This window comes from Gossypium hirsutum, chromosome A11, assembly GCF_007990345.1.
Source record: "Gossypium hirsutum isolate 1008001.06 chromosome A11, Gossypium_hirsutum_v2.1, whole genome shotgun sequence".
In the NCBI taxonomy this organism is placed as follows: domain Eukaryota; kingdom Viridiplantae; phylum Streptophyta; class Magnoliopsida; order Malvales; family Malvaceae; genus Gossypium; species Gossypium hirsutum.
The window spans coordinates 9921027-9993115 of NC_053434.1; the positions used below are offsets into that span (position 1 = coordinate 9921027).

General features: G+C 34.9%; 4 protein-coding genes, 1 non-coding gene and 1 pseudogene across 7 annotated transcripts; 4 read left to right on the top strand and 2 right to left on the bottom strand.

The window, feature by feature from the left end:
* The first annotated feature begins 7730 nt into the window (after positions 1-7730).
* LOC107923640 (probable alkaline/neutral invertase F) lies at positions 7731-12846 on the top strand. Its single transcript, XM_016853823.2, has 5 exons — positions 7731-7921; positions 8003-8840; positions 9647-10093; positions 10595-11153; positions 11506-12846. The coding sequence occupies exons 2-5, from the start codon at positions 8004-8006 to the stop codon at positions 11796-11798; spliced, it is 2136 nt and encodes a 711-aa protein (XP_016709312.1). The 5' UTR covers positions 7731-7921; position 8003; the 3' UTR covers positions 11799-12846.
* Positions 12847-17039: 4193 nt separating this feature from the next.
* On the top strand, positions 17040-20212 carry LOC107924162 (laccase-6-like; annotated as a pseudogene).
* A 109-nt stretch (positions 20213-20321) lies between these two features.
* LOC107924161 (WD repeat-containing protein 44) lies at positions 20322-27655 on the bottom strand. 3 transcript variants are annotated; one of them, XR_001691717.2, is made up of 9 exons: positions 25669-26029; positions 24021-25289; positions 23844-23934; positions 23546-23703; positions 23413-23464; positions 22671-22750; positions 22483-22576; positions 21093-21903; positions 20322-20951 (listed from the first exon to the last, which is right to left on the bottom strand). XR_001691717.2 is itself a non-coding variant. In XM_041081006.1 (9 exons), the coding sequence occupies exons 3-9, from the start codon at positions 25200-25202 to the stop codon at positions 21296-21298; spliced, it is 2265 nt and encodes a 754-aa protein (XP_040936940.1). In that variant the 5' UTR covers positions 25203-25289; positions 25669-25785; positions 27577-27655; the 3' UTR covers positions 20322-21295. The 3 variants fall into 3 exon arrangements, 2 of the variants coding, with proteins under 2 accessions (XP_040936940.1, XP_040936941.1); XM_041081006.1 differs by adding an exon at positions 27577-27655 and having other exon boundaries at positions 20322-21903; positions 25669-25785; XM_041081007.1 differs by having other exon boundaries at positions 20322-21669; positions 21762-21903; positions 25669-26041.
* A 9691-nt stretch (positions 27656-37346) lies between these two features.
* On the top strand, positions 37347-39576 carry LOC107923137 (translocase of chloroplast 159, chloroplastic-like). The gene has a single exon (XM_016853351.2). The coding sequence runs from the start codon at positions 37357-37359 to the stop codon at positions 39574-39576; it is 2220 nt and encodes a 739-aa protein (XP_016708840.2). The 5' UTR covers positions 37347-37356.
* A 12639-nt stretch (positions 39577-52215) lies between these two features.
* LOC121210686 (small nucleolar RNA R71) lies at positions 52216-52322 on the top strand. Its single transcript, XR_005905800.1, has one exon. It is a non-coding gene; the product is annotated as a small nucleolar RNA R71 (small nucleolar RNA).
* Positions 52323-55761: 3439 nt separating this feature from the next.
* On the bottom strand, positions 55762-57122 carry LOC107923810 (uncharacterized protein C119.09c). The gene is made up of 3 exons (XM_016853957.2): positions 56594-57122; positions 56249-56397; positions 55762-56151 (listed from the first exon to the last, which is right to left on the bottom strand). Exons 1-3 carry the CDS (start codon positions 56777-56779, stop codon positions 56013-56015), a joined length of 474 nt encoding a protein of 157 aa, XP_016709446.1. The 5' UTR covers positions 56780-57122; the 3' UTR covers positions 55762-56012.
* Positions 57123-72089: the final 14967 nt, after the last annotated feature.

Here is a 72089-nt window from a genome sequence, read left to right on the forward strand (position 1 = left end):
GGTAAGTCTCAGAATTACTGAACTTGTTGATCTGGTTGAGCGAGCAAAGATGATAGAACAAGTACTGGGCTTGGATAAAAAATCAGAAATTGGTAAATCAGCTGGAAAACGTATGGGAACTACCAGTTATAATCCATTACTGAAGAGTTTCAGAGAATCAAGAAGTGGTTGGAGATTAAACTTTCGGTCTGATAGGAGTGACAGAAGCAGAGGAAAATAGATTACTATCTCTACCGGTAGTGTAAAAGCTCCGCCCCGGGAAAGTGAAAATCTTGAATGCGATTATTATGGGAAAAGACATTTTGGTGAATGTTGGAAGAAAACTGGAGGATGTTTTCGCTGTGGCTCTACTGAACACTTTGTTAAAGATTGTCCGAGAGCTCAGAGTAGTTCACCTGCCACATCTCAGAGATCGGTATCGACTGCCAGAGGTAGAGGAATGTCTAGGGGAGGTTCTGTTTCGAGGAGAGGAGGAGTTGATAGAAGCAGTGATATAGCTACACAGTAATCTGAAGCCAGAGCTCCAGCTAAAGCTTATGTAGTCAGAACCCGAGAAGAAGGCAATGCTCACGATGTGGTGACAGGTATATTTTTACTGTATTCTGAGCCTATTTATACTTTGATTGATCCTGGATCTTTACACTCATATATTAATTCAAAATTAGTAGAGTCGGGGAAATTAAAAACGGAAATGTCTAAAGTCTCAGTAGAAGTATCAAGTCCATTGGGGCAAACAATATTAGTTAATCAGGTGTGCCCGAGATGCCCGCTAATGATATATGATAAAACTTTTCCGGTGAATTTATTAATAATGCCTTTTTGGGATTTTGATGTTATACTGGGTATGGAATGGTTAGCTAAACATGGGGTAATTTTAGACTGTTATAAAAAGAAATTTAGCGTTCAGACTGAATATGATGATAGTGTTGAGGTAAATGGAATTCGTACCAGTGGGTTAGCTCAAATCATATCAGCGATTAAAGTTAATAAGTTGCTTCATCAGGGTTGTACATCATATTTGACATATGTTATTAATTCTGATTCAGTCGAAAGCCAGTGTAGTCAGATTAGAACTGTATGTGAATTTCCAGATGTATTCCCTGAAGAGTTACCGAGATTGCCACCTGATAGAGAAGTAGAATTTGCAATTGAAGTATACTCGGGTATAGATCCAGTGTCGATACCTCTATATCGTATGTCATCTACCGAATTGAATGAGTTTAAGGTACAACTGCAAGATTTACTGTAACGACGTTTTATACGACCTAGTACCTCATCGTGGGGAGCTCCAGTATTATTTGTTAAAAAGAAAGATGGTTCGATGCGATTGTGTATTGATTATCGAAAATTGAACAATATGACAATAAAAAATAAATATCCATTACCACGTATTGATAATTTATTTGATCAATCGAAAGGAGCTTCAGTATTTTCAAAGGTTGATTTAAGATCGGGCTACTATCAGTTAAAGGTGAAAGAAAGTGATGTACCGAAGACAGCATTTCGTACAAGATATGGTCATTACGAGTTCTTAGTGATGCCATTTGGGTTAACAAATGCCCCAGCTGCTTTTATGGATCTTATGAATCGAATTTTTCAGCCGTACTTGGATCAGTTCGTGGTAGTTTTTATTGATGACATTTTGGTATATTCAAAGTCTGAATCTGAACACGAGCATCATCTCCGAATTGTTTTGCAAATGTTACGAGAGAAACAGTTATATGGGAAATTGATTAAATGTGAATTTTGGTTATCAAAGGTGGTATTTCTTGGTCATGTGGTATCAGCAGATGGAATTAGAGTGGATCCAAAGAAGATTGAAGCAATCGTCCAGTGGAAGACTCCCAAAAATGTGTTAGAGGTACGTAGTTTTCTTGGATTAGCTGGGTATTATCGAAGGTTTGTGAATGGATTTCCAAAAATAGCTTTACCGATGACAAAATTATTGCAAAAGAATGTTCCGTTTGTCTGGAATGATCAATGTCAAGAAAGCTTTATGAAATTGAAGCAGATGCTGACAGAGGCACCAGTTTTGACTTTACCAGAATCAGGAAAAGATTTTATTGTGTATAGCGATGCTTCTTTAAATGGGCTCGGGTGTGTACTGATGCAAAATGGGAAAGTGATAGCTTATGCTTTTCGGCAATTGAAACCACATGAACGTAATTATCCGACACATGATCTGGAATTAACAGTTGTGATCTTTGCTTTGAAAATATGGAGACATTATTTATACGATGAAAAATGTTACATTTATACAGATCATAAAAGTCTCAAGTATCTTCTATCACAGAAAGAGTTGAATTTGGGGCAGCGTCGATGGATAGAACTTCTAAAAGATTATGATTGTGTTATTGATTATCATCCAGGTAAAGCTAACGTGGTAGCTGATGCATTGAGTAGGAAGGTAGTAATTGAATTGCGAGCGATGTTTGCACAGCTCAGTATTAGTGATGATGGAGGTTTATTGGCTGAATTAAGAATTAAACCAGTGATGTTTGAAACGAATCAAGTCAGCTCAATTAGAAGATGATAAGCTAATGAAGAAAAAAGAAATGGTTCAAAGCGACACAGCAGCGAATTTTAGTATTGATGAGCATGATTGTTTGAGATATCAAGATCGGATTTGTATTCCAATCAATTCAGAGATTAAAGAATTAATTCTTCGAGAAGCACATGACAGTCCATTTGCTCTGCACCCTGGAGGCACAAAGATGTACCGTGATTTACGAGAATTGTACTGGTGGCCAGGGATGAAAAAAGATATAGTTGAATATGTCAGTAAATGTTTGGTTTGTCAGCGGGTGAAAGCAGAGCATCAGGTTCCTACTGGATTATTACAGCCGATTACTATTCCAGAATGGAAATGGGATCCTGTTACGATGGATTTTATTATAGGATTGCCATTGTCTGTAAGTAAGAAAAATGTTATATGGGTAAGAGTTGATCGACTCACAAAATCGGCCATTTTATAGCTGTCAGAACGGATTGGTCACTTCAGAAACTTACAGAGGTCTATATTCGGGAAATTATAAGGTTGCATGGTATACCGGCTTCTATAATTTCTGATCGAGATCCTCGGTTTACATCGAGATTCTGGAAACAGTTACATGAGTCTTTGGGTACTAAACTTAATTTCAGTACAACATTTCATCCACAGACTGATGGGCAATCTGAGCGAGTAATTCAGATTTTGGAAGACATGCTTTGAGCTTGTGTTATTGATTTTGAATCTGGTTGGGAACGTTACTTGTCGTTAGCTGAATTTGTTTATAATAACAGTTATCAGTCCAGTATTCAGATGGCTCCGTATGAAGCTCTATATGGTAGAAAATGTCGATCACCTGTATGTTGGACAGAATTAAATGAAAAGAAGATAATTGAACCTGAATTGATTCGTGAAACAAAAGAAACAATCAAGAAGATTCAACAAAGATTAAAAGCAGCTTTTGACAGACAAAAATCTTATGCTGATCTGAAACGTCGGGACATTGAATACTCAGTCAGAGATAAAGTGTTTCTCAAAGTTTCTCCTTGGAAGAAAGTATTAAGATTCGACCGAAAAGGGAAGTTAAGTCCTCGGTTTATCGGACTATATGAAGTTATAGAGAGAGTTGGACCAGTTGCTTACCGATTGGCTTTACCTCCCGAATTACAACAAATTCATGATGTTTTTCATGTTTCAATGTTACGAAGGTATCGATCGGATCCATCTCATATTATCTCTACTGAAAATATTGAGATTAGACCAGATTTGTCATATGAAGAGGAACCAGTTCAAATACTAGCTCGAGAAGTGAAAGAATTAAGAAACAAATGAGTCCCTCTGGTAAAAGTGCTGTGGAGAAGTCATAGCGTAGAAGAAGCAACATGGGAACCGGAGGAAACTATGAGATCACAGTATCTTCACTTATTTTTAGGTAAAATTTCGAAGACGAATTTTTTTTAAGGGGGTAGGAAATGTAACGACCCAAAATCCGTGGGCACCGGAAAAGTGTGTTATCGGGCCTCTGTCTTAGTGAAATAAGTTTGAAAATAATTATTAAAAATATTTATGAGCCTAGTGGTGTGTCTAATTAGGTTTTATTAAGTAAATTTAGCTTAATTTAGAGTAATTAGCAAAAAGGATTAAATTGAATAAAGAGTGAAAGTCTAATTATAGATTAAAATAAAGTAAAAAGGGCTAAAATGGCAATTAAGCCATTTAGCATAAGTTGAGACGGCAAACATGTTAAAATCTAAGATATTTTTAGATTTTAATTATGTAAATATATATAATTTAATTATTAATTACTTTTTTATTTAAGTATATAGATATTTATTATTTATTATTATTCTATTAAATTATAATTTATATTATTAAATTATGATTATTATTATTAAAAATAAATTAAAATAAAGACAAATGCATGGTGATTAAATTATACAAGTGTAATTCATATATTTATACATTTGTAATATATTTATTTAATTACTTTTTATTTAAGTAAAAATATTTTTATCATATTAAAATATTAAATTATATAAACTAAATAAAATAAGGACAATTGGATGGTGATGGTAATAGGCAAGTGTAAAATATATGTGTGTCCAATTGTAATATATATTTATTATTAAATAAGATATTTATAATTATTATTATTATTATAAAGTTAATAAAATAAAAGAATAAAAGAAATGAAATAAAACAAAGTAAAGAAGAAACAGAGAACATTTCGAAACAGAACAGGAAAGAAAAAGGAAAGAAAGAAGAAAGGGAAAATTAAGGTTTTAAAGCTTGAAGTTTAATTGGTAAGTTTAATCAAGTCCTTTTCTTATAAATTTGATGTTTTTGGAATCTTAGAGTGAAATACTCTTGAATTTAAGTTGAAATTTTGAAAGTTAATAGATTTTTGAGTAGGGTTTATGTTGAACAAATGATGGAATTGGGGGTTTATTTGATAGAAATTTTGATTAGAATTGAATAAAGGATTGAATTGTAAACTAAGCTATAAGTTTTGAGTTTTAGGGATTAAATTGAAATAAATTCGAAATTATGAAAATATGATAAAAATTAACTAGTTAGATGTGAGTTTGGTAAGAAATTGAGTAGTAAAAAGGTATGAATTGAGAAAGAAAAATATATAAGTTTAGTTGGGATTAAAGTTGAATTAAAGTAAAAGTTAGATAAAAAATTCAGCATTTAAATTGTGTTATGCTAATAATTGTGAAATTATTTTAATTGTTCATAGCTAATATTGAACCTGAAGCATCAGCCCAAAAAGGAAAAAGAAAGATCGTTGAGGATTAAATCCGAAGAGAATTCTGGTTTGTATCACTATAACTCAAGTTTTATAATTAATATGTGTTTAATTTAATATGAATATGTGGTAAGTATTTTAAGGTAAGTATTTAATGAAATAATAAAATTTGTGATTGGGTATTAAAATTGAGATTGATACTGAACTGAATTATTGGATTCTGAATATTGTTTTGAATATCGAATTGAACTGTGAAATTACTAAATAATGTTACGTATATTGCATTGAACTGTAAAATTTCTAATGAAGTAAATTACTGTATTACTATGAAAATTGATCAAAATAATAAATTATAATTAATATTGAATCGAAATGGAAATTACACTGAAAAATGATTTAAATACCCTATTAACTAGTCGGGCTAGTCAGATATAGTTGGCATGCCATAGGATATGGAAGAGTACGGGTTTTTGCCGGCTTACTGATCAGGCACTTATGTGCCGACTACTGTTACTGTTACTGTTACCGATTCGACACTTTGTGTGTCGAATACTGTTACCGTTACTGTTACAGATTCAACACTGTGTGTTGAATACTGTTACTGTTACTGCTACTGCTACCGTTACTGATTACTGATTAGATATTGTGTATCGTTAAGGCACATTGTGCCGTACTGGTGTGTTGGTTGGAATCCGTGTATCCGCCGAGTCCGAGTCAAGTTAATTGAATGATATGTCCTATGTGAAAGTTGAGAATTGAAATAAAGAAATAAGAATGGTATATATATAATTGAATGATAACATGAAAGATTGAATTGTTCATTAAGTGATGATAATTGTAATGTAAAAGTATGTGTGTGATTTAATGTATTTAATTATAAACTGAATTATAGTGATACCACTGAGTATATGCATACTCAGCGTACGGTTGTTTCCGTGCGCAGGTTGTAGAAGTCAAGTACTGAACCAGCATCCAAAGCCAGACCCGACTTCAGCAAACTTTTGGTGATGTATATTTTCTTTTGGTAATGTGGCATGTACTTAGGATGTGTATAAATGTTATTATGTTTTGAATATAAATGGTTTAAAATATTAGTATTGCAAGTTTAAGAATTATAATGAAAAAGTTTATTCATTTCAATTTAATTAGCACAATGATAAATTTAAATTAATATTATATTGATTAAGTTGATTAGAAAGTAAATAGAATAGAAAATGAATGTGTGAAATAAATTGGTTGAATTGGTTATGTTTGAAAGGGATATGGTTTTAATTGCAGGGGGTTTTATGTAAAAATAAGCAGAAATGCTGTCGAAATTTATAAAAAATAAATAAATAAAAATAAAAATTTGGAGTATTTAAACGAATCCCGTTTCACTTAAATGTATGTTTTAGACTTTGAGAGTTCGATATAGGGATTTAGTAATTAAATTATGCTATGAATGTTATTTTATTTGTGAATTATTCATAAGTTATCTGATACGTCAGGTAATGCCTCGTAACTCTGTTCCGGAGACGGTTCGAGGTTAGGGGGTGTTACAAGGCACCTGTGACATAAGTACCCTAAGGAATTGGTTAACAGAAGATATAATTCAGAAGATTATAAACATCCCTCCTCTACATCCCCTTGCTGGTCCTGACAAAATCTGTTGGAATCTCACATCCAATGGGAAATTTACAGTAAAGAGTGCGTACCACCTATTAAAAGGAAATACATGGAATGAACAAGATAATAACTGGGAAAACATTTGGAAGTTCCAAGGGCCACAGCGAGTCTGATTTTTTCTATGGCTGGTCTACAAACAGCGTCTGCTTACAAACTTCGAACGAGTTAGTAGAGGAATTGGTCAGAATGAAGCTTGCCGAATATGCCAATACGAGACAGAAGACATCCTACATACTCTTAGGGTCTGTTCAGAGGCCAAGGACATTTGGAAATTAATATTACCTGCAAAGAGATGGCCCCAATTTTCTTCTGGCAGCTTGCTCGAATGGATCCAGACAAATTTAGAATCCAATAGCCAATTAGCAGGACAAGAAGCACTTTGGCCCACGCTTTTCGGAATCATTTTATGTCTGCTATAGAAGAATAGAAACATGCTTGTCTTTCAAGGTCTTCCATAGAGTTCAATAAAAGTTATCAAAGCATCAATTAGCTGGGCAAAGCAATATAATGAAGTCAATAGCAATACTTCATCTGTTAATAGTGTCTTAGGACATATTCCAAGGAATAGTTTTAATTTCAGCTAAAGAGAATGTTAGTTTTATAGGAATTTTTTTAGGATTTTACCTTACACAAAAAAAAAAATCTTTTGTAATTTATATTTTACTTAAATAGTTACAAAATTAATAAACCGTTAATCTCAAACAGGGTTCCACTTTGCGTATGACTAGGCTTGAAACCAAAAATGGCATATTCGTTAATAATTCATATGTGAAGACCTAATTGCCGAATATAAAACGCCCACACAACAAAATTTTCTCCCTAACCGCTAAAACAGAATTACAGTGCGCAGTGCCAGTATGCACTCATCACCAATATGGTTTCCAGTTCTTTCATTGCATCCTTATTATATATAGTTCCCGCTCCCTCCCCATTTTCTTGCTTCATTTTTGTCTCTCCCTATTCTCTGTAGCAATTCTACTCTCCTATCCCAAACGACGGACGAAGTGCCTTGAAAGGTATATTCTTCCTCGCTAAATGGCAATGTTGTTTTTTTTCTCTCTAATGAATCTAATCTTGTGCTGATCTTTTCCCTTTAGAATGTCATCTTTCACATCACTGAACTTTCTAGAAGTTACAAATGAAGCAGGAGCGGCTCCTCGTCCGCCTTCTTCGACTCCGTTTTCTGAAGATAGTGAGAAAGAAGTAGAAGCTTCGTCGGGGAAAGAGGTGGAACCAGTGGATTCTTTGAATTTGATCGACCTTCAACAGAAAGAAGAACGCACCACGCTGATTGAGGAGCAGCTTTCGGAGACTCTGGAGAAAGAAAGTGACCAAGTGAGCGAGAAATCATCTGATTTTATCGTGTTTCGGAAGTGTAAGTTTGCTGAGAATTCTCTACCCTCACAAGAGAAAAATATTTTCAAAGACGACGGGGTTTCTGAATATGTTGAGAAACCTTCGTCAGGTTCTTTAGAAACTGACAACGTAAAATCAACTAATAATGGTAAGGCATCCCTTGAATCAAGAGAGGGAGGAACTTCATATACACGAAAAGAGAAATGTCAAGACTCTGTTGGAAACGAAGAGTCATATACATCGCAGGAAGAAAATGAATCGACTGAGAAACCGGAGGAAAAGCTGAAGAAGACGGTGAGAGTTCATAGCAACGAGAATATATCTGATAACACCAGCGTGGCTCATACGTCCTTGAAGTCGTGTGCTAGCGTAGGCACAGGTTTTGAGAAGAACTTTGAACTGAATAGCATACTTTCTGCTATTAGATCGAACGGCTTTCTTGAGGGGAGCGCGGAGAATGGTGCGATGGTGGAAGAAGCGTGGGAAACAATCCAGAAATCTTACGTATATTACAAAGGCAAGCCTGTAGGTACCCTTGCGGCTATGGATCCTACTGCCGAGGCTTTAAATTACAATCAGGTATAATTTGTTTAGTTCTTTCTTATCGTTTTTGTATCTTCAAATTCAGTACTTCCTTTGTTATAGCATTATTCTTTTCTCTTTTGTTTGATAATGTTGCAGTAAATTTTCATTTCTCTTAGATGGTTTATGCGTTGCACCTTTATTTACTAGGCTGGGTAGGAGCCTATTGTATATTTAGGTTTTTTAGGTTAATGAAGTTTTTAATTTGGAATTCATGAAAACCATCTATCTAGTTCATTGTTATATTCTTTACTAGTTTATCCATAGTTACACTTCTTGTTATTTTACTTGCGATGAAAGTAGGCACTTCATGACCTGCCCTACATGTATCTGCAAATTTTGTGGGAAATGAGAAGGCAGGGAATTGGAGTTGCAAGATAAACGAGTTGAGTTTCCTTTTAAGTAGTTCAATAGGATGTTTGACTATTTGTTGACGTTACTATTTTTAGTTGAAACTTATTTTGAGTGGCATGAGTCGTTACTTTTCTAATTTATTTCAAAACAAACGAGGAAGGGATTTTTCCATACATGTAAAAGTTGACACCTGTTGTAGAAGCCAGTACTGGGGGGAAGTTGATTAATGTTTATTTTGCACCCACTAAAAACAGAGACGAGTTTTATTTTTGGCTAAACTATTATTCAATCACAGTATCTCATGTTGCACAAATTCATAGTAATGCTGTTTTTCTAGTTTGATAGCTAGCCCTTGCCCCATATGTAATGAATTTAATGATGTTGAATTCCTTACTTCAGAGCTGCTAATTGCACTGAACCATTATCACTGCACCATTCTTATCTTGCAGGTTTTTGTAAGAGACTTTGTTCCCAGCGGTTTAGCCTGTCTAATGAGATCAGCCAGTGCTGGTGGTGATCCAGTAATAGTGAAAAACTTCCTGTTAAAGACTCTTCATCTTCAAGGCTGGGAGAAAAGGATAGACAACTTCACACTTGGAGAAGGTGTCATGCCTGCCAGTTTTAAAGTTCTTTATGATTCGCATCGGCAAAAGGAAACCTTGGCTGCAGATTTTGGTGGCAGTGCAATAGGAAGAGTTGCTCCTGTTGACTCTGGGTTCTGGTGGATTATACTGCTAAGATCATATACCAAGTGCACACAGGATTATACACTTTCAGAAATGCCTGAGGTGCAAAGAGGAATGAAGCTGATTCTTAACCTTTGCCTTTCAGATGGATTTGACACTTTTCCGACACTTCTGTGTGCAGCTGGGTGTAGCATGATTGATAGGAGGATGGTGAGTCATTCCGTTATCTTAAATTTATCCTTCGACTCCTCTGTGGTATGCAGAAGCAACTGTTTGAAACAAGATTAGGAGTTAGACTGGTTCGTTATCACTATGGCTCTAATTGTTTAGTATATAGTTTGCCAGTCTAACTCGGCAATAATCTATTACCCTTAGAACCTCTGATCTATCTGCATGATTTTATACTGGCCCTTATCTAGTAGCAGAGAAGGCATGTCGGTCATTTTATTATTTTCTTTTGTTCTGAACCTCGTTTAACCGTGCCAGTAATTGTGCGAGCGTTTAGAGCAGAGGACTTCTTGCTTGATTTTGTGGATTGGAATGGCATTCAATCTCCTAATATATTATGGTATATATTTGTCTGAACTCATTTTATGTACTGGAATGGCTGGAGTTGTGTTGAGTGTTGGCTGGTTAGTGCTACTTTGGGATTTTACTGCACTGAGTTTTCAGTGTAATTTCAGGAAGTTAATGTGCTTGCACTTTGAGCAGGGAATTTATGGATATCCAATTGAAGTCCAAGCGCTCTTCTATTTTGCACTGAGGTGTTCAAGGCAGATGCTGAAACCAGAACGAGATGGCAAGGAACTCATTGAGCGCATTAATAACCGCATCACAGCTCTCAGTTATCACATCCAAAAATACTACTGGTTAGATTTCACACAGTTAAACAACATATATCGTTACAAAACTGAAGAGTATTCCCACACAGCAGTCAACAAGTTCAATGTAATCCCTGAGTCCATTCCTGATTGGGTGTTTGATTTTATGCCCTTACGAGGGGGATATCTGATTGGTAATGTCAGCCCAGCTCGAATGGACTTCCGCTGGTTTTTGGTTGGAAACTGCATTGCAATCTTGAGTTCACTAGTCACACCTGCACAAGCAACTGCAATTATGGATTTGATTGAGGAGCGTTGGGAGGACTTGATAGGAGAGATGCCTTTGAAGATCGTTTATCCAGCACTGGAGGGTCATGATTGGAGAACTGTTACTGGATTTGATCCAAAGAATACACGATGGAGTTACCATAATGGTGGAACATGGCCAGGTATGTGTCTGAACTCATGAACATTTGAGTTCCATTGTATGTCATTTGCTTACCTATATTTATTTCTTTAAATAATCTTTCCATTGATAATGAAGGTTGCCTCATTAGCCGGAGACGCATGATTGACTTAGAACTTCAATTGGGATATAAATGTCCTTAGTCTCATACTTTATTTTATCAGGTTTAGATTAAGTTTTAGTTGGATCGTGTATTATTTCTCATGCATAAAAGGCAATTAAGGTTTCTATGGCTACTCAAATTGCCTGATAAACTAACTGCATAGGTAATTAACAGTTTTGGCTTGGGTTTTTATAATACAACTTGACCTGGTGTTTTTTAATATTGTAAGCAGCTCTGATATGGCTACTCACAGCAGCATGTATAAAGACCGGAAGACCTCAAATTGCAAAACGAGCCATAGAGCTGACGGAACAGCGCCTTTCAAAAAATGGATGGCCGGAGTACTATGATGGTAAGTCTGGGCGTTATGTTGGGAAACAAACGAGGAAATATCAGACATGGAGCATTTCTGGCTACTTGGTCGCCAAGCTGATGATTGAGAACCCAGCCAACCTCCCCATTATCTCTCTTGAAGATGAAAAAAGGATTTCCAAGCCAAAGCTCACCCGCTCTATCTCTTTCTAAGAAACAAGAGGAAAGGGATATTCTTGCAAATTCTCTACATTAGCAATTTATTTTTTCTTTTAAAGAATGACGGTGAGAAATGAGAATGTATCCAAATGTTACAATTAATTGGCTGTATCACTTGCAATAGGATCTCAAAAGTCGATTCTTTTCCATGAATGTCTGTTTCATAAAAGATATGATTTTGGGGTCATTATGAAGGGCTGAAATCTGCAATTATTAGTAAAGAGCGCGGGCCAAAGTTTAAACAAAGCCCATAAAACCGAGTCCATAGCTGTAAAGGATAATGCCAAGGCCCGAGCCCATGGCCCCACTTTCTCTCTCTCTCCAGCCGGCCACATTATCCCAACGGGCGGAATCACAACTAAAAATCCGTTATTTAAAGAAAAGAAAAAGAATTAAAAAAAAAGAAGGCCGAACAAATGGCAAGGAAAGGAATCGTGCGAGGCATGACGAGTCACCATTCCCCAATATTTTAAAAATAATAATAACAAATAAAAGCAGCTCATAAAGGAAAGTGTCGCGCCACTTTACAACTAACTGTCTTCCTCCTTTCACGAAGCTGATTAGCAAAACTTCTGTGGTTAAAAATCTCATCTGAATATTTGATAAAATAAGGCGATGGAAAACAACTGCAGCTTCATGTCGTGCGACAAGTTAGATCGTATGGCTAACTGGGTCGGCACCAGCATGGCCTCTGCATTTTTCGCATCATTGGAGCGCTGCTCCTGTATTAATCTCAGCACCACCGATTTTGATGACGAAGAGGAAGCCTATGACCGCCCTCTTGTACTCACCAAGCCCCTCATCCACGAAGAACCTGAAACTGAACCACAACCCCGTCCAGCCGCTTAGACCCTTTTCACTGTCAATTTTCTCGACCTTCGTCACTTCGTATTCTAGGGTTCGTTCCTTATGTTTATGTACTTTTCTTTTTAGTTTTATACGTGCAGAGGATATTGTGAATCAACTCTCGCACAGTTTGGTTTATAATTTGAAGTAATTTTGTTTCTTTTCTTATTTATTTTAATGGAACTCCCTTGGAATTTGTGGGTTTTCTTTCTAATTTTTAACTTTCCCTCCCCCCCCCCCCGCCATACTTTGAAGATGACGCCGCTTTACAATTCTCAACTCATTTGCGGATAAATCATATTATTGTGATCTCACGAACTTTCTTTCTTTTCCATCTGGGACTCTACAAACTTAATGAATGAATCCATGTTCAATGTTGATGAATTTCATTCTTGATGTCTTTCTTTTTGCTTTTCTTTTTTAGTTGGAGTTTCAAGTAGATTTATTGGCACGTGTTGGTAAGTGACACATGAAGAGTAAATGCGAAGCGCATAAGTTATATTGTTCTTTTAATAAGCTCTCTAACATGTTTTCTATATCTTATTCAATGAATGAAATCAGGAGGGAATAGGGATGGGATGCAGAGGTAAAAGTGTTCTGTAGGTTTTAGTTGTTAGCAACTTAGCATTGTTTTGTCATTGTTGATTATGTAAACCACAGGATTAGGAGCATTTCTTTCTCCACGTGAAGGGTCGCCATGTTATCTTCAGCTAGGACCCTCGTGTCCTCCTAGAATTCAATGCTTTCAGTTGATATATTTCTTAATTTTGAACACAGATAAGACCGAATTCATAGCTTCTTCTTTTTGGTAGAGAATTTACTGTAGCTATAGTTTAATTATTTATCAATGATGGGTAGATGAAATCACAACTTCTAGATATTTGATTTGGATACTTTGATGAAAGGTCTTTTCACTCTCAAGTATCTGGGGAAATATGTCACCTCTTGTCTCTTTAGGCTGTTGATGCTTTCAATTTCAGAACATCGTAAGCCAGAAGGTTAAGCTTGAGCACACCATAGAGATTATTGTTGTAAAAGTATTTTTAGTTGACATGTTACAGTTCTAATATTTCAGATATTGTTTCTCAATTTTGTGTTCTTAGGAAATCTTTATTGTATAGTTTTTATGTTGTAATGTTAGGTGTCCAAAACTGTATTTATATCTGTGGAGCCTTAGCTATGACTCTGCATTAGTGTATGCACTGCAAAATTGGGCCTTCTTGACGACATACAAGAAATATAAATTAAAGCACCTGAGAGTCATAGCACTTTTTCGGTTCCTCTGAATGGGCATCAGATATTTGGATGTCTACTTGCCTGCCTACTCTGTTGGGATTTCTGGTGATGCCTGAGCATGCAATTCTATGCAGTAGGTGCTCCTGATTCAAGATAAGCGTGCTGTGTGAAAGGAGTAGTTAATAAATAAATCAAAAGAGCAGAAAGGGAAAAGAAATTTCTGCACTGACCAAAGGTGAGTTAATTAAAAGCAATCTGACATAGAAAGGCTAAGTTCAGTGCTTTGAGTTTGAAATTTACAGTGCCAATCTCTTGATTTCTCATCTATGCCTCTTGAAAAAGTCTGGTGAATCAGGCAAAGCTATTATTTATCCTTGGGGTCTCTCCAGCAAATGAGCATCAACACACAACGATGGATTATGTACAGCCTTGCTTGCTTCTGGTTTAAGATCCTACTTCTTGGGAACTGAACCTTGCCTCGTTTCCTCACTGAAAAAGCCATGAGTTTTCTCTGTACTGCTTTTTCTTCAATTGCGTGAGACTTGAAAGGAACTAAGTGTGGTTCCCCTATTATCTGGTAATAGATAGGGTGGTTTCTTCACGAATAAAACACATATTAGAATTGAGGAAGTTACGAAGGTTGGTTACAAATTTTTGTCTTCTGGTGCTGTAAGTTACATGTATGTTTATTAAACCCTTACGACCTGGAGCCCGTGGTTGTCCTTGGAAGCTCTGCTTATGCACCATGTAACCAGATTTTGGCAATGAAATGCAGTGGTTTGCTACAATGGAATAAACTTTATGATGGAATTTCTTGATATCTGTTTCCTGAGCAAACCAAGCCAAGTGTTTTTCTACAGTAGGGCACCTTGAAGCTCATCTGTTTTTTTTTTTTTGAAGGAATCTTATGTTTCAACTTGTAGGTCCAGTGTAAATATATTAGAAACTGATGAACCATTTTAAACTGCTAATAACTGCCTGTATTTATCAGAAAATGGATATTGGGTGGGGTCATTACCATTATGGAAACGTTTTACCATTGCAGATCAATAACTGAACAGGTGGTGACTAGAAATTAGCTTTCAGAATAAGTTCTACTAGTTGGTTGCAATATGAGGTCAGCATTCCCCTTGAAATTTATTGCAACCCAAAGCAGAGTTTGCTAATGATGATTATGTTTGATGTTTCTTCTTTATTAAGCTATTCCCTCGAGTTAACTTTTATTTTATGTTTTGCAGAATAGAATCTTGCCACCGGAAAGTGTTAGTCAACATAAAATGACTCGCAATTGAATCGGATTATATCAGGAAAGCAGGCAGATTGGGACAACTTTCCCGCTTGTGTTTGCAATGATAAAAACAAGGACCCTTTCAAGAGAAACATGTTTTTCCCCCTTATTTGTCCATTTTCATGCAAATTTTTTTCCCTTCTGAAATTAATTATACATAATAGACTTGATATAGATTTACTAGTATCTTCCACAAGTTATATGATGGTTGTGATAATGATACTGCTGCTAGGGTTGCTGATGGCTCTTGCTTGTTGCTGCTGCTTCTACTTATTACACACGGACAAGGAATCATTTTTTATCACTTTGTCTGATCATAGTTTTCCGGTAAGCTGAGAGTACCTTCTTTTAATTTAATTTAATTTATTAAGTTAGTTATGCTGTAGCAAGTAGTATCCATTTTACAGAGTTATCAAATATAAAGAATCAACTCTGTAGCTAAACTTTTTGTCTCAAAGGCCTTGAGAATCTGAACAATCATAAATGACCTGTAGGAAAACTAAAACAAATTAATGCATGCATGTCTTGTTGACTGAGATTGCGATGTTGATAGATAAACTTGTACCATTTTTTCTTTTTCTTTTTACTTCAATTAAATAACTGAGTTTAAGCTGTTGCATAGGAACATTATTTATACTACAAATTAGATGGCAGTAGTTGAAAACTTGAAATTGTGGTTTAAGCCATTTTCCCTTGTTTTAATTGGACACTTTAGGCCAACTGCTCCCTTTATACCCATAACTCTGGTTTGGTCTGGAGATTTAGATTAATCAAATCTCAGAATTTTTGTCACGGGTGAAAACAAAAACTTAAAACAGAGCAGCTGCTGAGCAAATTTTTTGAGTTTGAGAGTAGCAGAGAAGATAAGAGCTTGCTTGAAATTTGTGAATTGTGAGGAAAACGACATGCTTCAGAAGCAGGGACTGCTGCTGATAGATCGAATTGTACTGTTACATCGAAGTTCCAAGATCATCCTATGACTCCAACATACCCATCTTTTCTTAGATGGAGATTTGAGAATTGTCTGTCTACACAACTGCAAACTTATCACCTCTAAGCAATGCTCTATTTCTTAGTTTCTGTTCTTCTTAATAAAAAATTTCTTACTTTCTTTGAAATCAATAATAAAGTATTAGATTTTATGTGAAAATTCCGGTTAAACTTGATTGGGGAAAAAAAGGCTACATAATATTGTTTGTAAAGTGATGACTGTACAGTGACAGCTACCAACGAACCAATGGGGGAAAAGAAATTCATTCCATAATCCGAAGGATGGAATCATATATTGGGTTCCATTTGCAGTCATGTATGGTGAAATGGTGGGTCATGTTATAATTAAACGTGCCAGAAAATCATATCCAAGGTTCCTAGCCCAGTAATAATAACTCTGAAATCATAAATGTGAAACAGTTGAAGGCAAGTTTTAGCAAAGTTAACAACAGATAATAAGCAATTAAGTAAAAAAGATAAAGGCTTATCTATTTATCTATGTATTTTTTTTTTTTGGGGGGGGGGGAGAGAAAGAGAAGGATAATATTAAGACAGCTTAGGAAGATCATGCAGTAGTGGTCTTCAGGCTTTTGCTTGTACAAAAACATGTATAGGAAGGCGTGTTCTAAGTTTGCTTATGATTGTGTAAAAGGCAAAAATGTCTGAAAAAAGCACAACCAACCAACCAACCAACAAACCCATCCTATTCTCGCCATGGCCAGCTGAGCTTTGCTTGAGTACTATAGACTATAGAGTTCACATAATTGGCCCAATCGCTTGTCATTGCAAGCTTTTCCTTTCAACGGGCATTCACCTACATTGATACCTTACTGGAAAAGACATAAATGTATGAAATATTTATACCTCCAATAACAAATGATTTATATATATATGGATGCGGGAGTGCATATATTCTCAGTCTAAAGACATAAAATTACTGGGAAAATGTTGATAGATTATGAATCAAAAAGAAAAAAAAACAATCTGCTTTTCCCTGATAAGACAAGGAGATGACTAAAATCCCTACCACACAATGGGGTCACACTGATCACGCCCCCAACATATTATTATCACCAAACCATGTTAGAGGAATCATGAAAGCTGACAAACATAATTCACCAACACACACAAAAAAAAATTCTACTTTAGCTTCCATGGTTAAAAGCTTAAAATATTATATGGCTGCACCCTATTAAATTGCCCCTCCTTTCCACCCCTCCCTAACTTCAACTCTCTCTCAGCTTCTCACTCCAAATGGCTAACTTAGCCACTTCAATGTTGCTATGCTTAAACTTGTCACTCCATGTTGCTATGGCACATGATTGGCCTGGAGGGGGGTCGACCAGGTTCTATGATTTCAAGGTCAATCCATTTATACGTTTCTCTCCAAACAATGTGCTGTACAATTACCTCTATAATGTTCAATTCTGTTTTTCTAACTATAAAGGGTCTCTCATTGTTAATAGGTGCAAACCTTGAGAGTTACTAAACTGTGTAACACCAAAGAGATTGTCACCATTAACAGAATGTTCCCGGGACCTGTCATTTATGCCCAAGAGGATGATAGAATCATCGTCAAGGTCACCAATGTGACCCCTTACAATGCCACAATCCACTGGTATCTTCTTGTAATTTTATGAAGAAGATTACTAACTAATCTGAGTAGTCCAGGAACTCTACAAATTATATGTCATCTGGCTTATTTTTCCAGGCATGGAGTCAGGCAGAAGCTATCATGCTGGTTTGATGGTCCATCGTACATCACCCAGTGCCCCATTCAAGCTGGCCAGGCTTTCACATATGAGTTCACATTGGTGAAGCAGAAGGGCACTTTTTTCTGGCATGCCCATGTTTCTTGGCTTAGGGCCACCACTCATGGTGCCATTGTTGTGTATCCTAAAACTGGGATCTCTTACCCTTTCAAGCAACCATACGAAGAACATATCGTAATCCTAGGTAAAAGCTCTGCTTTAATCCAACATACTGAAATACTGTGAATAATGTGATTGAATATGTTTGGATATGATAATCACCTGGAATTGTGGCAGGGGAGTACTGGCTGAGAGATGTAGTGCAACTTGAGCGGCAAGTTTTAGCAAGCGGAGGAGCTGCCCCACCAGCTGATGCATTTACAATAAATGGTCACCCAGGTCCTAACTACAATTGCTCTAGAAATGGTATAAAACATATTTAAAAACTCTAGTTCTTTGCAGTATTTAGTCACATTTGATCACCTGCTTTGATTACGAGTAACAATTTATATGGTGTGCAGATGTTTACAAGATCGAAGTAGTTCCAGGGAAGACATATTTGTTGAGGCTAATCAATGCAGGGTTAAACATGGAGAACTTCTTTGCCATAGCTTATCATAACTTAACAGTCGTGGAGGTTGATGCTGAGTACACCAAGTCGTTCACCACGGACAGTGTGATGCTGGGACCAGGGCAGACCATGAATGTCCTTGTCACGGCTGATCAGCCCATAGGAAAGTACTGCATGGCCATGGGACCATACATGTCTGCCCAGAATGTTTCATTCCAGAACATATCAGCCATTGCTTACTTCCAATATTTAGGTGCTGCCCCTAGCTGTCTATCGTTGCCAGCTAAGTTACCAAGATTTAATGACAGTCTAGCAGTAATGACTGTCATGGATGGTCTTAGAAGCCTTAATCCTGGTGATGTTCCTAAAGAGATTGACGCTAGCCTGTTTGTCACCGTGGGATTAAATATAAACAAATGCCAGTCCAAGACACCAGTGTGAACTGTCAAGGCACGAACAATGGTACTTTTGCAGCTTCCATGAACAATATAAGCTTTGTGAATCCTACCATATCTGTTTTGGAAGCTTACTATAAGAAGCTCGTTGGTCATTTCACAGAGGACTTCCCTGACTCACCCCTTAACTTCTATGACTTTGTCAATGGGGCACCAAACAATGCTCCTAATAACACACAGGCCACCAATGGAACTAGGACCAAGGTCCTTGAATACGGAAGCAGAGTGCAGGTTATCTTCCAGGACACGGGCACAGTCACCACTGAAAACCACCCGATTCATCTTCATGGCTACAGCTTCTATGTTGTTGGATATGGTACAGGGAATTTTAATCCGCAGACAGCAGACTTCAACTTGATTGATCCACCTTATATGAACACAATTGGAGTTCCAGTAGGAGGATGGGCAGCAATTCGGTTTGTCGCTGACAATCCAGGTAAGAAGTGTTTTCATTTTACAATAAAAATTGTGATATTTATGAGTATTATATTTTGCTGCTAACTAAATAAGAATCGGATTGCTGTGTTGGTAAATAGGGGTTTGGTTTATGCATTGCCACTTAGACATACACCAGTCATGGGGATTAGGGGCGGTGTTCATAGTAAAGAATGGAAAAGGAGAGATGGAGACTTTGCCTCATCCTCCCGCAGACCTGCCCCGCTGCTAAACCCCCTTCCCTTGGATTTCTATTGATATGTCTGCTCAGGACTGTTTTAGGCGCAAGTAGGTTATATATGGCCTGTTCCATTTCGTTTAGATCATCATATTTTTTTTAATGGAAACAAGTGAAGACTGGAGGAACAAAACCCCAAATTTCTTCTCCTTTTTCCTTTGATTTTCCATATTGAGGCTATTTGGCTACATGTTTGGTGTTCCATCCAAATGATTATATACCTTTTAACATTTTACAAGATGCTGTTCTAGTATTATGATTTATTGAGCCAAAACACAACTGGAAATAGGGACCATTTTCAGAATAATGTAGAACAACTGTATAGGCAGGGCAGGGCAGGGCAGAGATAGCCCTCCTATGGTCCAAGAAGATCGGTTCGTATGTCATAACTCCTCTGCCACTCGTATCCTTTAAATGACGCATAGGTAAATCCATTTATCTCTTACTGTTTATCAGACATTTACTCTTCAAAATAACCAAACAGGGGGACTAGGAAGTAAATAACCCGTTACCTACCTAACTCTTGAATGCCTCAAAGAAACCCAGAACAACAGCCCCTTTTTCAGTCTCGCCCCAAAACAACTACAAAGATTAGAAAACTTACTGCAACATCTATTTCTTATGTTGAATATCAAATTTCAAAACTTCAAACTGTACATCCGCCATTAAAATTTGAATGCATTTTCATATAATGTACAAATCTCGGCTCCAACTCGAACATTTGTAATTTTCATTTTCTTCTCAAAAGTATATTTCAGTTGCAATGGCGAATGGGTTCCTTTTTCACCAAACAACAGAAGATAATTTATATGCAAAATTTTTTCTATAATCAACCCTTGCAATTGGTTCCCAAGGGCAATGAAAAAAAATTAAATACAAAGCTTGTTAATTACTACTAAAGTATGACTACTTAATGCTTACCTTCATCACAAGGGGTTTGAGGCTAACAAAGCCAATGTTTTCCAGACCAAATACCTCTCACAGGTTGAAGACAGAAGACTTGCTTTGGCTTTAATACCCACAAGGACAACAATCCAAATGTAGCATATCAGTCGAATATGGAAATAAACAGACCAGTGATTTGACAAATGCAAGCAGCAGCCACTATGGTCCAAAACCTGTTAATACACCACTGACTGCCAATTCTTATTCAATTACCCAACAAATCATGAAATAAACAAACCCCACTGGCTTTTCCAGAAGTCACTCTTGACCACCAGCTATAATTCTCCTCCTTCCATACCCAGACCGAAGAGTCGTCTCCTAAAGACCCCACCAAAACATCTCCAGTTGTATAGCAATATAGAAAATTTCAAATAGGACCGATTGGCATGACCCTGTAATTTGGATTTTCACTTTACCAAATTAAAGAATGATATCCTACTAAATCCAACAGCCCATTTTCGAGACATCTGGTTCAACTAAAGCACAAGAAAAGAATGTTGATTAAACTAAGATCTAATTCCACAGTAACAGACCTGACAACCTTGGTTGGCCGGGAAAAGGAAAAGGATCGCCCTGAAATCAGATCTACTGCTCATACGTACGTATGTCAGTTCAATACCACATCCTGGGAAATCAACCAAGCATGAATATTTTTTACCTGGACAACAAAAGCTTCAATACCTGTGATGTAATTCTTAAATTAAACAGCAAAATTTTGAAGTCATCTCAACAAAGGCTAAAGATGGATTGGTAACCCATAATTTTGGAATGATCTGATCCGTCCATCCCAACCAGCTGTTACAATTACAAGGCCCCATGAATGAGAAGAACCAAGTGCACTCTGACAAGAAGTCTTGAGCAACTTATACTGAGATTTACACATTGCAGAAGACACAACCAAGGAGTTTGGAGGGGGGAGCTTTTCCTCTGGCCAGGTTGCAGTACCCCTGGACAAAGATTCTGAGAAAAATCCATGGCCTAGAGAAGAACGTTCAGAAGTGGAGAACGGAGATTTGTGTAGAGAGCTCTCACCCGACTCAGATTTCAGTACCCCAGCATTCCCATTACATGTCCACGTGCTAGAAGAAACTTTGGGGGATGGCATACCTCCTGCCATAGTTGAGAAAATAGAGTTTATAGATGTCATGCCACACCAAGGTATGGCGACTGATGCATTATTTGAGAAAAATCGTTCACAAGACCAATTGTTTTTTGCTTGGGGAACCAGACCATCCTGGCTAATGTTGTTCCACACATAGACATTAGAATCCTCACTTGCTGAAACAATCCGCATTCCATCTGAGGTGAATGATGCAGATATCTGGCTCCCTGCATTCCGCAGGCCTGAGATAGAGAAGGCAATTTAGTGGTGATAGCACAGTCATATAGCTGAGAGGTTCAAGCAAATAAAGAGGGTTCTTAGGTTTAAATAGTAAGGAAATTGAAGCTGGCTTCCACTCCAGCACTCTGTTCATGAAGTTGTTATCAAGGTAAGAATTTCAAAGTGAACCAAAACACCCAAATTTTACATAGTAAATTTCCTCAAATATTCTAATTTGGTTAGCTTAGCTCATGATCCATTCTTGTTCTTCAAAATATAATTTAGAAAAAGTTCAAATCAGGAAACAAAGGTACTAATGCCTAAGTCTTAATTTATTTCCTTCCCCCCCCCCCCAAAAAAAATTTCCCCCCCAAAATAAAACATGTACACGTCTATCTTTACTCTCCACTTTCCTTCGACCTCAGACCTAAAGGGAGAAAAAGATCTTGAGATGATAAAGAGTTTGAGAAATTTTCCTTCAAAGATCATAATTTTGGTAGTTCGAACTTTGATAATTTTTTCTATATCTCCTAATTGCAGCACATTTTCCATCTCAATACATCATTATCATATCCAATTAAATCAGCCAAACAACTACCTACCTCGAAATTTGCATACCACATCAACATCCTGGAGGATTCGAACTTGTGAATTAGCAGAAGTAACCATCAATTTATCTGGGTCCCCAGGTGCAAACTACAAGATAATCCCTCTATTAACTCTCAAATGCTTGGAAGCTTGCTCGGGGACAACAACAGAAAACGGAAAAATAGATTGTAATTGTCAATACCTGAAATCCAGTTATCCTACTGCATGCGGATTTCTTCTTACCCTGTAAACAGATTTGAGCCTTAAATTGCAGACGTTTATCTGATTCATGTAAATAGACCAGTTAGTGTTTTCCAAACAAATTAACCTCCAAAAGGCATCTACTATAGGTTTGGTAGAAAAAACTTTGGGTTTGGAGAAAAATAATGTAAAATCGCTTGCCAGCACTACCCTGGAGCCAATCATAAGCCCAAAAAATTCAGCTTGCATAAAATGAAAGCCACAAATATGAAACAATAAGGTTCCGCTGTCCAAAGAATGAATTTCAAAAGGAAAGTTCAACATTCCCCTTAAAATTGCAAAAGTAAACCAACTTATTAATTTACAACTTTGATGATACAATTTTAGAGGGTTAATTATTTCATCAAAAATAAAACCAATTGTTAGTAGCAGACAGCAGATAATGTTTCATTTCCTCTTGATCTCTATGGGCCACCAAACTTTTAAGTTTCTGACACAGATTGTTCGACACAAAAGGATAAAAATTGTTAAGTTTTTTTATTCCCTACAGCCAAGCAATATTCTGATTGATATCCTCAAGACATTCTACTTCAATATATTGAAAATGCTCAAATTTAAGACGAATATGATAAAACTCCAAGCGGCTAGACAAAGAGTAAAAATTGCCAGATCCTAGAATAGCATTATCAGAGATCTTGAACAATAAAGCAATCATAAGAGGGACCAGGAAACTAATGATATACCTGAAGCATCATAAAATCGACAATCTCCATTAATTGAGCCAATAACTGCACCCTGTAGGGAAAAAAATGAATGAGCTCAAAATTCTAAAACCTGATTGCTAAATAAAATGGATAAGAAAAAGTTTCATTGAACCTTTCCATCAGGACGATAACAAACGGCGGTAACAATATCTGTCACGTCAATCCAGTCAACAACTTGACAACCAGGAATAACCCAGATGCGCACTTTCCCATCTATAGAACCACTAATGAAGTAATTATCATCCACAGGATTAAACTGAACGCATGTCACTGTATCACATAGCAACAAGAACATGGAACAATTATGATAGAATAAATCACAATGCAAGAGTGAATGCTCTGATAAGTAGACATTTCTATAACAAAAAATAAGAAATAATAAAACTCAAGCATCGATTCAAATATATCACCATAATTATTGTGGGAAAAAACTTTCTGACATTCGTCATATCCAACTTGCCACAAGCGAACTGTCTTGTCAACAGAGGATGAAAGAATATGCTGCAATACATAAATTTTAATTACAAACCCAAATAAATTCCAGCAAATGACAGCAAGTTATTTCTGACTTCAGAGCAATTACTGACCTTACTCTTTGACCAAGAGAGGTCCAGGACCTCACCACAATGCCCACGGAACTCATGGATAGGTTTATCCAAAATTCGAAAAACTTTCTGAGGTAAGATGACACAAGTTGAGTCTGAAACTTTCTTCACCCTCTTTGATTTGCCATTTTTCTCTTTGTCTACGTGAAGAGGAACTAACTCAGAAAAGTTATTTACCGTGAAATAGACACAGGAAGGATTGACATCATGAATGTCAGAATTCCCTGATAGTTCAGACTCCAACACTTGCCACACACGCACAACACCATCTTCACCTGCACTTGCAAGATACTGACCATCAGGGCTAAATTTCATTGTTAAGATTGACCCTTCATGGGCTTGGATCTCTTGCCCCTTGTAAAGAGCTGAGAACTCCTTTGACCGCTTTTTGTATGATCTAACTCGAACCAGTTGAATCCTAGCTTCTGCATTCGGGTAACAATCATTGGATATCGTACAAGCAGATTCAACCTGCCTATCAACAACACAAGCAACAGCACCTAATCGCCTAAGCCATCCCCGTTTCCCCTGCTTTCTTTCTGGCCCTAAATCAGAAACATCTTTGACTTCCCGTCGCATTGCTTGTTGAATAACAGGGGATAAGCCAAGCTTCCTTTCAAATTCATCGACCTTAAGCAAATGATTAGACCCTACTTCCCGCAGCTTCCTGAACTTGCCATCCTGACTAAGCTCATCCACAATGAACTCTGTCCCATCATCCAAATTCTTAATCCTACGCACAAGATTATCATCCAACGCCCTATCCAACAACTCCCTGGCATCACTTGATGAACAAGAAACAGAAGACTGACTGGAAGAACAACCATCATTATAACTTGATGATCCTAAGGCCGCTCCACTCTTCTCCAGAATTCTATCAGTTTCCACTTCAATTTCATCACAACACACGTTAGAGGCACCTTCCATTGTAGTCTGATCTATACTTAATCCCATCCATTTTAGGAATTTATCACGTCGTTCACGAATACTACTCAGGTTTTTAACCCAAATTTCAAATCCAACGTTAGAAGGCACTGAATTGATGGATGTAGCATGTTCAGAATCAGAATCCTCAGGGCAATCGGATCCTGAATCAGATACAGAAGTGATATCTTCACGGGTATCAAAAAATTGATCTTCCTCTTCACTTAAACTCCCCATCATTATTAACTCTTCAGTTCAACCCATGAAAACTCACCCTCCCACCTAAATGGTATTCTCACAAAAACCCTAGGCAATGCTCTAAATTCCCTACAAGGATGGCATGAGAAAACAAAAAATCAAAACCCCGAGAAAAAAAAACACATTTATTTCATATTTAGAACTATAAAACTAATACCCAGAAACACAGATCCCAACTAAAACCCACCATAACTAATAAGATACTATAATATTTAACAGCTTTAACCATAACTCAAATCTCAAAACAATTGTTAACGCACAGATCAGTGCCAAGTGATGTAAAGCAACAAACAGGAGACATTAAAATGATTAGAAAAATAGGTATATGATAAACAACAAGAAACTCTAAATGAATAGAAAATTAAGATTGGATTTTTTTTTTTTGCTTTTGTGTCTGAACCCCCCCCCCCCAAAAAAAAGGTGATTTAACGGGCAATGGATTGGGCACCTGGGGTTTTTGTTGGAAAGTCCGTCGACCCCAAGATACGGCTTATTCATATCTCATCATCATCACCTTCCATAAGGATTTCCATTTCTTTCTCTCTCTCTTCTTCCAATGTAGAGACTAGAGAGAGTCGGAGAGCAACAATTAGTACAAAAAAACAAAACAACAAAAACTAAATAGAAAGTAGTTAAAGTATAAAAGTTGAGAGATAAAAAAAAAAACTAAAATGGTAATCTCGAAAGGAGTGAAAACGGATGGACTATGGCCCGAAAAACAAGATTTGGAGAGGCGAGCAGTATTTGCCTTGCTGTCCCCCTGCCTGTAGTATTTTCACTGGTGACGGCCTTTACTTGTTACCATCACTAATTAACCATTTTAATTTATTCAAACAAATATCTTTCACTTAAACCAGATTATTGCATTGTATGCTATTCTTTTTAAAATTTTAAAAAAGAATGTGTTAATTATATTTTATACACTGATGATATTAATAAATTTTATTTAATATTACTCCAATGTATATAAGGATTTCTATATTTTTTTCTTTCTTGAGTATTTTGGTTATTTAAGTTGTCTTGGATCTTACTATGCTTTGAATTTATGTTGTACTTACCTAGTTAATTATCTAAATTTCTTCTCTGGATTTAAGGGGAAAACGTTTAGTTAAAAACAATATGCACTATATGTTCCACCATATATAGGATTGTATGTAAACCAACAGCAAAGCTAGAAATATATTATTAGGAGACCCATAAATTTGATATATTAAAAGATTCTAGATGTAATTACTAATTTCTTATAAAGACTAAAAATACTATATAATAAAAAAATAAATAAAACTTTTGGAATCCGCCCCAAACTTAACTTTTATCTTTAAAACTTAGTACATAAATAAATTTAACAGCTATAAAGAAAAGAACATGACATTCATTTTGAAATTTAAAAAGAAAAAAAATTGAAAATTCATTTCATTATATATATATATTTCTATGTGTGTGGTTGGTTTTTTCCCCCTTAGTGCATAAAGACATAAATCATACCTTTTATATAACAAGAAAGTGGTATTATTCTTCTTGATAGATTTCAATGGCAAGACGGCTTGATAATTTCAATGACAGCAAATTTGGAAGAGATTGGATAGTTAGTTGAATTCAATGTTAACTTTCATAAAATTTTAGGAATATTTATTTTGAAATTTAAATGTTATAGTTATATTTTCATTATTAACTTAAAATTTTAAAATAATTTATACATATAATGTTAAAATTTTTAAAGATAAAATACTCATAATCGTTTTTTTCTTCACATTGCACTCATCTAATATTTCTTCAATTTGCATGTTTTCTACAGTACTTGAATCTACATGGCTAAAAATATATCAGATTATCATTTTATTATTAAAAAAAAAAACCTCTTTTAACTAGGATTATAAGGTCGTTTTGCCCTTTAATATTAAAAATAAAAATAAACATATGAGAGCTTTATAATTAGAGTATTGCCAAAGGGATATAGGTAGGGATCTTGAGTCTTTACCTAATAGATTAATTACTATTTTAGTAACTTTTAAACGTTGAATTGTAACTTTTTAATAACTTTTAATTTAATTTTTTTAGCTTATTTTAAATCGAAAAATTGTAATTCAAAAGTTAAAAAAGTTCAATTTAAGTCATTTGAATACAAATCTTTTAACTTTAGTCCCTCTAAATTTTTTTTAATTTTATCTTGCTCCCCATCATATAATTCCTAGCAATTCGCCTCTGTTTATAATATTGGTATATAGAATATTATCATATATTAGAACTCAAAAATAACAATTGAGTAATTTGTCAGCCAACATAACAATATTAACTCTGTAAAAAGAAAAGAATAAAAGAATAACAAAAAAAAAACAGTAGGTTTTGTGATATAGACCTTCTTTCTTTCTTCTTTTTCCCCTCAATTGAGTTGTGAAGAAGTGTAATCCAAACAAGCAAAACGGCGATTACAAATGCAAAAACATATCTGGAGGTTAAGGTAGGTTTTCGTGTTTGCGTCCATATGTAATCTGTTAATTAGTTAAAGAAATCGAAAAGCGTGATGCCGGCTTCATGCTCAGTCAGCAGATTAATTATCGTAATAATGTAGGAAATTTCGTATGCATGCATGCAGCTGTCTGCTGTTGAAGCAGCAATTAACCCGAATTTCAAGCTCTCACAATCACTATTAAAATGGATGTCTAATACAACAAGACGAAACACGATATTACACAACCTCAAAACATATATTACAAATTATATAATTTCATAATAAAGTACTACAGCTAATATATAATTATAATTTTTAAAAGTATATTCCTTTTAAGTTTTAAGCCCAAGTAACATTAATTAGTACTGCAATTGTAGTGCTACAAACAAGACATAATTCTTGCACAAGCTTAATAGTGGTGTTTCTCAATAAAACACACCATTTCGCTGTTTCCCCTCTACTAAGTTGACTTTTTTTTTATTTAACGTATTTTTAGTGAATTATGTGATGTTTTATGTTAAATAATTTATTTAATTGTTAATGGTTTTAATTATTTATATTTAACATTTGATAAATTTTTATTATTGATAGTGATTAAATACAATTTCTTATTTTAGTTTTTTCGTATTTGAATCATGAAATTATTATTATACTATCGACAGATGCATGAATGCATAATGATTTTAAAGTGTGCACACTTCTTATATGCATCTCCATCATTGAGTGCCATTATAGTTAGGGGTGAAGGAGGGGTCATAGCCCCTTGAATGGGAAAGTATGCTTTAAATCTCTCAAAATTTATAAAAATGTTAGTTAATGCATAGTAAAATTTTAATTTAGCTTTCAAAATAATAAAATTTTCATTTAGCCCTCCTAAAAATTATAAAAAATATATGCAAATATAATAGTAAAATTGTATTTTTACTCTTATAAAAATATATAATTTAATCGTGCCTAAAAAAAAAAGAAAATTCTTACTTTGCCACTCATCATAGTGTCTAAATTTTATAACAGTTGGGGATGATCCAAGACATTCCGTCAAATTTGATAAACCTTGATAAGTTTCATAATTTTTGTTTGTGTTCCAATATCGAGCACAACCGGATGTTATTCGTAGTCAGAGTATGCGCATTGAGCTGTTCATCTTCAGTATACCTGTCAAGTTGCATTCATTATGGATGGTAATTTCCATCATCCATATATATCTTATTAGATTGGTTTAATATCCGCAATCAACAATTAATATCTATATCAGTAAGGACAACATCCTTAGTTTCTAGATGAACAGATAAAATTGAGTCGTAAAAAAGAGAAATATGCCAGCGCGTGCTGATCCTACCACGACTGCTAAACCTGGTGAACAAAGAAATATGCGATAGCGTGCCCAAGCTACCTAACCCTCTCAAAGCAGACGAACATACCCAACCTACATAACTAGCTGAACTTATCGAACTCCTTCTTTAATACAAACGCCAACATTGGATATGATACAAGTCGACCCCGACTTTGAATGAGTGTTTGCAAGTCTACCTAATATTGTTGTTTCAAATATGCATATTCAGGTTAATTAAGGTCCATCTATTCAATTTCTATATAATTGCAGATTTGAGTACAATTTATATACTAGTGAGCTCAACGCCCAATACTTCTTATTGGGAGTAGTTGAAACTCAAGTCGATAAATATTGATTATATGATCAAATAGGAAATATTATTCACGTATTTTATACGATAGATATTTATTTATTATATGCAATAATCACATGTGAATATGAGTATCTTTTTACTTAAATATGGTCACAATTACACCACCTATCATCATAATCGATTCTAAATAAACCTTGGTGTCACTCTTTAGACTCAGACCAACAATTTTTTTAACCCTAAATGTGTATGTAATTTGAATGGAAAAAAACAATTACACAATTAAAGTTAACAGCCCTATATTTGACAGTGATTTTTTGCGTAACGCTTTCGTAGAAAATATATTTTGCTTCTATCATGTCAACTTGATTCTTCTTTCTTTTGACAAAATGTCCATTAAACTTGTACTATGTCGATTCAACTAGTGTGACAATGGACAAATGATATGAATGGACTTCAACACCACATTAACACATTCTATAGGGCTTGTTGTCATACGATCATAGTGTTGCTCTTTATCATATGACTACACCTACTGCTCCATCAGGTTGTTTTCATGCCAACCTCCCGCAGCATCATGTGCTACACATATAAGTATCAATTTATCATGAAATCGAGGTCTCCTAAGCTCATACCTTGTTCAACCAAAATATTTAATAATTGAATAAAACCAACAATCTGTATAAGAAATTTTTTTATATTAAGGTTACATACATAAGTTTAAGATTTATCGGCACAATTCTTTTAGTTTTTATTATAATTACAAGTGTCCTCATCTCTTTTATAGTTTAAGTATAATCATGTTTGGACCAGGAATGGTATTCAGGTAAAAGTCACCCTATAATTTTGACTCCCAAATTTGAAGTTGATCCAAATACCTAAGAAAGAAATTCGCTTCCACTTCCGCTTCCACTTCCATTTTTTCCAACTACTTGTTGGAATGTGTACAATTCTTTATTACAATACTCATTCATGATATTGTGTGCGATGTGTTGAATAAAAAACATACCATAAACAAGTGGTTGGGTTCACCTATTGGTTAGGCAACTCACCAAAACTATGATAGAAGCAATTGGTGGTAATATGTTTCAGTTACCATCTTGAGCCATGACCATCAGTTCTCGTTGTATTTTCTTTATAAGAATGTGCTATCTACCTATTATGATGTCACATCAACACTTAATAGAAGAAATAGATAAAAAAAAATTAATAGATGAACCATTTTCATTTAGCTCCGTAATGTAGTACCGGGATAATTTTACTCTTATTTTTCAGTAAGGTGGTCAAAATGCAACTTGAAGTATAATCCAATGGATACTATAGTACTTTTACCCACTAATTTTCTACAATAAAAAAAATAACATATAACATATTCAACAAATAGTAACAACATTAATAACATAAAACTAGAAAAAAAACTTATAGGTATGTTATCAAGAATTTTTTAATTTACAAACATATAAAAATTAATAATTTTTAATAACTTATGAGAATTTTAATTACACTAACTACATAACAATGATAAAGAAAAAAAAACATTCATGATAAAATGAATTGTAATAAATTTTGAGAATAATTGGAGTGGGTTTAAGGTGTTTAAGATGCAAATACTTACGTATTTGAAATGGATATGTAGCAAGTATTTGCGTAGTTTTTGGAACACATATACTAGAGTTAATGGAAGGGAAATAAACAGAATAACAAACATGACATTGACACTCATGAGTGTTGAGGTCAGACTATTTAAAGTTATATATATAGCAATGCAATTATAAAGTTCTAGGAGGAATCTTGTAAAATATTAACATGACCATGACACTAGTAAGTATTCAGGTCCTTGAAAAGCAGGGGCGTAGTTAGTGGGGGTTGGCATGGGCCCGGTCCCCCTAAAATGTAAAATTATATTTTTGGCCTTTTAAATTTTTTAAAAATTTTAAATTAGTAAAGGTAAAATTGCACTTTGCCCCCCCTAAAATTATAAAAATTTGATTTAATTCTTTACAAATTATAAAGATATAAACTATAGAAAATTAAAATTTCATCCGGCCCCCTTAAAAAATTTTTCTGACTTTGCCCCTACTTGAAAGGTTATTTCATCATTACCAAATGATAAGATAATGGTTTCGACTACATTGCAGGGTCATATCATCATCACCAAATAATGAGATTTTAAATTCTTTTAGTTCTAGTAAGAAATGAAAGATTTCAACATTTAAAAAAATTATAAAAAATAATCCCCAAACAATCTTAGTTTGAAAACAATTACGAGAGAAATAATATATAAATAAAAATTTTAAGTTGATTTTTTTGAAAATTTTGAGATTTTAAATTTGAGTGTGTAAAAGTGTTGTTTTTAATTATATAGTTTAAATTGATTTAATTATTTAATTATTTGTAATTATATGTATTAATATAACTGCAAATTATTTTTTGAAAAGACTCCAAATATAAATATACTCACATAAATATTGTTTGATGAATAAAAAAATAAGTACTGAAAATTATAAATATTTTAATTATAGTTTTTATTTAAATATATTGAAAGTTTAATTTTATATTTGATTGGTGTTCAAGTGAAGGCCATTTTTTTTCACACTACCACCTAATTATTTGATCGTAATAAATTTTAATTTTAATTATAATTATTTTCCATGTTTGATGCTGCCTGTCCCATGCCAATTGCCAAAATCCACTTTCACACAATAACAATATTCCTTTCATCAAAATAATGTAAATAATAATAATAATAATAATAATAATAATAATAATATCCTATTGCCCACCAAATTTGAAAATAATTTAAAAAAAAAAAATTAAACATACTCTATCTCATAATAATTCTTCAATAATATAGTAGGGCAAAAGCAAGTAAGCTAATCCATTGGTTAAAAATATTGCTATACGATATGCATGCTTTATTCCTTTTATGTTATGCCCCCAAGAAAAGTCTCTTGAAAATTCCAGATGCCAAATGCTCTGTTTCTTAGCCAAAGAATAATGAAGCCGTCCAATTAAATATCAGAATTATCCCATCTTGTGGCTATAAGAGTTTTGAGTTACTTGAACCATATTCTCTCCTTGAATTTATTTGGTCCTTTTAAGACTAGATGTCTCACGTCTAATCAACGGCCAAAGTCCAAACCACTAATCAAACTGTTGTTGGACCCTGCCTGAGATCACTGCCATTTCAAAGCATGGCCTGCAAGCATACAACAAGTGGTCATATTATATTATATTATATTTATATATATTGCCCTGCTACGCCTCCTTTTCAATGACGTATTATAACGTACTTTTTGGTAAAGGAATAAAGATCAAAATCATGTCATCCACTTAATTGAAATGCTTCTATGCATGAAGGTCATATCTAGTGGATGGTGTTAGTACAAAAGATCATGATTTTCATTTTTATTTATTCGATCGGTTTGTCCAAATATAATGATTGTGTTTGAGTGTTACTGCATATTGAACTGTTCCTACTTTGATGTTATCTCTAGGACGTCAATGTCAATGTCAATTTGCAGACATTTGTTAGTTTCAGACAATAGTTGAAATTTGCTGTAGTGAATTTTGTCCCAAAGATTGGGAGGCATTGAAATGACTAGGAATCTACTCTTATACTAAAAACCTAATGATTTTTGTAAGAAACGATGTAGTGGTGAAGCTAGTAAACTTGATCGGTTAACACCATGCAACAACGCAGATACCCCCAAGGCCAGAATGATTGGATCAATTCATGTTAGCTCCACCATTCAACAAGTTGTAATGACCTTCACATGGCTGGCCAAGGATATATAATGAAGATGTGACTATATTTCACTGCCATTTGTATTTGGGACAATAATTATAATACGTGCTAAAATATAAATATTTAACCAACAAATGATTAGGTATAAAAAAAATATAGATTCGAACATTAAGGGCAGCCATAATATTAGTAATGTAAAGTGGGTGTATACCACAGTGGTTAGTATAAGCTATTAAAAAAATTTATTTATAGTCTTCTTTATTATCTTATTAAGTAATTGGGATAAAGGCTTAATATATGGGTCAATTTCAAAACTGATGCTACAGTTTTTACTATCTTGCTCCTACGTATTTTACGCTCCAAATAACAATATATATAGCAGTCCATCTTTCACATTTTATACAGCAACAAACCAGAGCTTCTCTCATTCTTCTTTTCTTTAATACTATGGTATTTTACAAAAATTATATTAGAGAAAAATTTTGTTTAGGAGATTGGATCTTAAGCGGGATTGTCTGTAATCCCTCCGGCCTTTCTTGAGAATTAAATTTAGTGTGGTTTTTTTGGCCAAGTTTTTCAACCAACTTTAAAAGCTTTGTTTTTATCTTATTTCTCGATTCTTCAGGGAAGAGCAATACCAATTGTGTTCCACCTTCCTTATTCGAGTTATTCGAGTGTATGAATATTGAAATTCTATGTTAACCTTGAGGAGCGAAGTTCACTGCACGATTACATCGATCAAGACGAATTTACTTTTAAGGCAGTGGTCTTTTTACGGCACAATGATTCTTTTCTTTATTTATGCTTGATTTATTTTTCAATCAGAGCTAACGATTTTGTTTTGCAGTAGTATATTTCTATCAATCATAAACTCCGAACATGAACTATAAACGGACATGAAAAATAAAAATAAAAATATTTGTTTAAAGTAAAAACAGCGAAAATAAAAAAATTTAGCAAGATTTGGATGCACTAGAACCGAAGGACAAAGCCTAACCAATCCTTTGTCTCAGAGCAGGGCCCAAATCCAATGTTATATAAACCAAAGCCTGATACGTATACAAGCCTTCAGGCTTAAGCCATTGAAAACCTTTTAGTTAAGAATTGCAGAGCAGAGCAGGTTAAATGAAGAGCGAAGATAGGACCCAGCAAGAAAACTAAAATAAAAAATAAAAAACCGAGTCGAATCATAGTGCTTGATTCCTTTCCATTGGGTTTTATTAAATTGAATATTGAATCCCATTTTGGTTTGATTGAGTTTGCGGTTCAAAAGTTAAAAATTATAATTATTTAAATTGAATTAAATTCTATCGAATTGAATTTTATTTTTTATTTAATTTATATTATAAAAATAAATATTTTACCTTTAAATTAATGAAAGAAACTTCAAAATGTTTATAAAAATCCCTTTTTTTAGAAAAATTTTAAAACTAATTAATTAAATCAATGTAAACTAATGGTATTTGATTTAGGGAGAAAGGATTGTATGAAACTATAATTTCACCTCATTCCTATCCCTTCCCAATAGGAACATAACAAATCAGATTTTCTCTTGATTTCCAGTTTTTTCCTCTTGAAAAAATTTAAATCCAAATAAAAATACTAAAAATTAAGAAAAAAATCTGATTTGTTATGACGTGGAACCACAGTTTTGTATAATCCCTTCTCTTAGTTTATATTACAAAATACCATAATACTACAAAAGGATAAACATTATATTTACACATGAACACAATGCAATACAAGAACTTTGTTTTAAGGAAATAATACTCTTTTTCCCATTTATTATTATCAATTTTTTAGTTGACTTTTTTTTAAACCCTTATCAAACATAGAAAATTTAGAAAAATATTTTTTGGAAAATGTTTTGGTTCAATCAAATAAGAGAAAACTTCAAAGTGTTTATAATTTTTTTTAAAAAAATTTTAAAATCAATGAATCAAATTGATTTAGATGGAAGGCATTTGGTTTGGACTACGAAATATCAAAATTGTGATAGATGAACTTTGATTTTGATTCAATTGTATACATTTTAATATATATATATTCATTTATTTTTAAGCTAGATTGTTGATACAAAATTTTAACAAGGGATGATAAGGAGGAGAAGATGGTGGATGTAGGAGGACTAGTTTACCTATAACAGGCTTCAAGGGAAAGGAGGAAAAGGAGGAGGAGGAGGAAGTTAGGCTGATACTTAGGTTTTTCTTGGGAAAAAAAGGAGATTCCCTGTCTCTCTTACTCTATGGCATATATAAAGGGTTACCCCATTGTCCTGTAGTGCCTCATAACCAACAGTACGAAAAGTAAGCATGACTATATGGTTGGCTAAGTGGCTAAGTGGCAAGGTCATTACAGGTCAGTTGTCACTATATAGTGCATTGTGTGATCTTGCTATGACATTCTCATTCTTGTGATTGTACAATGTTGTTAGGCCTTAGTGGTTCTTCAATGATCCTCACGGAAAGTTCGTAGTGAATTGTCTCTAAGATAGTTTCGATAAGATTCACAAAGGGTCATCTATGAATTGTCCTAAGTAGAAGATCATCACAAAGGATCACTAAAATATTGTTCCTAGAATTAGGTTATTTGCATATCACCTTATGTCATATCACGTTTCCCTACCAAAGTAGGGATATAATAGTATTCCTTTGTTTTTATAATCTCTTCTATTTTATCTCCTCCAAACCTTGCAAACAAATTGGTGTCAATTTGGGTTTGGTTTCAAGAGGCTGCAAGTTTGTGAGACCAAACGTGACATGCATTTAGGAATTGTTGTATCAGAATTGTGATTGTTGCAGTGTTGTATCTGAGACTTTTGAGTTGGTTTGACATATATGGTGTACCTTTCGAATAGGAAGTTCAATAAAAGCTCACCCAACTGAATTGGATCGAGGCTTATAGCCATTAAAGCTAGCTAGTTGATCTAGTTAATTACCGTCTACTTGTACCAAATTGTACTTTGAAAAGTTTACCAGCTCCAACTATAACAAAGCTGACAAAATTAAGTCTTTTTTCCCGATGCCCATTCAGTTTAATTTAATGCTATTTAAGAGCAATTAATAGATTTAACATTATTTTATTTTATTCCATTTCCATGAATGATATTTAACACCTCAATTTTTTTTATTAGACACGAAGTACTATTTCGATAATGAATATAATAAATTTACGAGAAAATAGAAAATTTTTTAAATAATGGAATTCTTAAGAAAATAAAGTTATTTTTTAAATTAAATTAGTGAAAACAATTTTGGAAGTGACAACATGATGGACAAAATTACAAATTTTAAAAAGTTTGAAGACTAAAGTGTAATTTTATCAAAATATAAAAAAAGAGTTAGTATTGCTTCATATGCGTAAGGATAAGTTGGAATATATATTAGTAAGATGAAAATCATTTTTAGGATTAAATTGAAAAGATTTGATAATATAATGATTAAACTGTAAATTTATTAAATTTAGTGAGAAAAGGGAAAAAGTAAAATTTTAAGTACCCAAAGATGTGTATTAAGCATTAAATGGGACTTATAAAATTTTAGTTGATTTATAACTAATTGTTGTGAAGAAATTGTGCTTAGAAGCATAAAAGAGATAAAAAATAATTTGACCCTACAAAGATATTTCTGTTATTTATTAAGAATTTATGATGCAAATATTATTTGGATAATACTTTTGATGTATAGAATTTATTTTGTGCCACAAATTATATATTTTGGGCTTGGAAATTTTGTATGTGGGCTTTGGGCCCACTTATGTGGATTTTAAATAAGAGAAAGGATGAGAGGAGGAAACCCCCTATAAGCTCTCCCTTCAATGTTCCAGCGGATCATGCCCCACCATGGGAGCTATCTCTCCCTTTTCTTCCTTTCTTGCTTTTTTCTGTAACGACTTAATTCTTAACAGTGTCGTAAAATTTAATTTTGAAATTAATAAATAATTTAAAATATAATAATTATGAGTCAAGTATGAATATGAGAGATTAAATAATTAACACCATGTTTGGTTGGGTGTATTGGCATAGCCAATACACCCCTAATCGGTGGGCCCCACCTAATGCGACTGTATTCCATCGTTTGGTTTGATGTATTTCTAATACGGGTGTAATCCTTTACCTTCCTAATCGGTGAAAACCACCGATTTCTAATCCCCCTCTTTTCTGCAGATTAGTTGCCCCTTCGGTTTCCCCTCCCTGTTTTACCCTTTCTGCCGATTTGCTCCCTCTGTGTGCCACTCAAAATTCATTCCATATCCTAAAACCCAATTCTCTCTATCTCCCCTTCCTCTCTTTCAACCATGGACGCCTTGCTTTCTGCCCCGGAAATCACTTCTCAGTCGCTCTCTACCTCTCCAGGTTCTTCTTCCTCTTCTTCTTCTTTAACTTCGAATGATGATTCTGAGTTTGTAACTAGTTCAGTAAGTGAACGTACTTTGGAAGATAATGGGAATGGTAAAACTAATGATAGTAACGAGAATGGTGAGGGGAAGTTTGAAACAGTACCCGAGAGGCCATTTATGGCTGACCCTGATGAAGTAATTCCGACCGTGAGGGATGTTAGTGATGCCCCTTTTGTTGGTTCTGATGGTTCGAATGTGATTTTGAATGAGGACTCGTTTGGGGATGGCGATAATGGTTTAGAGGAATATAGAGGTGAGGGTTTGATGGGGAAGGTTGATGTTGATAGTGTTGGTAATGGGGAAAAGGACGATAAGGTGGAAATGGGTTCCATTGGAGAAGTCGACCAATCTGTTTTATCAATGGAAAGTGGAGAGGAAGGTAGAATTGGGATTTTTGAGAATAATTTGGTGTTAGATGGTGGAGCTAAGGGTTTCAATCCTATGATTGTAGAAACAGTAGATCATCAGGTAGTTGAAGTCGATGGTTCGAAATTTTCTGGCGAAGAGGAGTTGGCTGTCGATGCGAAACCTTTGACTGGAGCTGCTTTAGGCATTGAGACATTGGTGATGAAGGAGACAGAGGTGGTTCCAGTTGACGATAATGCGAGCTTGGATAACGGCTTGAATCATGCTGATGGTTCGAAGTTTTCCGGCGGAGACGAGTTGGCTGTTGATGCTGAGAATAAAGCTGATATTGCCAGTGGGGTTATGCTTGGTAAAGACAATTCTGGGACTGAGCTAAATGATCTCAAAGATGAGGAGATCATAGATATTTTGGAACAAGCATTTGCTGAGAAAGTAGATGGAGGGGGTGGAGATGGAATTCAGGCAAAGGATAGTTCTGCTCAACCTACAGAAATAATGGCAGCTCATGAAACAGAGAATTTAGATAGTGATTCTCAAAGCAAAAGGTCAGTAACCCTGCCAGGAGAAGAATCTCATTGGCCTGAGTCAGTGGAGCAAACTACAGTGGCTGGAAAAGTTAGTTTTGAAGGTGAAATGGAAGAGAAGCAGCATCAGAATGAAGGCTCAGAGACTGATGGAGAGGCTGAAAGTATGTTCTTTAAGAATGCTGAAGCTGCTAAGCAATTCTTGGAGGAGCTAGAACGAGGATCTGCCATTGGTTCTCACTCGGGTGCTGATACTTCTTATAATCATATACAGACAAATGCTATTGATTCAGATGAAGAAGGGGATACGGATGAAGAAGGAGAGGGGAAGGAGTTATTTGATTCTGCTGCTTTGGCAGCCCTCTTGAAAGCAGCAACTGGTGCTGGCTCTGATGGCGGCAACATTACTATAACCTCTCAAGATGGATCTAGGCTTTTCACTGTTGAACGTCCTGCAGGCTTAGGATCCTCACTGCAAAATGCAACATCCGCACCTCGATCAAACAGGCCTAACATATTTAGTCCTGCTGTAACAAGTAGGGGAGATTCTGACAACAACTTGACAGAAGAAGATAAAATAAAATTGGAAAAGTTACAGCTTATAAGAGTCAAATTTTTGAGGATTCTTCAAAGGCTCGGACTTTCTACTGAAGATTCTTTAGCAGCACAGGTTCTTTATAGACTGGCACATGTTGCAAGGAGACAAACCAGTGAACTGTTTAGTGTTGATTCTGCGAAGAGGAAAGCTTTGGAACTTGAAACAGAGGGTAAAGATGATTTAAGCTTCTCCATAAACATGCTTGTGCTTGGGAAGATTGGGGTGGGCAAGAGTGCCACAATAAATTCAATCTTTGGTAAGTCAAAGACCTCAATTCATGCATTTGAACCTGCCACTACAGTAGTGAAAGAGATTACTGGAATGGTAGATGGTGTTAAACTGAGAATCATTGATACCCCAGGTTTGAAATCTTCTGCCATGGAGCAAGGTGCCAATCACAAGGTCCTAGCTTCTATAAAGCAATACATAAAGAAGTGTCCCCCCGATGTTGTAGTCTATGTTGATCGGTTGGACAGCCAGACCCGGGATCTTAATGATCTGCCATTGTTAAGATCAATCACTAATTCTCTTGGCTCCTCTTTCTGGAAAAATGCCATAGTTGCTTTGACTCATGCTGCTTCTGCACCCCCTGATGGACTATCTGGCTCACCTTTGAGTTATGAGGATTAGTGATTGAGTCATGTTTCATATATTGAAACAGAGGAGCCAAGAGAATTAGTGATTGAATTTATGTTTATTAAAAATTAATCAATAATTGAGTTGAAGTAAACCAGTGAAATGCTTACAAATAAATATTCTTTTAAGTTTGGATTCAATCTTTAAAATTGCATATAAAAATACCAAAAGATGAGAACACCGTTATATAAATATTTAATTATTTTATTAAAATAATTAACTTAGAAACAAATATTATATTTTTGTTCATGTAAATAATTCTTAAATTTGAATCTAGATAATTATTTTAAATTTTATTAAATCATATATTTTAATTAAAATATATTTAATATTAATTATTTCAATTATATTTTATAGTATCATATATTATGATTTTAGTAAATTCATATAAGAATATTGATTATTAGAATTTTATTAAATTATATATTTTAATTAAAATATATTTAATAATTATTATTTTAATTTATATTTTACAGTATCATATATTATGATTTGAGTAAATTCATATAAGAATATTAATTATTAAGAATTTTATTAAATTATATATTTTAATTAAAATATATTTAATAATAATTATGTTTAAATATGAGTAAATTATTTATTATTGATATTAATAATCTTATTAAAATTTAAATAAAATAATTTACCAAAACAAATTTCTGCTAATTATTAAGAATTTTATTAAATTATATATTTTAATTAAAATATATTAAATAATAATTATGTTTAAATATGATTAAATTATTTATTTTGATAATAAATAATCTTATTAAAATTTAAATAACAATAACAATAATCATTTACCAAAACAAATTTATGCTAAGGGTATTCTGGTCATTTTAGTTTTCTCCATTATGCTATTACACCTCTATTACATTCAACCAAACACAGTTTTACTATTACGCCTCTATTCCATTACATTCAACCAAACAGTTGATTTGCTATTACACATCTATTCCATTACACCTCTAATCCAATACACCTCTAATCCAATACACCTCTAATCCAATACAGCGAACCAAACGTGCCCTAAGTATTATTGAATTAAATCAATTAATAAAAATAGTACATGGACTAATTTGATTAGTGATTAAATGGAAGGAAATAGATTTTTAAAATTGCAAATGTCTTAAATTACAATTAAATTAAGGTTATATTAGTAATTAAACTATTTAAAATTTAGGATAATGGTTAATTAATTAAGAGAATTTGTCATCATGGTCCACTAACTAATATCATAATATAAGTTATTAGATTAGTTGATTAATTGGAGTTAACATGCTAATTACCTATATATATTTGAGTTAGTGGGAGAGAGAAATGAAAAATAAAAAAACCATCATCTTTCTTTCATCTCTTCCACCGTTTCTGAAGGAAAGAAGGAACAATTTTATTTCCTTTCCGTTCCACCATTTCCGTCCACTAGCTTGCTTAAGGAAGATCTTGGATAAAAGCTATACAAGTTTCACGGGCAAGCATCTAATTTTCCAGCTAAACTCGAAAGCCATTATGATCCTATTTTATATGTATATTTGTGGTTCTGAGATTATATGTTATGTACCTAAGTTAGTAGGCTTGTAGCCTAAGTTAATGTTATGGTATTTTTGGTAGTTGACCTAATATTATGTTGGTTAGATTTTATCATTTGATTATTAATTAAATATGCTTGATTATGCGAGTTTGAATGTATTGGTTTAGTAATGATGCGTTGGAAGGTATGAATTGGTTGTGATTGAATGTGCTTTTAATAGGTGGTATTAATGGGTATGATTTGAGGTATGTTTTAGGTTCTTTTGGTTAAGGATTTAAACACTTAAATGTGCAAAAATTTTACCATTTGACCATTGAGTCACAAGACATATAGAACATATCTTGAGATTGTTATAAAAAATTGTTTAATCGTTGTATTCAAGAGCCGAAAGTCTCGAGATATAACTATTAAGTTTCGAGAAAATTGTATGTTGGGCTCGAGACAAGTGGCATTTGTTTCAATGTAGAAGTACATTGAATCTAAATAGAACCCTACTCCAAGTCTAGGGACATCCAAACATAGAAACAAAAATAAAAAAATAAGGGAGGTCTGTCTCGAGGCCAAGTCTCGAGACTTGAGGGACCTTGTCTCTAGACATGATTACATCGAATTATAAATATCAAAACTAAAAATGAAGCTTGTCACAAGACATGAAGTCTATTGTCTCGAGACACATGCTTGAAATTTGACATTTTAGTTTGGATTTGAGTCTTAACTCTAAAATTAATTTACCATGACCCCATAATTAGATGAAATAGATTCTTATGTACTATAAATATATGTAATTAATTATATTGAACGAGTTTATTGTTTCGAATGATAGTTATCAATTTAAATTTGTTAAGTTATGTCAAGTTAAATTGAATTGCTTTGGCAACGTACTGTGATGCCACACATTCAGATCTAAGTTTGGTCAAGTGTAGGGTGTCACATTTTCCTTAAAATTTACTCAAAAATGTCATAACTCACATTGAGATATTGCTAAAATCACTTAGAAAAAAAACCTCCTAAACTCATTTCCATCTCAAAATCTTTATTTTAGCAAGGGTTTTCATGGGTATTGAAAGAGAAAATAGAATCTAGAGAGAGAATCTTCATAAAGGTAAGAATGGTGTTTTTATAACTCTCCTAGCTTGATATTTGGGTTTAATTGTTTTGAGAAAGCTTGGAAAGCTCATTTTTTTGGTTTGTCATTATATTTTGTGTATGGAAAAAATGAGGAAATATTGATAAATAGAGTTTCAAGATTGTTTGTGGATGGAATCAAGTGTTAGGAAGCTAGGGATTGAGTAAAAATGCATCCAAAAGGTAAGTACCCTTGGATACTCTTACTCTTCTTATTCTAACATGTTAGGGGATTAGAAAAATTGTGATACTAAATGAATATAAGTATGTTACTGAATGTGTTGAAAAAATGTGATTTAAATGAATCCAAAAGGTAATTACCCTATTTTTTCCAGTAAAATTGGATAAATCGGTTAGTAGCACTAAAATGTGGTTGAAATGAACTTTGTATGACATGCTTATTTGGGGCTCAACAGTATTAATGAATAGGATAAGTAGGTTTATCCTTAAGTACTTGTTGATTTCGTTGAGATCACGTGTTAGTTGCTTACAATGCGTAAGTTAAGGGCATTTTCGTGAAGCTTGTGATTTTCGACTTAGTAGCATCGTATTGCCAACATGGTTTAAATATTGGAAAGTTTACATTTGCATTTGTTAATTGTATTACATGGAGACTTAGACTATTATAAGAATTTGCAAGTGTTTGGATTCGTGAAGTCAAGTGTCATTTATAACTTTTTGAAGATAGGACAAGTTTTAAGTTATATATTAATTTGAACATGTGTCTGACTTGAAATTATGTTTAAATATGATTTGGAAATGTTTTTAAATGATTTGGAACTATGGGGTATGATTTGATGATGTTTTAGGATATTTTAGAGTGTTTTTAAAGTGCTCAGAGGGTAACGTCACGACTTTTACCTTTGACGTCATGACCTTGCCTTTACCACATCGTGATGTCAAGTGTTCCACGTCGTGACCTTGCATGCTGTCCTAGCATGTTTTACAACTTTGCCCACTACACTGTTTTGATTCGTTTTGGTTTCCAATGGCTTAATTTTGACCCTAGACACCTTCAATCACCCAAAAATGTTTCTAAATGGTTTTATGATGATTGTATAGCCTTAAAAATGTTTTTATGTTGTGTTTATTAAATTGTTTGAAGTATTAATTTATGAAAAAAATCATACTTTTTCTTAACACGAAACAACCCCATTTAAAACTTAACCAACTTCAAATACTTGATTTGTAAATTGGATTTATCTATATATGTATTCAATTACCCAAAATGATTCTTAAATCTATTTGGATCTTTCTAACTTTGCCAATTTGATTTAAAGAAGACTAATATGTTGCGAAAAAAACAATTTTTATAAAAGAAAATTTACCAACTAAGAAAGTATTATGGTAAAATCTCTCGTTTGTACCGTACGTTGGGATGAGTGAGGAGTGTTACAGATATGATATGTACTTTCATTTTTACTAGAAGTTCAGAATAAGAAAATATAGCAAAATTTTACTTTGCACTTTAAAACAAAAAGTATATACCAAAATTATTGACTAAAACGTTAATTTTTTTTGGCATAATTGTAAAAAAACCTCAACGTTTGGGGGCTTTTGGTTTTGTGCCCTTGACCTTTTTATTTTTTAATTGACACCTTCGACGTTAAAATTTTTTCAAAAATCATCCCACTTTTAACGGTCAACTCACGTTGCCATTAATCAAACTGTAGGTCAACATAGTAGCCCATGTAGCATGCCACATAAGCGCATGACGTCATATATGATGTCAGCTATTTAACATTTTTTTTTCATTTTATTTCCATTTTATTTCTTCTTCCCTCTTTCTTTCTTCCCCTCTAACTGTTGATCCTGGCCATGGATTTTTTTATCAGGTTTTGACCAATTGACTTCGTGTTCATCTCTGATTATTTTGTGGGTTTCCTCATTTTTAAAAAACCCAATTTCAAAAACTAATCAGAACTAAAAATAAACCAACAAAAAAAAAACAAATTTTGATCACTAAATAATTGGTTTTTAAAAACCTAGTAATAGAAACTAAATAGATTTTGATGACAGTAAATGAATTAGAGAAAAAAAGAAGAAGCTTACACATGAATGTTGAATAGGGTTTAGCTTTGCTTGAACCCAAAATTAAAGAAGTAACTAGATGTTGTGTTTTAAAGAAGAAAAATGGTGTTTGGCAAGAGAGAAAATGAGAGAGAAAAATGGCAGCCGACAGTGGGGGAAAAAAACAATGATTTTAAGTTGAAAGTGTGGTGCAGGTTTACAAAAATCACACAAAAGCATGATTATAATCATGATGATGGAAATTCTTGTAGATGAAATGAGCCAACCATGTGTTTTGAAGAAGAAAAATGGTGTTTGGCAAGAGAGAAAATGAGAGAGAAAAAATGGCAGCCGACAGTGGAGGAAAAAAACAATGATTTTAAGCTGAAAGTGTGGTGTGAGTTTACAAAAATTACACAAAAGCATGATTATAATCATGGTAATTGATGGTCGCTAAACTAACTAACAAAATTCGACTAAGGCAAGCGCACCTATCGAACAGTAGTATAGTTATGGTGAGACCGGGAATATCGTATCCACGAGGACTAAAAGTACTAGTAATTACTATCTTTTTATTATCTAACCTAAGAATTAAAAGATGTTTTTAAACTAAAATTAATTATCTAATTAACTAAGATTACGACAGAGATTAAAATTAGGAAATACTTTTTAGAAAATCGATGGAGAAGACAATACCTAAGGAAGAATCCACCTAGACTTCACTTATTACTTCTGAATTAGACGATTTATTCACTTGACTTAATCCCTAAAAATCCCTAGTTAATGTTATTATCTCCCTCTAGACTAAAAACAACTGACTCTAGGTTAATTAATCGAAATCTCTTTCTAATTAAAACCCCTATTGTCGTATTAACTCGATCTATGGATTCCCTTATTAGATTTGACTCTAATGTGGTAGATTTATGTCGTCCTATCTCTAGGATTGCATGCAACTCCGCTTAATTATGAATGATCTACTCTTAAACAGGGACTTTTGCTCCACTGAATAAGCACATTAAAAACCTGAATTAATATCCTGGAATATTAAAGCAAGAATTAGAACTCACAATTAAGAATAAGAACAAGTATTTATCATATAATTCAAATAGAAATAAGATCCATCCTAGGTTTCATCTCCCTTAGGTATTTAGGAAGTTTAGTTCATAATAATGGAAAACATCTCAAGATTTGGAAAATAACAAAACATAAAGAACCCAAAAAATTCTAAGGAAATTGAATAGAGATTTTCAATCTTGAAGTAGATCCTGCTTCTGAGCTGATTCTGATGGCTGTCCTTGAGTATTTTCTGCCTTCTACCCTGCGTGTCCCCTTTGATCCTCTTCTAGGGTGTTTATATAGACTTTGAAATGCCCAAAATAGCCTAAAATTGCCCTTTTCCGAATAGAATTAGACTTTGGCTCTACAGGGACACGGCCGTGTGCCACGTTCGTGTGCAGGTGCTTAGGCCGTGTGCAATTCTGACTTGGTTTAATGTCGACATGGCCATGACACACGGGCGTGTGGCCTGTCCGTGTGTCACACAGAGGCGTGTGGTTTACCCGTGTGAAAATGCCTAGGCCATGTGAAACACTGAATTAGGCCTAATTTGTCCATTTTTGGCCCGTTTCATGCTCTTTTTTGCTATTCTAAGCTCTCCTGAGTATAAAACATGAAATTAAAGGATTAGGAGCATGAAATTCACTAAATCTTATGCTAAATCATCCAAAAATATGCCAAGCATGGGATAAAAATATGTATATATTATGGTTTATCAAATATCCCTACACTTAAGCATTTGCTTGTCCTCAAGTAAAATCCTCAACTCTTAATTAAAATAAATTCTTTTCAACTTATAATTCTCATCAATACTTTATCGAAGTTAACCACAAGTAATCATATATTGAGAATTCAACTAAAAAAACATCAAAGTTTCAAACAATCCAAGTTGAGCATTTTAATCATAAAATCATAGGTATCCCCCTTTATCTAAGTAATCACCACTAATTCCAAATGGACAAGAGTTGACATCCTCACTAAAGATTCACTCAAATCACTCGAAGTGTTTAAGGTTCAATAATTAAGCGCTCAATAGTCAAATATGAAAAGTTATTACCATAGGCTTGCATGAAAATCAAATCTCCACCACTATAAATGAGATGATACATAAATCAAAAAGTCTTTAACAAGGTTGTAATGGGGCTTGGGTTAAAGGTGTAGATAAAGGCTGAAAAAGAGGGTTAGAATTTAGATTAATTTAATAAATTACCAAACTTAGAAAAATATAGCTAATTATTGAATTACAATCAAGTACCAAAATTAAAACCATCCGAAACTAATGAAGTGAACTTTTTCTTACTATATTGATTTTAACTTATCCAAGCTCTTTAGAACAATATGTAATTGAATGAATATAAATATACGGTTTTTTATTTTTTTTTAGATTAAGAACAAGTAAAAAGTACATAGTAAGGAATAATTCAGCAACGAAAATAGTTAGGTAACTAATCAAATCAAATCTCGATAAGAAGGGAGTCAATAAAAAGGGAAAAAATCTTAATGAATCAAAAAAGGTTAAGTTGTGGTTTAGCATTAAGGAGAAAATTAAGAAATAATGGTTAAGGCTCAAAGGGGTTCACTAAGGGTCAATTATGTGGGTTGGCTTTTTATCGGGTAAGTGGGTTAAAACCTAAGTGCCTTTATCATCTCAGTATATCAAATCAAAGGTGTGGTCTTGACATGTATAATCGAAGCAAGTTCTAGAATAACAAATCAATGTTGACACACTCATAACCAATAAAATCAGTGAGCAAGAAAGATATATGCTCTAAAAGGCTCAAAATCTCACGAAAATTATGGGTATTTGATGTCAATCCTGTAAATTCAAAACTTTAAGATAATACCTCAATTCAGGGAAACAACCTAGCAATTTTAATTCTCAAAAGTCAAGTTATCATACTTAATTCTCTAATGCCTTTAAAGTTTAAACAATCAATGCATAATTCCCTATGATTAAATTCAAAACATATTAATAAAAATCATAAATCAATCAAAATTCACTCTAATAATAGTATGAGGAAATTATTTGAGAAGAAGATAAAGATTCGGGGATTTTGTAATAAACATATAAATAACCTCTCCACACTTAAGATGTACATTGTCCTCAATGTACAAAGATAGATAATAATATAAGCATAATATTAGAAGAGAGAGAGAGAAGTGAAACTGCCCTGAATTTTGGATGAAATCCTTAGAATAGTGAAAGCTAGAGTTGTAGATGAAGCTAATGAAAGGCATGATTTTGAGTTAATAATAAGAAAATAAACACAACTGTGGAAGAGAATTAAGGGATTACTTGATAATAACAATAAAGATAAACATAGTTCAAAATATAAAACATAAGTCTTAAGAATAAAATAAAATAAAAAGAAATAAAATAAATGGACTTAAAAGTCCTCATCGAAAGATGGATCTTGAGGTGGTGGTGGTGGAGGTGAGATGTGAAAATGCTGGCAAATCTGTTGCAGAGTTGCCTCGATGCTGTCGAACCTTGCAAAACACTATTGCTCGAAGTGAGTGAGTCGCTCGAATATATCAGTCAAAGTGGTAGTAGGAGGTTGATGACTCGGTGGTGGCGGTGGGTGTGGGTCCTCGTGAGGGGGAGGGACATCATCAGTAATGTCCTCTGGCTCATCCTGGTCATCAGAGTGAACGAGTCTGTACTGAGGGGGGTCAAATCCACGGCGTCGCTCTATCATCCTCATGTGGTTCATACTAGAAATTCCTTAATGAGCCATCTGGCCTACTAATGTGAGTGTCGATGACATCTCTGGAGTGTCGAAGAGGCCGAAGTGTTAAGCGAGGTGAGTCACGTAGGGGCCAAGACAGATGGGACCCTCTTATGGCAGTCCATCTGATGACAAAAAGCAAGCACTATGAAGTATGCCAAATCAAAGACGTAACTAGTCGCCATGCTCCAAAGATAATATGCTGCAGTAGTGCTTACAACTCTTTTGCTCTCTCTTCTGCCAATTAACGTGTGAGCTAATAAGGCATGGATGTATCATAAAGCCGGAGAAAGAGATGCCGCCTTTGAGCGGCTCACGTCATAACAGATCTGACTAGCTGTGATATCAGTCCAATAGCACGAAGGTGAGTGATGGATGTGACGGTGGAAGCGAAGAAAGTTATAGGCACCTATAAACTCATCAGTGTATATGCCCAAAGCTGCGCCAAACTCAGAGACGTTCATATGTGGCATTAAGCCACCAAGTCGGAAAGTGATAGTACCGACCTCGTCATGGGTATTCATCACATGCTGTAGATGAAAAGTAGTGTAAAATTCCAAGGTAAGCTCTGAATAGGTGGGCTCGATAATCGCAAAGAACTGATCCCACGGAGCAGTGGTAATGAAAGCACGTACCTCATCAGCTAGTCCGACCTATTCCAATGCGTCCCAGTCAATACATCGGCCCACTCCCAATGGTCGTACTCAAAGAAACTGAAACAAGTCGTCTTGTGATCCTGTCGAAAATTGAAGCAGAAGGTGACGAGCTTCGGTCGAGGCGCTCGAAGAAGTTGCGTCAGGATCGTTACGTTTTTTGGAAGCGTGGACGGCAGTCTTTTTGCCTCATGTGTTCGTCATTATAAACCTGGAAGAGTAAAAGAGTCCAAATCAGAAAACACTTAAATAATAAAATAGGAAGTAACGAATTAATAGCGATGTAGACAAATTAACTATGTTAAAACCAATAAGTAGCCGCTAATTAAATCTACAACTATATTAAAATGAATGATAATGAGGCATGAAATCAACAGAAGAACAGATATTATATTATACGAATTGGCAGGAGATAGATATGACAAACATGATAAACTAAATATGGAGCTTCTAAGAGAAAAACAGCAATAATTAAACTAAATAGAGTTAACCAAAACTGATCTGCAACAAAATAGACATCAACTCAAAGGCATAATAAAACAAACCAAAAATAGAGGAAAAGACCTAAATAAAAGATACAGATAGAATGCATAACATAATAATAATTCTAATAATAATAATAACAAAACAAAAGACAAGGAATAAGAGGGGACCGACGGTGAAAATGAAAGTGGTTGGAATGTCACGGTGGTGATCAGGGGTTGGTGGCTCGTCAGCAGAGGAAAATGGAAGAGGTTAAGGGCTTAGAATGGTTGGGGTAGAGGAAGAAGAATAAATGGAAGATGAAGAGAGAAAATAAAAGGAAAGAGGGATGAGAGAAGGTTGCGAGGGTGAGGCTAAAGGAAGGGAGAGGGTGGTGGCCGAAATAATAAAGTGGAATAGGGATGGTGGCTAAGGGTTGTGAGGAAGATGGGGGAAGAAGACAAAAAAAAATAGGGAAGGGATTTAGGATTTGGGGGTTTTAAATTGGACACGGTCGTATTAAGGCCCCGTGTTAGGCTACACGGCAGTGTCACACGTCCGTATGGCTCGAGTTTAGCCCGTGTTAATATTGAATATTGAATGCCCATTCGTCACACGGGTATGTCCTAGGCTGTGTGGGTCACACGGGCATGTGAAACGGCTGTGTGCTACGTTGTTCGCTTCTCTCACACCCGTTTGTACGAACACACGGCTGTGTGATTTTACCCTGTAACTCTCTGACTTGTTTAAAATTTAAAAATTTAGCTCCAATTTTCACACGGCCTAGGACATGCCCGTGTGTACAGGTCGTGTGATCCACACGGCCGTTTCGCACGCCCTTGTGAATTTATCGCGAGCCATGTACATGTCGATATTTGGAAAATTTTAGCCCTGTTTCCACACAGCCAAGGACACGCCCATGTGTCCAGGGCGTGTGGGTCACTGTTCCTGCATAAAAACACAAAAAATAGATAAAATAAACGGGTTAGTGATGTTAATACTCGAGTTGTCTCCTGAGAAGCGCTTATTTAAAGTCTAAGCTCTACTCACCTCATATTTGCACGGTCATGGTGGTTCGAGGAGTTGAGACCCCTCTTTCTCACTGTCAATTCTATTATCCACATACAGTCTAAGTCGAGTAATATTTACCTTGAAAGTACCGAATTTAGAATGACATACCTCAACTGTGCCGTATGGGAAAACATTAAGTACCATAAAAGGAGTCGCTCCGTTTGTATTGAGTTCTTAAGTAGCAATTCTAGGGTCATTTTCATCTAAAAGTACTTTGTCCCTGACCTTAAATTACTTTGTTTCATCCCTACGCTTATTGTAGTGTCACTTGGATTTATCGTGTACCTTTGGTTTTTCCTTGACATGTGTTCGCCATTCGTCTAGTTTATCGATTTGAAGCCTTCGTTCTTCGTAAGTCGCTCTGTTTTTGTTGTATAGATTAGAATGAGGCTCTATCACTTACTTCCTAAGGGATTCCTGCAAAGAAGTTTGTGCCTTAACATTACTTAAGTTAACAGAACTTAAACAATCATCACGATTACTAGATATATTAGCAGAATCATGAGCTTGAAGTTTAATCGTGTCATCTCCTACATGAAATATCAATTCACCTGTGCCAACATCGATGATAGTTCTAGCAGTTGCTAAAAAGGGCCTTTTTAAAATTAAAGGTACGTCGCTATCCTCATCCATGTCTAAAGTAACAAAGTCAACTGGGAATATAAATTTATCAATTTTGACAAGCACATCTTCAATTATACCCCTAGGAATTCTAATGGTTTTATCAGCCAATTGAATTCTCATCTTAGTTTGTTTGGGTTTCCCTAGTCCTAGTTGTTTAAACATTTTATAAGGCATAACATTAATACTTTCCCCTAAATTAGCTAAAGCATTGTTAACATTCAAACTACCAATTAAACAAGGAATTGTAAAACTCCCTAGATCTTTCAGTTTTTTGGGTAGCTTGTTTTGTAGAATAGCTGAGTAGATTGCATTTAACTCCACATGCAATGACTCATCTAACTTTCGTTTATTTATCAGAAGTTTTTTTTAAAAATTTAACTGCGTTTGGCATCTGCGAAAGAACTTCAATGAACGGTAAGTTAATATGTAATTTTTTAAGTAGTTTAAGGAATTTACCGAATTGTTCGTCTGTGTGGTCTTTCCTTTTTACATTAGGATATGGCACACGAGGTTTATATTCTTTGCTTACCAGCTTCTGTATACCGTGATTCATCTCATCCTTACCATTACTTACCACGGCTTCGTGCCTAGTTTTAAATTTAGATTCAACTAACCCTTCTTCGTCGCGTACAGTGATGGCATGGAGTTGCTCCATTGGGTTAGTTTCTGTGTTACTGGGCATGCTACCTTGTGGTCGTTCAGAAATCAACTAAGCGAGCAGTCCTATTTGAGTTTCGAGCCATTGAATTAATGCTTGCTGATTCTTAAGCGCTGTTTCAGTATTCTGAAAACGAGTTTCTAACACTAAGATGAATTTTGTGAGCATCTCTTCAAGGTTCAGTTTCTTCACTTATTGATACGGTGGTTGTTGAAAACCTAGAGGATGTTGTGGTTTTTGATTTCCTTGACCACCCCACCAGAAATTGGGATGGTTCCTGCAACCTACATTAAAAGTGTTACTATACGGATTATTTTGAGGTCTAGAATTATTACCCATATAGTGGACTTGTTCCTCCTCGGTGCTAGGGTTGAACGATGGATAATCTGTGTTGTGTACTCCTCCTCCATTTGAATCACACCTCATCACTGGATGTACCTGAGTAGAACCATACAAACCATTAATCTTTTTATTTAGAAGTTTACCTGGTTAGATAGCATAGTGATCGCATCAAGGTTGAAAACACCAGCTGCTTTTGTCGGCTTCGTTCTCATGACTTGCCACTGTTAGTTATTCAGTGACATCTTTTCAATAAACTCGTAAGCCTCTTCAGGTGTTTTATTGTTTAAAGTCCTACCGACGGCTGCATCGATCAGTTGCCTTATTGAGGGGTTCACACCGTTGTAAAAAGTCTGAACCTGCAATTATAGAGGTAACCTATGGTGAGGGCACCTTCTCAATAAATTCTTGTATCTCTCCCATGCTTCATAAAAAGTTTCTAGATCCATCTGCACAAAAGAAGAGATATCATTCCTCAATTTAGTCGTTTTAGCCGGTGAAATATATATAAGTAAAAATTTTTCGGTCATTTCTTCCCACGTGGTGATTGACCCTCGTGGTAGCGAGTTCAACCACTGTTTAGCCTTATTCCTCAATGAAAAGGGAAACAACCGCAGGCGAATGACATTGTCAGAAACGCCATTGATCTTAAAAGTGTCGCAGAATTCCAAAAAATTTGCTAAATAAGTGTTTGGATCCTCGTCCTGCAAACCATCAAACTGAACAAACTGTTGTATCATTTGAATCGTGTTAGATTTCAGTTCAAAATTATTTACAGCAACAGCAGGTCTAACTATACTCGATTCAGTTCCTGTTAAATTGGGCTTAGCATAATCATACATAGTACGAGGAGTAGGATCTTGATTTACTGGATTTGCAGCAACTACAGGAGGTAATGGTTTATTCTGGTTATCAGCCATCTTTTCGGTTGTAGTATGGATATCGTCCTCTCGCTCTTCCTCTATGTATTGTAGACTTTGCCTTATTTCTCTTCAATTTTTACGAGCTATGCTCTTAATCTCACTGTCAAAAAGCAAAGGTCCTGACGGGTTCCTCTTAGTCATAAACTAGAGACACCTGTCAGAAGCAATTAAAAAGAAAAATTTAGAAAAGAAAAACTAAACTAAAAGCAAAAATTAAATTGCAATAAAAGTAAAAATTGCTAAAGTAATAAAAATCAAGCGTTCTTAATATCTTAGTCCTAAACAACGGCGCCAAAAACTTGATGGTCGTTAAACTAACTAACAAAATTCGACTAAGGCAAGCGCACCTATCGAATAGTAGTATAGTTATGGTGAGACCGGGAATATCGTATCCAGGAGGACTAAAAGTACTAGTAATTACTATCTTTTTATTATCTAACTTAAGAATTAAAGGATTTTTTTAAACTAAAACTAATTATCTAATTAACTAAGATTACGACAGAGATTAAAATTGGGAAGTACTTTTTAGAAAACCGATGGAGAAGACAATACCAAAGGAAGAATCCACCTAAACTTCACTTATTACTTCTGAATTAGACGATTTATTCACTTGACTTAATTCGTAGAAATCCTTAGTTCATGTTATTATCTCTCTCGAGACTAAAAACAACTGACTCTAGGTTGATTAATTGAAATCTCTTTCCAATTAAAACCCCTATCATCACATTAACTCGATCTATGGATTCCCTTATTAGATTTGACTCTAATCCGGAAAATTTATGTCGTCCTATCTCTAGGATTGCATAAAACTCCACTTAATTATAAATGATCTACTCTTAAATAGGGACTTTTTCTCCACTGAATAAGCACATCAAAAACTTGAATTAATATCCTGGAATATTAAAGGAAGAATTAGAACTCACAATTAAGAATAAGAACAATTATTTATCATATAATTCAAATGGTAATAAGATCCGTCCTAGGTTTCATCTCCCTTAGGTATTTACAGAGTTTAGTTCATAATAATGGAAAACATCTCAAGATTGGGAAAATAACAAAACATAAAGAACCCAAAAAACTTCTAAGGAAATTGAATGGAGATCTTCAGTCTTGAAGTAGATCTTGCTTCTGAGCTGATTCTGATGGCTTTCCTTGAGTATTTTCTGTCTTCTACCCTGCGTGTCCCCTTTAATCCTCTTCTAGGGTGTTTATATAGACTTTGGAATGCCTAAAATAGCCTAAAATTACCTTTTTTTGAATAGAATTAGACTTTGGCTCGACAGGGACATGGCCGTGTGCCACGCCTGTGTGCAGGTGCTCAGGCCGTGTGCAATTCTGACTTAGTTTAATGTCGACACGGCCATGACACACGGGCGTGTGGCCTACCCGTGTGTCACACAAGGGCGTGTGGCCTGTCCGTGTGTCACACACGGGCGTGTGGTTTACTCGAGTTAAAATGCCTAGGCCGTGTGAAACACTGAATTAGGCCCAATTTGTTCGGTTTTGGCCCATTTCATGCTATTTTTTCTATTCTAAGCTCTCCTGAGTATAAAACATGAAATTAAAGGATTAAGAGCATCAAATTCACTAAATCTTATGCTAAATCATCCAAAAATATGCCAAGCATGGGATAAAAATATGTATATATTATGGTTTATCAGTAATGGAAATTATTGTAGATGAAATAAGTCAACCATATGTTTTGAAGAAGAAAAATTGTGTTTGGAAAGAGAGAAAATGAGAGAAAAAATGGCAGCCGACAGTGGAGGGAAAAAAACAATGATTTTAAGTTGAAAGTGTAGTGTCGGTTTACAAAAATTACACAAAAGCATGATTATAATCATGGTAATAGAAATTCTTGTAGATGAAATGAGCTAACCATATGTTTAGAAGAAAAAAAACAGTGTTTGGCAAGAGAGAAAATGAAAGAAAAAAATGGTAACCGACATTGGGGGGGGAAACAATGATTTTAAGCTGAAAGTGTGGTGTGGGTTTACAAAAATTACACAAAAACATGATTATAATCATGGTAATGGAAATTCTTGTAGATGAAATGAGCCAACCATGTGTTTTGAAGAAAAAAAAGTGGTGTTTGGCAAGAGAGAAAATGAGAGAAAAAATTTTGTTAAATAGATGATATTATCTATGACGTCTTGCGCTTATGTGACATGCCACATGGGCTATTATGTTGACCTACGGTTTGAATAACGATCAACTCTCATTGACTGTTAAAACTTGGCTGATTTCTTAAAAAATCGCAATGTTGAGGGTGTCAATCAAAAAAAAAATCAATGGCATAAAATCAAAAGCCCCAAAACGTTGAGGGTTTTTTTTGCAATTATGCCAATTTTTTTATAAACGTTAGAAAATTTGATATTGGTATATTGTTGATAGATTTAGTATGATGTTAAAATTTTTGGTATGTCTTTTTTTTTCCGAGCGTATAGCAGAACCTCTTGAAATATATGACAAAGAGCTACCCTCTATTTGGTATACAAAAACCTCCCACAACTCAATCTCATCTTGAAAACAAAACAAAACAAGTATATTTTATTGTTGTTTCTTGTTGTTATTGTGTGTGATTGTGTATCTTTTTTTTGGTATTTTAAGTTTTATCATGTTTTCAGACGTCTTTGTACTTTGTTCATCAATTCAGGGTGTTACAGTGTTTGGAATTATATAAATTTAATAACCTTTAATGTATTGTTGCATAACAATAGGAGCCATAGGTAGTTTTCTATATATTTTCTCTTTCAATCAATTAAAAAGAAAAAAATACAACACTGAAAAAGGAAGAGAGTGAATAAAAAGGATTTAAACATATCTTTAACATTAAAAAGGTAATTTAGAAATAAAGTATGATGGAAATGGCCTCAGGTAGAGTCAAATCTCTGTTGCTCTGCGAGTTTTCCTCTATGTTTTAATTAAATGCCATAAAAGATTCAAAAGTTATGAAATAACAACAAAATAAGAATTTTAAAAATGTGGGATGCGAAGATAAGAGCTTAAGATGCTTTACATGCATTACACTTCTCAACTGTACAAAGGTAATGTTATACAACTTATTATCTTCTTTCATGAATTTATGATTATGAGAGATTGTAAATGAAGTCAAGAAACTTGTTAGAAAAAAATGTTACACCTTCAAAAGTTTTTTTTTTTACAAATATATACCCATTTTAACATACGGGAAAAAAATGATGATTGTCTCTAGCCAGCATAACCAACTGTTCTTAACAGGAAACCCACTCAATATTCTGAATTGATTCCAAAGATTCGAACCTTATGCATGTTGGGGAACTTGGCAACAACAAGCACAACCACTGCAATTGTGTTGAAAAAGAGCATAGGATGTTGGTAGTCGGTTGTATGTGAGGCTATCAAGTACCTGTCAAGAAAAGAAAGAACAATGTCCATACACATAAATACAAATTTACAATACAGAATAATTGGATAAAATGTGATGATCATATAAACATGCTTACAATATAACAGGTACAACAGTTAGAAATTTTCTATTGGGTGTAAGTTGTTTTCCATTGTCTATCTGCTCCCACCAAGTCAACCCATTGTACACCCCTTGATCTTCAGCAAATGGGGTTCCTTTCTTCCAATGAAAGAAATGGCATGTGATCTGAAAATATGATCAATCTCATAATTTTGGTTTAGATACTAGTTAAGCAGATTTGTCATGCGCTATAAATAAATTCAAAAGCTGGATGAGTTAACACACAGGAGGGAGGGGGTATTTATAGGCATAGAAAGAAACCTAATTCAAAATTGAATACAATAAGAGAATAAAAAAAAGAAAGAATAAAGAGGAATGGTACTAGGAAATGAGAGAGGTTGATGATGGTCCAAGCCATGCCAGGAGAACAACCGAAGATGGATTGAACAAGGAGCCAAGCGAAGAAAAGGATTAGAATATAAATAGTCCACACTCCAGGGTACATAAACCAATCCGTGTTACGATTCAGATTCACTGGTGACTCCGCGTTCACATACAAACTCGCCATTTATTTTAAATAGCCACAAATCCCAACCAGCACCCTTTTCTTTATTCTTTAATTTGACCGATTTCCTTTAAAAATATATAGTATATTCAAAAGACCTGACTTCTTTAATTATTATCATTTAATTTATCTTTAAACCTAAAATGCAAAACCCCAAGGACCACCCCACAAAAGTGGTTTCTTTATCTTAAAAAGGAAGATGATCATGAATAATGTCAAAAAAAAAAAGATTTTTCGGTTAATTTTTACGAAAAGAAGCCAAAAAAGCTGATTTATGCCATGAACCTTTCTCTTTTTTGAAAACTTCATACGTCAAAAGCTCATTTGCTTTGTTTAGTTTTTCATCTAACACCCTTATATTTTCTTTCTCACAATACACATATTTCTATAGCTTGGCATTTTAAATTCCTTTTTTAAGATTTACTTTTGATGTATAATTAATTACTATATTTGTTGCTTTTAAAAATGGCTTTATTTAAAGACTCATCCTTTTTCACGGTCTTTCTCTTGTTTTAAAAATGCTAATAGCATTTGAATCTCATGCATCAAATTTATGTCCATTACTACATTCTAAAAATCATTATGGATGCAGAGTCATGTGATATGAGCCGAAGGAATAAAGAAATAAAAATCAAGCCAGGGTAATGACTTTTTAATGCATTCTACCAAGAAACCATTGCCCTTCACTTCATTTTAACAACTAGGGATAGATGATAAAGTTATGAACGGAAAGAAAGAGATTTGGAAGAGACTAACATTGTGAGTTCAACCAAATGTTAAAGCTAAATGCTTTATTGTGCTTGTAAATGACACATGTACGCAACTTCTTGTGCACAATAATACATCATGTTACAATGTCAAGAGTTGTTTATTAGAAGCCTCATTTCTTGAGCTACTTCATCATCATATCCTACCCAACCAAGCTTCACTATAACATCCCTTACCCTGATTAAATTGATAACCCAAGTAACGAGTATCACATTTGACACTGAGAGACATAATTATCCAAGTTACTATTGTCACTTCATTTCATACTTATTGAACCCAATTTAGGCTTCTCGGGTCATTTTCGAACATCCCTTACGTTTTGGTTTGATTCAGAACCTTTCTTAATCAAAACAAGGGAAATTTCTAGGTGCAGGCATGTATATCTCGAGACATTGCCCAAGAATTGTAGAAATTTAGGTTTGAAGTTTGTCTGTTTTGAGACAACAGCCCTCTGAAGCAAAAATTAGCCATGGAATTTTATAAGTCTCGAGACTTGGGATAAAGAACTTATAAATCAAGTTGTAAACACTTCCTAAACATACCAATTCAAATCATATTCATTCAAAAACATCCATCGACCATTTTAAGCCATATAATTGATAAACCATAATATATACATATTTTTATCCTATGCTTGGCATATTTTTGGATGATTCATCATAAATTTTAGAGAATTTGATGCTCCTAATCCTTTAAATTCTTGTTTTATACTTAGGTGAGCATAGGAAGGTGAAAAGAGCAAGAAATGGGCCAAAAAACGGACAAAATAGGCTTATCTCAGTATTCCACACGGGTAATCCACACGTCCGTGTGTGACACACAGGCAGGCCACATGCCTATGTGTCATGGCCGTGTCAACATTAAACCAAGTCGAATTGCACACGGCCTGAGCACCTTCACACTGGCGTGGTACACGGCTTGAGCACCTTCACACGAGCGTGGCACACGGTCGTGTCCCTGTCGAGCCAAAGTCTAATTCTATTCAGAAAAGGCTAATTTTGGGCTATTTTGGGCATTCCAAAGTCTATATAAACACCCTAGAATAGGATCAAAGGGGGGACGCAGAGTAGAAGGCAGGAAATACTAAAGGACAGCCATCAAAATCAGGTCGAAAGCACGATCTACTTCAAGATTAAAGATCTACACTCAATTTCCTTAGAAGTTCTTTGGGTTTCTTTATGTTTTGTTATTTTCCCAATTTTGAGATGTTTTTCGTTGTTATGAACTAAACTCCCTAAATACTTAAGGGAGATGAAACCGAAGACGAATCTTATTACTATTTGAATTATACGATAAATACTTGTTCTTATTCTTAATTGTGAGTTTTAACCTGATAAACCATAATATATACATATTTTTACCCCATGATTGGCATATTTATGAATGATTTTTCCTTGGTTTCATTGAATTTGATGCTCCTAATCTTTTAATTTGATGTTTTATACTCAGGAGAGCTCAGGATGGCGAAAACAGCAAGAAACGGGCCAAAAATGGACAAATTGGGCCTAAATCAGTGTTTCACATGGCCTAGGCACTTTCACACAGGTAATCTACACGCCCGTGTGTGACACACGAGTAGACCGCATGCCCGTGTGTCATGACCGTGTCGACATTAATCCAAGTCAGAATTACACACGGCCTGAGCACCTTCACACGGGTATGGTACACGGCCATGTCCCTGTTGAGCCCAAGTCTAGTTCTACTCGGAAAAGGGCACTTTTGAGGGTTTTGAAGCATTCTAAAGCCTATATAAACACCCTAGAAGAGGATTAAAGGGGACACGAAGAATTGAAGGCAGAAAATACTCAAGGACAGCCATCGGAATCACCTGGAGACAGGATCTACATCAAGACTGAAGATTTCCATCCAATTTCCTAGAAGTTCTTTGGGTTTCTTTATGTTTTGTTGTTTTCTATACCTTGAGATGTTTTTCATTATTATTATGAACTAAACTCCCTAAATACTTGAGAAAGATGAAACCTAAGACGAATTTTATTACTCTTTGATTTATATGAAAAATACTTGTTCTTATTCTTAATTGTGAGTTTTAATTCTTGCTTAATATTACAGGATATTAATTCAAGTTTTTGATGTGCTTATTCAGTAGAGCAAAAGTCTCTATTTAAGAGTAGATCATTCATAATTAAGCGGAGTTGCATGCAATCCTAGAGATAAGACGACATAAATATGCTGAATTAGAGTCAAATCTAATAAGGAAATCCATAGATCGAGTTAATGCGACAATAGGAGTTTTAATTAGAAAGAGATTTCGATTAATCAACCTAGAGTCAGTTGTTTTTAGTCTCGAAAGGGATATTAACATAAATAAGAGATTTCTACAGAATAAGTCAAGTAAATAAATCGTCTAATTCAAAGGTAATAAGTGAAGTCTAGGTGGATTCTTTCTTGGGTATTGTCTTCTCAATCGATTTTTCAAAAGTATTTTTCAAGTTTGATCTCTGTCGTTACTTCAGTTAATTAGATAACTAGGCTTAGATAAAACATTCCCTAAATTTTTAGGCTAGATAATAAAAAGATAGTAATTACTAGTGCTTTTAGTCCTCGTAGATACGATATTTCTGGTCTCACCATAACTATACTACTGTTCGATAGTGTAGCACCCCAAACCCGGCCCAGACATTATGGCCGAATCCGACATGCCACATTGAAATTAAAAAAACCCATGTTCCCTTTTTAGTATTTTAAAAGCCGACTTTTGTTAAGCTAACCAAGTGAATGAAAGCTGGGCACCAAGTAGGTATCCATAACAGAGGAGGTGAGCCATGAAGGCTGCTTAAGTACCAAACTCTTCGATTGGATCCAATCTTAGACATGCCCACATCCATTGCCACACTTGGTTATAACGGATTGAAACTTCTTTCAGTGGTTATCTTTGATAAATCGAATATTCGTGACGTCGTGTTATTTTAAAAACAAGTATCGTTTTGAAATCGCGCCCTAAGTCTAGCCCATTTGAATTATTATCCACCAGAATAAAGTTATTAAAAATAATATAATCCCAGAAAATCAAAGAAGAAAATAAAATTAAAATGGCCTTATTACAACCCAAAAATTAAATAGTAAATAAAGATAACTTAAGGAAACCAGTCTCTTTTCAAACCCAAAAGCGTTCACCATGGCCACTCTGAATCAGCTCCGGCTCCAAGACACCCACACAAGGCCCACCTGCAAGGTTAAAGAAGGGGTGAGTTTGGAAACTCAGTGTGTAAGGAAAACCCATTCAAAGCCCAGGTCAGCTCAAGCCCATCGGGCCTAAGCCCATTCAGATAACAGTGATACTGGGCCAGATCCCTTTTCAGATTACATTAAACTGGGCCTTAGCCCCTTATTCAGATAACAGTATGGCCTATAGGCCCATTTCAAAATACATGCAACATCAATAAACATATGCAAGCCCATTTGGGGAGTCTACTCAACCTACCAACCGCTACACTCCACCCGTACCAGCCCTACACTTCATGTGAGGAATAGCTCAACCCACCTAGCCCTACACTCCACAGTTGCAGCCTTGCTGCTCAGTTAACAGTAAATTTAGGCAAAGCCTCCAGTACGTGGACAAGCCACTTTCAGTACTTCCTCCATCAATATCCCAGTCCCATGCATCAGATAATAACAACATGGCATGCAGTAAATAACAACAGTCCAACATGCATTTAGGTCAATTTACTCCTAGGGGTATTTGGGTACTTTATCTCCTAGGGGTAAAACTATAAATCTTCTACTTTTTAAAGGTATTTCAGTAATTTATCTATTTTAGGGTTTTTCATGCGTATTTCTACCTTTCATTTACTAACAGAATCACTTACCGAGGGTTCTTACCGAATTAGGCCCGTTGGCCCATTATTCCAATTTTGGCCCATTAAGCCCAAAAATATCGAGGGCACAGAAATCATGCACTTTGCAGTCCAAACATTGTAGCTTACCAAAAACATTAATCGATTTACCACACGAGCAATCGCACACTCGCAAATCTACAAAATACCAGTTTTCAGCATTTTGGCTTTTCTGCTTTTGCCGATCTAGAATAAGAAAGGGTGTCAGTTACACACCTGTTTTATGACGATTCGTTGACGAGATCCACGCTCGAACTACCTACAATTATATTACTACCACGTTAATCTACTACCGAAACGAACTACATAATAACTCCTTACCTTATTCGGCCATAACACCTTAGGCACTAGCAATCCTACCTTTGCCGAAGTTTGCGACTAGACTTAGATCCCGTTGCTCCACTTGTCCAAGCCCTTGATCAGCAGCCTCTAGATCATATTATTATCAAGACAAAACAGTTATCACAACCCCTTAGGGCTACAAGTCCAAGTCGACAGCCTCCCTAACCTTTAGGGGTTTCAGTTTTTCTAAAATACGAAATAAAGACTAGATTGAAAAGACTTACCCCCGGTTCCTTCGGTCAATGATCCCAATTAATTTCTACTCAATTCTGATGCCGATCTAAGCCCTCAAAAGATAACAAAATTTGAGCCTTCAGTGATCTCACTATTCGGCCAAGTCCCTAAGAAAGTGGAGTTTTCGGCTTTTGTTGAAGCTGTGTAAAGAAAGATGAAGTAGGAGGGTTTTGCTATGGTCCTGTCGACAGAACCTTGAGGTTTAGAGAACTAGAGAATCGACCAAGAATGATGGAAAAGATAATAAAATTGGCTAGGAGAAATCGGCACAGAAAAAAGTATAGTTTTCGGGATTTTGGCTTTTTTATGGCAATGGCTATGAAGGTTTTAGAAACGTTTGAAGAAAAGATGGAGATGCACAAGTGGTTAGAGAGATTCGGCTATGGAGGAAAAGAAGAAAAAGAAAAATTTGAAGAGAAAAGGAGAAAAGAAAGAAGAGGAGAATTGTCAACAAACAGCACAACTTTCCCCCTCATGCCGAATTTATACTGGCACTTAACCTAGCCGAATTTTCCCATGCTAGAGGCCCTTGGCCGACCAACTCCTGCTCCTTGATCAGCTCCTAAATCTTCTCCTTTATCAGGTCCTAAATCCTTTCCCTTATCAGCTCCTAAATCCTCTCCCTTATCAACTCCTATATCTTCTCCTGACAGTCTTTCACTTTAGTTCCACTGCTTACCTTTTCTGTACATAAAAATTAATATCACCAATTTGCTTACCTTGCGACTCGAACCTTTGCTCTCCTTGGTCATCCACACGCCACCTCTCAAGCCCCCAAGTGACGCCACAAGCCAACTTACCACGGACTTCCTAGTGTTTTATTTTACCCAGTTAATACCTTAAAGCCCAGCTAACCAGAACCCCTTCTTCTATAGAATTAAAATTAACTAAAATGATCGGATTTTAACTTAAACTTGGGCCTTCTAGAGACCCACTAACCTGATTAAATCTACGCCAAGCAGACAGAACACCAAAATTTAAAATTTTCCAACACTTATAGAATTCCCGAAAATTGGGGCGTTACAACTCTACCCCCCTAAAAGAAATTTCACCCTCAAAATTTACCTGATCTAAATAGTTGAGGGTATTGTTGACGCATAGTCTATTCTGACTCCCAAGTAGCTTCTTCCCCTCCATGATTACGCCAAAGCACTTTTACTAACGGAACAGATTTCCTTCTGAGAACCTTAACATCTCGCGCCAATATCTGCAGAGGCTCCTCCTCAAAGGTCAAATCAGTCTTTACTTCAATCTCCTCCACTGGCACAACATGTGAGGGATCCGATCGATATCGTCTTAACATAGACACATGAAAGACGTCATGGATTCTGTCCAACTCTATGGTAACTCTAACTGATACGCTACTGGCCCTACCTGCTTAAGAACCCGATAAGGCCCTATAAACCGTGGACTCAATTTGCCCTTCATGCCGAATCTCAAGAACTTCTTCCAAGGTGAAACCTTCAAGAAAACCATATCCCCAACAGCGAACTCTATCTCTTTGCGCTTTAGATCTGCATACGACTTCTGTCTATCAGATGCCTCCTTTAATCGATCTCTTATCAACTTAACCTTACTCTCGGTATCTGCCACCAACTCCGGTCCAAGCACATGTCGTTCTCCCAACTCTGTCCAACACGTAGGCGTACGACATCTCCGCCCATAAAGTGCCTCATATGGAGCCATCTGAATACTTTCTTGGTAGCTGTTATTGTATGCAAACTCCGCCAATGGCAAGTAGTCCTCCCAACTCCCACGAAAATCGATGATACAACCCCTTAACATATCCTCCAAAATCTGAATAACCCTCTCCGACTGTCCATCTGTCAGTGGGTGAAAGGCAGTACTGAAATTCAAGTGTGTACCCAATGCCTCCTGCAACTTCTTTCAGAACCGAGATGTAAACCTAGGGTCTCAGTCGAAAATAATCGACATTGGCACACCATGTAGTCGCACTATCTCTGCCACATACAACCTAGCCAACTTTTGCAGGGAGTAATCAGTACGAACTGGTATGAAATGGGCAGATTTTGTTAACCTATCCACCACTACCCACACAGAATCTTTCTTGGTGGGTGTCAAAGGTAGCCCACTCACAAAGTCTATAGTGACCCTCTCCCACTTCCACAATGGAATTTTCACCGGTTGCAGTAATCCAGAAGGAAATTGATGCCCAGCTTTCACTAGCTGGCATGTCAGACATTTCCCCACGAATTTCGTTACTTCTCATTTAAGCCCAGGCCACCAGTACAGCTCTCGCAAGTCGTGATACAACTTATTCCCTCCAGGATGCATGGTACAAAGTCCCCCATGAGCTTCCTTCAATATTGACTGTTTCAAGTCAGAGTCCTTCGGAACACAAATTCTTCCTCGGAAGCATAAAACTCATTCAGTATTCAGTCTAAAATCCTCATTCTCACCCTTTTCAACTTGCTGAAACCGAAGAACCAACAAATCATCCTTCAACTGTTTTTCTTTAATCTGCTCAGTCCAAGTAGGCCTCACTTGCAATTCTGCTAACAGACTTCCATTGTCAAACAGACTCAAACGTGCAAATGAGGCTCTCAAATCAGAAACAACCCTTCGACTCAATGCATCAGCCACCACGTTAGCCTTACCTGGGTGGTACTCAGTCGAATAGTCGTAATCCTTGAGCAACTCTACCCATCTTCGTTGCCTAAGATTTAACTCCTTCTGAGTTAACAGATACTTTAGTCTCTTATGGTCTGTGTATATGATACACTTTTCTCCATATAAGTAATGTCTCTAGATTTTCAACGCGAAGATCACTGCTGCTAGCTCTAAATCGTGCGTAGGGTAGTTTGCTTCATGAGGCTTAAGTTGTCGCGAAGCATAAACGACCACCTTACCCGCTGGCATCAATACACATCCTAACCCCACATGCGACGCATCGCTGTACACAGTGAAGTCCTTCCCAGACTCCGGTTGAATCAACACTGGTGCTTCAGTCAATACATTTTTCAAATGGTCAAAAGCTTTTTGCTGATTCTCAGTCCAGACAAATGCTACCCCTTTCCTTAACAGTTTCGTCAATGGTGCAGTAATCAGAGAAAATATTTCTACGAACCTTCGGTAATAGCCTACCAAACCCAGAAAACTCTGAATTTCCGATACTGATTTTGGTGGCTTCCATCCCAGAACTGCCTCAAATTTTCGAGGATCTACTCTAATTCCTTCAGCAGAAACCACATGACCTAGAAAAGCCACTTCTCGCAACCAAAATTCGCACTTACTAAACTTTGCATACAGTTGCTTCTCTCTTAGCACTTGCAGCACAATACGTAAATGCTCCTCATGTTTCTCCTTGATTTTCGAGTATACTAGAATATAATCGATGAAAACTACCACGAATCGATCCAAGTAAGGTTGGAACACTCGATTCATCAGATCCATGAAAACGACAGGTGCGTTCGTCAACCCAAACAGCATAACCAGGAACTCGTAATAACCATATCGAGTCCTGAATGCTGTCTTATGAATATCCCCTTCCTTTACCCTTAACTGATGGTATCCAGATCGAAGGTCAATCTTGGAAAATACCGAAGCTCCTCTAAGTTGGTCAAATAAATCATCAATCCTTGGCAGTGGGTCAGTTTGTTCAACTGGCGATAATCGATACACATGCGCATTGTCCCGTCCTTTTTCTTCACAAACAGGACCGGTGCTCTCCATGGAGACACACTAGGTCTGATGAAGCCCTTATCTAACAACTCTTGGATTTGAGCTTTCAGTTCCACTAACTCCTTCGGTGCTATTCTATAGGGTGCAATGGATACTGGAGCTGTTCCAGGCAACAAATCGATTCCAAACTCCACTTCCCGATTCGGAGGCAATCCAGGAAGCTCCTCCGGAAAAAGATCTCGGAATTCCCTAACAGTCCTGACGGTATCCACAGTCAGATCCCCAGTTTCAACTTGATTTATAAAAGCCAAGTACGTCTCGCATCCTTTAAGCATCAGTTTCTCAGCCCTTAAAGCCGATACCACATTGGACAAGTAATCTCTTCGTTCCCCAATAATAATTACCTCCTCATCCTCAATAGTCCTTAACACCATCCTCTTAGCTGCACAATCCAGCGTTGCCCTATGTTTGGTCAACCAATCCATCCCTAAGATCAAATCGAATTCTCCGAACGGTAACTCCATTAAGTCTCCATAGAAATCCTACCTTGAGTCTCTAAAGGCACCTCCCTAAAGAGTTTCTCTACTTTAACTGAGTGACCTAACGGACTTATCACAGTTACCCCACACACAATCTCCTCAAAGTGAACACCCAATGCCCCAGAAATATCACATGCTATATATGACATCAGGTGCGTCACCCTCCTCGCGGCGACGAGCAGCATATACCAAAGCTGACTGACGAGCCTCAATGTTAGCAGCACCCCTGCAAGGTGCCCCACGTCCATGGCCATTACCACCGCGACCTTAGCCACGACCTCTCGGCGGCGGCGGTCCACCTCGCGCAGGTTGGACAGGTTGCACAGCCCTTTGTTAAACCACTTGAGCCTGAGCTGGCCTCCTAGGACAATCCCTGACCTTATGTTCCTTTGATCCACAATGAAGACAAGCCCTAAAACGTTTCCAACATTCCCCCAGATGCATTCTACCACAATCTCCACAAACTTGTGATCTAACTGTAACGCCCCTAACCTAAATCCGTCACTAGAATAGAGTTACGGAGCATTACCGGAGTTACCGATTCATTTATCAGATATTTCATTAATCCGATATCTTTTCTTTTCCACGTTTAAGTCTCGTATTCAAGTCATCAGGATCTATATAAAGAAATTTGATCATCGTTTTCATTTATTTCATGTTATAATACATTCAACTAATGCTCTAAACAAAATTATCATTTTACCCCTAAACTTTTAATTAATGACGATTTCATCCTTAGGTTAAAATAAAATAAAATAATTGCAACTTAATCCTTATTTCCAGCCGTTATTCTCACACAAATTGATAACAACCTATGAATTCTATAAAATGTCAGAATTTTCCATAATTTCAACACTTTTCAATTTAATCCTTAAAACATGTTTTTCCCTGATCTTGAGCTAAATTAATAATTTCATTCAATTTTGTAATTTAAATAATAAAATAATCCATTTCATGCAAATTGGTCATTTCTAACATTTTTTTTACAAAATTGCCCATAAAATTTTACTTTTATTCAATTTAGTCTATGAGCCCAAAACATACAAATTAGCCATGCTAGCTGAATATTCATACATATTTTCTTCCTCCTCCTCTCCATTCCACATCCTTCATTTATATAACATGCAACAAGTAACATTATCAATAATTTCACTATTTACTTATGTATATTCAAAACTGTCCATTTGCATCATAGTCACTAAATTATTTATATCTTAAGCTAAAGAATTCGAAATTAAGATCCGCTAAATTTCCCTGAAACTAGACTTACTTATCTTATTACCATAAAATTTTCAGAATTTTTGGTTTAGCCGATAAGTACAGTTTATTCTTTAAAGTTTCCCCTGTTCTGCTGTCTGACAGTTCCGACCCTTCTTCACTAAGAATTAATTATCTCATAGTACGAGATTCGGATGATGTTCCCGCTTATTTCTATTGAAAATATACTCTTTAAGGATTTTAAATATATAAGTTTAATCCCTTAATTATTTTTCTCCAATTTTTTATTATTTTCCAAAGTCAGAACAGGGGAACCCGAAATCATTCTGACCTTGTCTCACAAAAGTTATTTTATCTCATGATTTACATTTCCATTGCTTACATAATTTATTTTATAAGAAACTAGACTCAATAAGTTTTAATTTAATATTTTATTCATCCTCTAATTCGACTTATACAATTTTTGGTGATTTTTAAAAGTTAAACTACTGCTGCTGTCCAAAACAGTTTTAGTGCAAAATGTTGATTTCCATTTTACCCCAAGTTTCACAATTCATACAATTCAGTCCTTGCTCAATTAACCCCTCAATTAAGAAAATTTTCTCAATTAATACTTTTTCTAGACATTATAAGTTATTTCATAACTATTGAAATTCAAAATTTCCACATAAAACTCTAACTTCAAACTCTTTTACAATTGAGGTCCCAAACATTCACTTTCTATTCAATTCTTTCAATAAAATCAGCATATAAACAATTTAAAGCTCTAATTCTACGTCAAATCATCATATACTTCCAGCACATATTTATAGAAACTTTCAATTTCTTTCATAGAATCAAGAACTAATGAATTCAACAAATGGACCTAGTTGTAAAAGTCACAAAAACACAAAAATTTCAAGAATTAGTCAAGAATTGAACTTACTTGCAGTAAAAATATGAAAAACCAGCTTAAGGGAACTCTTCCATGGTGTTCTTGCTGATGAGAATGCAGAAAAATAAAGAGAAATCTAGATAATTCCACTTTAGTCCTAGCTTTATTAAGTAAATTTTCCAATTTTCCAAATTTGCCCTTATTTTCTTGGTGATTCCATGCTCTTGCCGTCCAGCCCAAATAGACTATTTACCTTTTAAACCCTCTTTCTTTTATCATTTAAGCTATTTAATCATTTCCCACAATTTTACATTTGATACAATTTAGTCCTTTTTGTTCAATTAGCTATCAGTACTTTAAAATTTCTTGACGAAACTTTAATAATAGCTTATTAACACTTCATAAATTTTATAAAAATATTTATGGCTCGATTTAAAATTCTCGAGATCTCGATACCTAGTTTTCAATTCTAATTATTTTAATATATATATATTTTGTACATTTCACTATTTCAAAAATTTTCCTAACTTCACATTTAACTTATACTCACTAAATTATTAATATTTCCTACTGATTTGTCGGATTTAGTGATCTCGAATCATTGTTCCGACACCATTGAAAATTAGGCTGTTACAACTCCCCCCTTTAGGGATTTTCGTCCCCGAAAATCTTGCCAGAAGAAGTTACTTTCAACACTCATAAAACACATTTACTAACTTCTCAGAATCGCAATTTGATTTAACCTCGAATATGTTTTTCCATTCACCTTTGAACTCTAGAACACAATGTTGGAACATACTGTCAAAATTCTAAATTACCCTATCAGGGATACATATACTCAGCTGATCTGTCAAATGAAAACTCTGTACCTACTGAAATGATCATACAGATCTTTCTTTGTCAAATGAATAACCATAAACTAAATAACATTTTCCTTTCCGATGTTAATGACAATCCCAATTCGAAATCTATAGTCATTCTATCTCATAACACAGTAGTATTATCATTGACTGCAATAATCCTAAATGTTCTTAATGTTAGCCTTACTTGCTAACAAATAGACATCTGAACATGAACTCAAAGATATTATGTAACGCTCGTGCAATCAGTAGTACATCTAACTCACAAGAAGATAATAAAAATCTTGATAATTTCTCAAAGAAAGCCAGAAGAAAAACACTGCTTGCCGACTCTGGACTTCCATCATAACAGAGATAATATATTTCCCGCATGTATAAAACAAAATCATAATCAGTAGAAACATAAGAATAGTCTCACATAAATTTTTACCATTAACTTCATGTCCAACATATTAAAATAGAATTCCAAGAAGATGAAGAAATGACGATCATAAACCGACCAGACCAATAGGGCTTTCATCTAACATCATAATTAACAAGCATTCTCAAAACATCAGAACTCCACCAGAGACTGAACAACCACACACATATCTCTGAGGATAAAAGAATATATAGAATACCCAGAAAAGATGATCATATTCGTTTCAACTGTAACTATCACACATAGACATCTTTACTACTCAATTATCATTTTTTTTATTTTTTATTTTTTTTATAAATTTTCATTATAAAATACTACATTGGTAAGAGGGTGAGGTCGTAAAGTCTCTAACTGAGTTCTCATAAATACACACGAATAACTTAGCGTTTATCATCAACATCATATCATCACAATTACATAATTCACTTCAAACAAATTGACATACATGATTATGTTACAAGAACTTTTCAATTATCCATTTCAAACTAGTGTACTTAAACATACATTCCATGAATTTTGAGTAAATTTACTCATAGCATTTACTTAACCAAACAAGTCAGACACATAATATCATATGAATGCCACACAAACATAGATAAGTTTATCACAATATAAACTTTCATTTCATTCACGTTTCATCATTTCTCAACTTTTGATTATATCATTTCGTACATTGTCACATACATATCATGAACTTCTATTCTTACATTTCTAAGTTCCTTCTCATCATAAACACATTTCAAATATCTCAATATCACTAACTCATACTTCTCTTACCATATACATAATTTAAATTTAACGTTTAATAATAAATAATTTGAATTATAGTAATACAATCGTACATTGAGTATGTTTGCACTCAGTGGTATTACAATAATTCAAATTATAAATACTATAATAAATAATAGACATCAAACATGTAAAAATATAAGTCATATGTGTTAATTATGCTTTAATTTCATATCTCGGCAATAGTCTTTCATCAAATGGCATCATATATCATCTATATTATCTTTAATCAATTCATGAACCTTTGGTTTAAGCTTTCAATCTCATATCTCTATTTCAATTCACAATTCACATTTCTTTTCACAATTCCACTTTTTCACACTTTCAATAGTTTAACCAATCAAATTCATTCGATTTTCTCATTTCATTTAAGATAACTCGGACTCAGACGGATACACGGATCCAACCAAACACACCAGTAAGGCACATTGTGCCTAAAATGGTACATAGTACTTGATCAGAATACGACACATAAGTGCCTGAAACGACACACGAGGTGCCTGCTGCGACACACAAGGTGCCTGAAATACGACACATAAAGTGCCTGATCAGTAAAGCCGACAAATCCCGTACACTTCCAGTTCCTATGGCATGCCAATTATATCCGACTAGTCCGACAAGTTAATAGGAAATTCAATTCTCATTTCAATTTCACTTAATATTCATATTTACCCCTATTAACAAGACTCGGACTTTGGCGGATACACGGATTCCATCCAAACACACCAAAATGTCCAACCAAAACACACCAGTATAATCCTCCAAAACACACCAGTATTATATAATCCTCCCAAACACACCAGAATAATATAATCCATCCAAAACACGCCAGAATAGCACAAAGTGCCTCTTCGGATAAATCCGAAGGATATAAACATCAGCATATCCAAATCTCATCTCCAAATCCCTTCTCAAAATCCTATGGCATGCCAACTATATCCGACTCAGTCCAGTACAGTTAATAGGGTATTCAATTCACTTTTCAGTTTCCAATCAATACACATTTCAATTAATCACATATTCATATCAATTTCATCACATTCCCAATCAATAAAATTTTCAAATATAACATATATCCAAAATTCTATTTCCACATCAATCACATATATCCATACAAATTTAATTCAATATTGATACTTACCTTAAAATTTTACTTACTATACACATAAATTTAAATATAACATAATCTACTTTTGCTCACATATTTGAGTATCGCTTTCAACATTATCGTAATTAGCTCGGTTGGGGAAGTATCTCTCTCTTTAAGTAAAATAAATCTCATTAGAGCTGGAAGATATTAAATTATCTTATCACAAGTTATATAATGGCATGTATTTTTAGACTTCACATATGTTACGTTCGGTTCGAGAACCGACTAAACCTTGGCTCTGATACCAAGAAATGTAACGCCCCTAACCCAAATCTGTTACCGGAATAGAGTTACAGAGCATTACCGGAGTTACCGATTCATTTATCAGATATTTCATTAATCCGATATCTTTTCTTTTCCACGTTCAAGTCTCGTATTCAAGTCATCCGGATCTTTATAAAGAAATTTGATCGTCGTTTTCATTTATTTCATGTTATAATACATTCAACTAATGCTCTAAACAAAATTATCATTTTACCCCTAAACTTTTAATTAATGACGATTTCATCCTTAGGTTAAAATAAAATAAAATAATTGCAACTTAATCCTTATTTCCAGCCATTATTCTCACACAAATTGATAACAACCTATGAATTCTATAAAATGTCAGAATTTTCCATAA

What these genes read in the sequence shown, in the direction of transcription:
- LOC107923640 (XM_016853823.2), top strand. Translation starts at nt 8,004, where the DNA reads ATGTCATCTTTCACATCACTGAACTTTCTAGAAGTTACAAATGAAGCA. An exon ending in AGGCTTTAAATTACAATCAG is followed by an intron (nt 8,841 to 9,646) that starts GTATAATTTGTT and finishes CTTATCTTGCAG; the next exon opens with GTTTTTGTAAGAGACTTTGT. An exon ending in TAATGGTGGAACATGGCCAG is followed by an intron (nt 11,154 to 11,505) that starts GTATGTGTCTGA and finishes TATTGTAAGCAG; the next exon opens with CTCTGATATGGCTACTCACA.
- LOC107924161 (XM_041081006.1), bottom strand. Translation starts at nt 25,202, where the DNA reads ATGATGGGGAGTTTAAGTGAAGAGGAAGATCAATTTTTTGATACCCGT. An exon ending in TTTTTCCCACAATAATTATG is followed by an intron (nt 23,704 to 23,843) that starts GTGATATATTTG and finishes TATGTGATACAG; the next exon opens with TGACATGCGTTCAGTTTAAT. An exon ending in GTTATCGTCCTGATGGAAAG is followed by an intron (nt 23,465 to 23,545) that starts GTTCAATGAAAC and finishes TTTTCCCTACAG; the next exon opens with GGTGCAGTTATTGGCTCAAT.
- LOC107923137 (XM_016853351.2), top strand. Translation starts at nt 37,357, where the DNA reads ATGGACGCCTTGCTTTCTGCCCCGGAAATCACTTCTCAGTCGCTCTCT.
- LOC107923810 (XM_016853957.2), bottom strand. Translation starts at nt 56,779, where the DNA reads ATGGCGAGTTTGTATGTGAACGCGGAGTCACCAGTGAATCTGAATCGT. An exon ending in TCAACCTCTCTCATTTCCTA is followed by an intron (nt 56,398 to 56,593) that starts GTACCATTCCTC and finishes TCATATTTTCAG; the next exon opens with ATCACATGCCATTTCTTTCA. An exon ending in ACTGTTGTACCTGTTATATT is followed by an intron (nt 56,152 to 56,248) that starts GTAAGCATGTTT and finishes TTTTCTTGACAG; the next exon opens with GTACTTGATAGCCTCACATA.